This window comes from Aegilops tauschii, chromosome 2 (assembly GCF_002575655.3).
Source record: "Aegilops tauschii subsp. strangulata cultivar AL8/78 chromosome 2, Aet v6.0, whole genome shotgun sequence".
Classification (NCBI taxonomy): domain Eukaryota; kingdom Viridiplantae; phylum Streptophyta; class Magnoliopsida; order Poales; family Poaceae; genus Aegilops; species Aegilops tauschii.
In genome coordinates this window covers 412983300-413055388 of record NC_053036.3, presented here as the reverse complement: position 1 = coordinate 413055388, position 72089 = coordinate 412983300, and the positions used below count along the sequence as shown (strand labels likewise).

Genomic DNA, 72089 nt, shown 5'->3' with positions numbered 1-72089 from the left:
AATACCCAAACCTCCAAAAAGAACCCTAGATTGGAAGTTCCGCCGCCGCAAGCCTCTGTAGCCATGAAAAACCAATCGGGAGCCCGTTCCGGCACCCTACCGGAGGGGGAAACCATCACAGGAGGCCATCTTCATCATCTCGGTGGTCTCCATGACGAGGATGGAGTAGTTCACCCTCGGAGCTGAGGGTATGTACCAGTAGCTATGTGCTTGTTCTCTCTCTCTCTCTCTCTCTCTCTCTCTCTCTCTCTCTCTCTCTCTCTCTCTCTCGTGTTCTTAATTTGGCACGATCTTGATGCACCGCGAGCTTTGTTACTATAGTTGGATCATATGGTGTTTCTCCCTCTCTATCTTCTTGTGATGAATTGAGTTTTACCTTTGAGGTTTCACTATTATTGGATTGAATACTTTTATGGATTTGAGAACACTTGATGTATGTCTTGCATGGGATACCCGTGGTGACAATGGGTGTTCTATTGATTCACTTAATGTATGTTTTGGCACTCAACTCGCGGATTCCCGAGGTGACATTGGGGTAATCTATGCATAGGGGTTGATGCATGTTTTCATCCTTATTTATCCGGTAGAAATCTTGGGGCACTCTTTGAGGTTCTTTGTGTTAGATTGAATATTATGCATCTGAAGTTGTTTGATGCATATCGTATAATTGACCCAAGGATACTTGTGGTGACATTGGAGTATCTAGGTGACATTAGGGTTGATTGATGTGTATTGTATGGTGTTATTTTAGTATGAACTCTAGGGTTGTTTGTGACACTTATAGGAATAGCTCAAAAGATTGATCAGAAAGAACAACTTTGAGGTGGTTTCTTACCCTACAAGCAATTTCATCTTATGTTCTCCGCTATAGGAACTTTGGAGTGACTTTTTGTCGCATGTTGAGGGATTGCCATATGATTTAATTATGTTACCATTGTTGAGAGACTTTGCACTAGTGAAAGTATGAACCCTAGGCCTTGTTTTCAAGCATTGCAATACCGTTTTTGCTCACTTTTGTTACTAGTTACCTTGCTGTTTTTATATTTTCAGATTACAAAAACCTATATCTACTATCCATATTACACTTGTATGACCATCTCTTCGCCAAACTAGTGCACCTATACAATTTACCATTGTATTGGGTGTGTTGGGGACACAAGAGACTCTTTGCTATTTGGTTGCAGGGTTGTTTGAGAGAGACCATCTTCATTCTACACCTCCCACGGATTGATAAACCTTAGGTCATCCACTTGAGGAAAAATTGCTACTCTCCTACAAAACTCTGTGCTTGGAGGCCCAACATGAGTCTACAAGAAGAATTGCGTAGTAGACATCATACCACTGTGTATTCATGTCGATATGACAACATGGTAAGTTTCAAGAATTTCAACTAAGTTTTGGATGTACTACTAGATTTTAAAAATCAAGATTATCAATGTTTGAAATTTCTTGCATGGAGAGTAAACATGTACCCAGTGACACACATGTGTTTTTCCAATCCATTTAGGTGCACTGTCACGTGTGCATGTAGCTCAAATTTGATTTTTGCACATTATACCCCTATAAAATCAATCAGTGTACCAAAACGTCTTAATGATCTCTGGGTTTTCTTCAAAATTAAAACGCCCTCCTTTGGTAACATATGTTCACCGCGGAAAATTTTAACATGCATCGTAGTTGTGTGTGTGCGTCTCGAGGGGGGGGGTCTGGCAGCACACTCCGAGTCGTGAGCCACCATGTGGGTTTGGCCGTTTTGTGAGGAAGGTGCCACATCACAGTCGTGAATTCATTATTTAAAACATTACACTACCCTTTCATACATACATGTTTGGGCCACATGCAGTCGGTGGTTATCCTACACGACACTCTCTCGTGTGTGACGCTTTCTGTAGGCCTGCGAGGTCGTCGTCCATCACTTCGACCTACAGCCGGCAGAGAGGTTAATTTGACCAGCAAGGTTGATTCTTTTTTGTTTGTGTTACAGTGGGAGTATATAGTATGCGTCGAAGAGGTGGGAGGGGACCAGCATATATATACTACGTATGCATCCATGAACACACCTCACTCAGTGTGGGGGCTTTTCGGTTTCCGAGGCGCGTGCCACATCAAAGTTGTGCATTAGCTATTCAAACATCACACAACACCTCTTTGGGCCACATGCATGTGCAGGCAGTGGTAATCCTAGGACAATCACATGTGACGCTTCCTGTGGGCCCGCGTGGTCGTCGTCCATATGCATGCATCACTTTGACCTACATCGGGAGAGGTTAATTAATTTTACCATCAAGGAGGGTTCTTTTTGGTTTGTATTATGGTAGGAGCATATAATATGCGTCGAAGAGGGGGAAGGGACTAGCATATATACTACGTTCTGTGTGGGGACTTTACGGTTTTCGAGGCAAGTGCCACATCAAAGTTGTGCATTTTGGGCATTCAAACATCACAACCACACACGCACCTCCATACATATGTTTCGCCCACATGCAAAGCGATGGTGGTTGTCCTCGGGCACCCATTCACGCGGTTATCAGCGATATCGATGCTTTCCATCTATGGGCCCGCTTGGTCCGTCACTACTTTGATCAACAGTGAGAGAGTTTAATTTTACTTAGGAGGGGATTATTTTTTGGTTCATATTACGGTATATAGGTCATGCTCTGGGATGACATGATATAGTTTGAGCACATTGCTACTTCTTGAGCTTGCGTTGATTTTTCCCTTGAAGAGGAAAGGGTGATGCAGCAAAGTAGAGATAAGTATTTCCATCAGTTAAGAACAAAGGTATCAATCCAGTAGGAGGCACAAGCAAGTCCCCAATAGATGCACATGCACAAACTAACAAACACTTGCACACGACGCGAAAAAGGGGTCATCAATCCCTTCACAGTCACTAGCAAGAGTGAGATCTGATAGAGATAGGTATAAAAGATAAGTAACAAGGTAAAAGTAAATAAATTGCAGCAAGGTATTTTTGGATTTTTGGTTTTATAGATCTGAAAATAATATGGTAAATATAGACCCAGGGGCCATAGGTTTCACTAGAGGCTTCTCTCTTGAAGAAAGCATACAGTGGGTGAACAAATTACTCTTGAGCAATTGATAGAAAACCGCATAGTTATGACGACATCTATGGCAATGATCATGAATATAGGCACCACATCCGTGACAAGTAGACCGACTCCTGCCTGCATCTACTACTATTACAATACGTGCCTCGCTACCCTTACTGTCACTGGGTGAGGACACCTCGAGATTGAACCCAAAACAAAGCACCTCTCCCATTGCAAGATAGATCAATCTAGTTGGCCAAACCAAATCAATAGATTGGAGAGAAATACAAAGCTATCTTAATCATGCATAAAAGAGTTCAGAGAAGACTCAAATAATATTCATAGATAATCTGATCATAAACCCACAATTCATCAGATCTCAACAAACACATCGCAAAAGAAGATTACATTGAATAGATCTCCAAGAACATCGAGGAGAACAATGTATTGAAGATCAAAGAGAGAGAAGAAGCCATCTAGCTACTAGCTATGGACCCTTAGGTCTGTGGTAAACTACTCACACATCATTGGAAGGGCAGCAAGGTTGGTGTAGTGGCCCTCTGTGATCGAATCCCCCTCTGACAGAGTGCCAGAGAAGGCCCCAATATGGGATCTCACGAGAACAGAAGCTTGCGACGGCGGAAAAAAGTATTTTTGGTGTGCTCCCTGGTGTACGGGGAATATTTGGGTATTTAAAGAGCTGGAATTAGGGTTAGGGGAGCCTCGAGGGGCCACAAGCTTGCAGGGCACCCCCCTGGGGCGCGCCCTGTGAGCTTGTGGCCCACTCATGGCTCTCCTAGCCTCCTCCCGAAACTTCGTGGTTGTCTTCTGGTCCAAGAAAAATCCTCAAAAAGTTTTTTTTTCGTTTTGACTCCGTTTGGTATTGATTTTCTGCGAAGTACCAATGAGGATGATGAACCCCTCCGTGATGGTGTCTAGATTGTATCTGGTGGTTCTGGAACTTGCGGCGGCTGGAATTGATTTTCGTCGACTCCCCTATGGTTTCTTGAATATTGGGGTATTTATAGAGCAAAGAGGTGTGGGAGGCCACCGAGGTGGGCACGACCCACCAGGGCGCGCCACGGACAGGCGCGCCCAGGTGGGTTGTGCCCCCTCGGGGCACCCCTCTAGTACTTCTTCGGCCCATCTTGTGTCTTTTGGTCCAGAAAAATTCTCCAAAAAGTTTTGCTGCATTTTGATTCCGTTTGGTATTGATTTTCCGCGAAGTAAAAAACAAGGAAAAACAACAACTGGCACTAGGCACTAGGTTAATAGGTTAGTCCCGAAAAATGATATAAAATAGCATATCAAGCATATAAACAATACAAGAATGATAATATAATAGCATGGACCAATAAAAATTATAGATACGTTGGATACGTATCAAGCATCCCCAAGCTTAATTCCTGCTCGTCCTCGAGTAGGTAAATGATAAAAATAGAATTTTTGATGTGGAATGCTACCTAACATGTTTATCAAGTAATCTTTCTTATCGTGATATGAATATTCAGATCCATAAAATTCAAAACAAAAGTTTAATGTTGACATAAAAACAATAATACTTCAAGCATACTAATAAAGCAATCATGGCTTTTCAAAATATCACGGCTAAAGAAAGTTATCCCTACAAAATCATATGCTCTTGTCATGCTCTATCTTCATCACACAAAGTATTTATCATGCACAACCCCGATCACAAGCCAAGCAATTGTTTCATACTTTTGACATTCTCAAACTTTTTCAACTTCCACGCAATACATGAGCGTGAGCCATGGATATAGCACCCGGGTGGAATAGAAGGTGATAGTAGACAAAAAGGAGAAAGAAATTCTCACACCAACTAGGCAAATTAATAGGCTATGGAGATGCCCATCATTGATATTGGTGCAAGTGAGTAGGGATTTCCATGCAATGGATGCACTAGAGCTATTAGTGTGTGAAAGCTCAAAAGAAAACTAAGTGGGTGTGCATCCAACTTGCTTGCTCACAAAGACCTAGGGCAATTTATGGAAGCTCATAATTGGAATATACAAGCCAAGTTCTATAACGTAAAATTCCCACTAGTAATATATGAAAGTGACAACATAGGAGACTCTCTATCATGAAGAACATGGTGCTATTTTGAAGCACAAGTGTGGAAAAGGATAGTAACATTGTCCCTTCTCTCCTTTTCTCTCATTTTTTTTCTTTTTTCTTTTTCTTTTCTTTTTGGGCTCTTTGGCCTCCTTTTATTTTAAGTCCAGAGTCTCATCCCAACTTGTGGGATAATCATAGCCTCCATCATCCTTTCCTCACATGGGACAATGCTCTAATAATAATGACCATCACACTTTTATTTACTTACAACTCAAGAATTACAACTCGATACTAGAACAAAGATATGACTCTATATGAATGCCTCTGGCGGTGTACCGCGATGTGCAATGATCTAGCGTGACGTGTATAAAAAATATGAATGGTGGCCAAGCCACAAATACTATGCCAACTACATGATCATGCAAAGCAATATGACAATGATGGTATGTGTCATAATAAACAGAACAGTGGAAGTTGCATGGCAATATATCTCAGAATGGCTATCGAAATGCCATAATAGGTACGTATGGTGGCTGTTTTGACGAAGGGTATAAGGTGGTTCAATGCACCGGCGAAATTTGCGCGGTACTAGAGTGACTAGCAAAGGTGGAAGGGTGAGAGTGCGTATAATCCATGGACACAAACATTAGTCATAAAGAACTCATATACTTATTGCAAACATTTATTAGCCCTCGAAACAAAGTACTAATACACATGCTCCTAGGGGGTTAGATTGGTAGGAAAAGACCATCGCTCGTCCCCGACCGCCACTCATAAGGAAGACAATAAAAAAATAAATCATGCTCCAACTTCATCACATAATGTAGGACCATATGTGCATGCTTCGGGAATCACAAACATTAACAGAAGTATTTCTATCTACCCACAATTACCAACTAGCATGACTCTACTATCACCATCTTTATATCTCAAAACAATTGCAAGGAATCAAACTTCTCATATATTCAATGATTTACATGAAAGTTTTTATTATATCCCTCTTGAATGCCCATCATATTAGTACCAAATTCATAACCTAAGCAACTTGAGATGCTATTTATAAGACTCTCAAAATAATATAAGTGAAGCATGAGAGTTAATCAATTTCTACAAATAAAACCACCGTCGTGCTCTGTAAAGATATAAGTGAAGCACTAGAGCAACTGCCTAGCTCAAAAGATATAAGTGAAGCACTAGATCAACTGCCTAGCTCAAAAGATATAAGTGAAGCACATAGAGTATTCTAATAAATTCATGATTGATGTGTGTCCCTCTCAAAACGTGTGTACAACAAGGATGATTGGGGCAAACTAAAAAGCAAAGACTCGTATAATACAAGACGCTCCAAGTAAAACACATATCATGTGGTGAATAAAAATATTGCCTCAGGTAATCTTACCGATGGATTGAAGACAAAAGAGGGGATGCCATCCGGGGCATCCCCAAGCTTAGATGCTTGATTGTCCTTGAATATTAACTTGGGTGCCTTGGGCATCCCCAGGCTTAGGCTCTTGCCACTCCTTATTCCGTAGTCCATCAAAACTGTACTCAAAACTAGAAAACTTCACAACACAAAACTCAACAGAAAACTCGTGAGATCCGTTAGTGAAACAAAAAAAATAACCACTTTTAGGTACTGTTGTAAACTCATTCCAATTTTATGTTGGTGTTATATCTACTGTATTCTAACTTCTCCATGGTTCATACCCCCCGATACTACCCATAGATTCATCAAAATAAGCAACAACACAACAAAAACAGAATCTTTCAAAAACAGAACAGTTTGTAGTAATCTGGACTTTAGCCAAGCTTCTGTAACTCCAAAAATTCTGAATTTTTTTGAAAACATAGGCAATTTGTATATCCATCTTCTGTAAAAAAATCAGAATTTTATCACGCTCCAGTCAATTTAAAAATTCTGCTACTGGATGCAAAAGTTTCTGTTTTTCAGCAAAATCAAATCAACTATCACCATAGATCATCCCAAAGGTCTTACTTGGCTCAAAGAATAATTAAAACACTAAAAAAACAATTATTACAGAAGTAATATTGTGTATTTATTAAAGAACAGAAGCAAAAACAAAAAACACAAGATAAAATTAGCTTGCCTCCCAAGAAGCGCTATTGTTTAACGCCCCTAGCTAGGTGTAATGCATAGATCTAGGTATTGCCAACTTTGGTATTTAATTGTTTCCTAATCAAATCTTCCAAAACCTTTCTTAGTGAATCCCTCTTTTCATGCTCTTCCCTTCTAGCGGGAGAGCTTAAAGCATGGAAGGGACTTCGATTAGTAATTTTGACATTCATAATTTCATACTCAGGATCATCACAAAAATATGTTCATAAGAAACATGTAGTTAATCTTTAATAGGTTCTCTAGACATGTCTTGAATACACTCCTTATCAAATCCCTCCTCAATTCCCTTAGTAACCCAATCAAATTCATCATAATCACCAAGATATAAAGCTTGGATAACTTCCAGATAAGGGACTCTTTTTCTTAGATTGGAACTAAAGGCGTGGTAATCCTTGGATTGCAACCCATGTATAGTTTCTTTATCATGGAGAATTTCTTCTATGGGAGGATGCTCAATTTTTTTTATTATAATAGGAAAAGATTTCTCTAGCTTCCCTAATTACATAGTTAAACTCACGCATAAGGGTAATCGTAGAAATTTTCTTAGCCTTAGGATCATGTATGTTGGGAAGTTCGTAAAACATCTTTTGTAAGGCCGGATGCATATGTAAAAATTCCCTTTCTAATATAACCACGAGCATGGAAATAGCATCCGCAAAGCAATTTGTATTATGAAGAATATATCCCTTATCTAAATGCATAACCCCCGTGCAATCCAAGAATTCTTGAATAACATTTTTTCCAATAATTTTCCCGTCACCTACATGATAGATCTTTGTTTTAAGATGAGTAGGGGTTGCATTATCAAGAGGATCATGATTAAGAACGCAACATTCAAATTTTTCCTCAAGATTATTACTACTTTTTTCAATGATAAACTCCCCAGATTCGGACATGATGGCAAGCAAGCAATCTAGCACACAAGCAAAAAAAGCAAACAAAAAGACGAACGGAAAAAAGGCGAATAAAAAGGCAAATATTTCTGTATTTTTCTGAAAACATTTTAGAAGTGGGGAGAGGAAAACGAGAGGCAAATGGCCAATAATGTAAGTGCAAGAGATGAGATTTTATGTTAGGTACTTGGTAGGCTTGATGTAGAACCTTCCCCGCAACGGCGCCAGAAATTCTTCCTGCTACTTCTTGAGCTTGCGTTGATTTTTCCTTAAAGAGGAAAGGGTGATGCAGCAAAGTAGAGATAAGTATTTCCCTCAGTTAAGAACCAAGGTATCAATTCAGTAGGAGGCACAAGAGAGTCCTCAATACATGCACCTGCACAAACTAACAAACACATGCACACAACGAAAAAAGAGGTTGTCAATCCCTTCATGGTCACTAGCAAGAGTGAGATCTGATAGAAATAGGTATAAAAGGTAAAAGTAAATAAATAGCAGCAAGGTATTTTTGGATTTTTTTGTTTCATAGATCTGAAAATAATATGGTAAAAATAGACTCGGGGGCTATAGGATTCACTAGAGGCTTCTCTGTTGAAGAAAGCATATGGTGGGTGAACAAATTACTATTGAGAAATTGATAGAAAAGTGCATAGTTATGACGATATGTAAGGCAATGATCATGAATATAGGCATCACGTCCGTGACAAGTAGACTGACTCCTGCCTACATCTACTACTATTACTCCACACATCGACCGCTATCCAACATGCATCTTATGTATTAAGTTAACAAGAATAGAGTAACGCCTTAAGCATGATGACATGATGTAGAGGGATAGATCCAAAAAATATGGTAAAACCCCCATATTTTTATCCTTAATGGAAACAATACAATACGTCCCTCGTTACCCCTACTGTCACTGGGTGAGGACACCACAAGATTGAACCCAAAGCAAAGAACCTCTCGCATTGCAAGATAAATCAATCTAGTTGGACTAATCAATATATCGGAGATAAATACAAAACTATCTTAATCATGCATCAAAGAGTTCAGAGAAGACTCAGATAATATTCATAGATAATCTGATCATAAACCCACAATTCATCGGATCTCAACAAACACACCGCAAAAGAAGATTACATCGAATAGATCTACAAGCACATCGAGGGGAACATTGTACTAAAGATCAAATAGGGAGAAGAAGCCATCTAGCCACTAGCTATGGACCCTTAGGCCCGTGGTAAACTACTCATGCATCATTAGAAGGGAAGCAAGGTTGGTGTAGAGGCCCTCCGTGACCGAATCCCCCTCTGGCAGAGTGCGAGAAAAGGCCCCAAGATGGGATCTCACGAGAACAAAAGCTTGCGGCGGCGAAAAGGTATTTTTTGTGTGCCCCCTAGTGTACGGGGAATATTTGGGTATTTATAGAGCTGGAATTAGGGTTAGGAGAGCCTCAAGGGACCCACAAGCTTGCAGGGCGCCCCCCTAGGGCGCGGCCTGTGAGCTTGTGGCCCACCCGTGGCTCTCCTGGCCTCCTCCGAAGCTTCGTGGTTGTCTTCTGGTCCAAGAAAAATGCTCAAAAAGTTTTGTTCCATTTGGACCCTATTTGGTATTGATTTTCTGTAAAAGACAAAAACAAGGTAAAAACAGCAACTGGCACTAGGCATTAGGTTAATAGGTTAGTCCCAAAAAATGATATAAAATAGCATATCAATGCATATAAAACATCCAAGATGGATAATATAATAGCATGGAACAATAAAAAAAATATAGATACGTTGGAGATGTATCACACATGCGTGTGTACGCATGAATCCCTCCCACTGAGTCGAAGTGGGCAGCGGCCGAAGGGGCGGCGCACCACGACATGTCATGATCCGATCTTGCTCTGTGTTGGGACTGTCCGATTTTTTATGCAACGCACCACATCAATGTTGTGCATGGTATTCAAACAACATGCATGCATCACCTCCATACATACATATGCATGCAGTGGTTGTCTTCGAATGGTAATGTCCCTCATGTGGTTATCGGCGGCAAGCCTATATATTCGTGGGTCCGCGTGGACATCCATGATCACTTTGACCGACAACGAGATAGGTTACCATGCATGGTGGATTCTTCTTCTTTGGTTCGTGTTAGCGTAGTAGGTCATGGTGAGATTCCAGACCTAAGTTTGAGCGCATACGTACATATGCATGCATGTGAATCCCCATCATCGGCTCGAAGTGTGGTGTGACATATATATATACAACGCGTCGCTAACTAACCGTCGCTCCGTGTGGGGATTTCTGGTTCCAAAGCACGGTGCCACATCAAATTTTCGTTCCATTGGGTATTCAAACATCAACACTGATCCATACATATGTTTGGGCCGCACGCAGGTAGTGGTTGTCTTTGGGCACTAGCTACTTGCATGATTATTGGTGAGCTAGCCCATCTTTGGGGTCGCGTGGATGTCCATCACTTTGATCAACAACAAGAGAGAGGTTGTACGACCAAGGTGGATTCTTCTTGGTCTGTTTTACGATACATCTTGGTGAGATGCCCTCTCCCGCCGACTAAAAGTGTGTGTGTGTGTGTGTGTGTGTGTGTGTGTGTGTGTGTATGTGTGTGTTTGTGTGTTTGAGGGGGGACTGCTAGTTTGCACTTTCATAGGTGAACCTCCATGGGGTCGAGGATGTCCGCTTAATTTGCGAGGCATGTGCCACATCAAAGTTGTGAATTGGATATTTAAATATCACACCACTTTTTTCATACATATAGTTGGGCTACCAGCAGGTGGTTCATATGTGGTCTCACCCCATCTCGCGCCAGAAGCACACATTTCTGGGCCCGCACACGGTCCACCTTTCACTGGAAACGAAAGGGGGGGCATGGTTTGACCATGATGAACTCCCATAGGTTTAGTGTGTACGATAGGGTGATATGTTAGACCTAGCACGATTTGGGGGCATGCGTTCATAGCTAGGATTCCCCTCCTGCCGACACGAGGGGCGGGCAAGCAATACCGTGTGCTTTGTGAGACAGGTGCCACATCGAAGTTGTGCATTTGGTATTTGAACATCAAAGCACCATTTTCATTCATATTTTTGGTCCACATGCAAGTGTGTTCGTGTTCTGACCCTTTCCCGCGTTGTTTTTGCCAAATTTATAAACATTAGACAAGTCAGATGACACAACAGACACGGTTCACTCACACTACCTGTGTGCCATGTCGGTGCCCTTGTCACTCACATCAGCACAGTACATTGGGCTCCACGACGCTTCCCTCGCAATCTCAAAAATATGTACCCGCCTGCAGGGTTTTTCTGTTTGATAACACACGGTTATTATGTTCCGACCGTGTGTGATGTTTGTTGTTCCCGCTCCTGCCTACATCCCTCAAAAATATCTTCTCGGCTCGAGGGTTTTTCTGTTTGATAACACACGCGGTTATTATCTTGGGACCGTGTGCGATGCATCATCCAAGTTTTCAATAGCACCGGCATTTGACTCCCGCGTAGTAAAATTTTCAATAGCCACGTCATTTCCTCAAAACACCCCCCCTCCACACACACACCCCAAAACTCCTCGCATGCGCGCGCGCACACACACACACCCACCACAACCCCTCCCTCGCTCGAAACCCTAGCAAGGTCGCCGTCGCCGCAAGGCCTCCATTGCCAACATCTGCCAGTTTTCCCCTGCAGCCTACCCACCGATCTCCATACCCTAGTCGCCCTGAGTTTCTTAGATGACGCCTGTCAAACGCCCCCTTTCCCACAGATCCCCATCCTCCACTCCTGAGCGTCGCAACCTAAACCCGGCTACGCTTCCCATGGAGCTCGAGGAGCGACTGGCCCAAAAGAGGTGTATCGCGGCCTCTTCGCCCGACGTCGCCGAGGAACCTGATGACCATTACTGGCCGCAGGCTCTCAGTCAGCGGGCTAGAGTATGCGGGTATGTCATAGACGCTGGCTACGACATCGAGGTCGTTGACAGCGACGGCCTAACGCGGGCTATGTCACAGGTTAAGTAGCCCACCCCCAACCCCTCGGATTCAACCGCCATCAATCTCATCCTTGGCCCCGCCGCTGATCTCCTCTGGCTCGCTGTCAAGAATTTTCCATCCTACATCGCCATCGAGGCCCTTTTGTCATTTCTGAAGGACACGTTCTGCGACGATGGCTTGGGATCCACAGCTGCCAAGTCAGACCTCATCGATGGCGACCACGAGGAGGGCACCCTCTCTGGCTCTTCCAATGGGAAAGAGCCCATCTACGACATCAGGGAGGGCACCTTACAGTCGTGCTCTTCCAAGGGGAAGGAGCCCATCTGCGACAACATGGAGCGCACCCAGGGTTCGTGCTCTTCCCATGGGAACGAGCCCATATGTGACAAGTGAGAAAACCCATGATTTGTTTTGCCGTGTATCTTCACGAGGGAAACCCAAATGATTTGTTTTGCCGTGTATCTTCACGAGGGAAACCCAAATGATTTGTTTTGTCGAGTCCCTTTTGTAGTGTAGTGAGAATATGTCCAGTTTTAATTGCTATATTTGGTTGTTTGCAGTATGCCTTGTTTATTTCAGTTGTTCACAACGTGATGCTCTATATGTGCAACTATTTACTGTGCACTACATTTTCATCAATACCAGTTTTAAACATACCGATAGTAATGCATATATTTGCTTGTTGTTAAGCCTGTTATAGCTAGCATATGCCTATTTTAAAGTTTTTTGGTTGTTCGGTTGTTTGTAGTTAGCATATGTCCAGTTTCAAATGCTATCCTTGGTTGTTCGTATTATGTCTTGTTTATTCCAGTTATTCATAACATGATGTTCTATATGTGCAAATATGAACTGTGTAGTTCAATTTCATCAATACCAGTTTTAACAATACCACTATGAACTGTTAAGCATGTTGTAGTTAACATGTCTTTTCATTTTCATTTAACAATAACCAGTGTACTTAGACTGACACAATACCAGTTTGAATGACTATATTTGCTTGTTGTTAAATGTTAGGCCTGTTGCAATTAACACACCTTTCCACTTCTTGTTTTGCTTAACTAGCGTGCTTAAACCTGCACACTGAAGCTATAGTTTGGAGATTATTTTGTCTGCCATGGATATATTTGGTTGATGTTTAGCCTGTTGTGCTCAACATGCCTCTCGATGTACTTACACAGAACAATTTTGGGAACGACAGCTGTTTTCCATCGAGGTTAGTTTCGTCTCATGACTTATATATATACTCACTGTTCAGGATATCGGTAGTTGGTACCATATAGGCTGGGGCTGATAAGGGACTAATCGGTGAATCGGACTTTTAACTGAATATATCTGTAACCCATTTATCAGTAGGTTAACCAGGGTCATATGTAATATATCTGAGGCTACATAGCAACATGCATTGTACTAAATATCTAAATATGCAATCCTAGGCTACATAGCAACAAGGAAGAGTGTTACCTTAATATTCTGATGATGTCTAGATATACGTAGAAGAGCAGCAGCAATAACAACAACAGAGCAACAGTTAATCAGCCGATAATTTGTAAAAATGCAATAAACTCCCTCCGGCCCATAATATAAGATGTTAATTCATCCAATATGTGAGTATATTGTATGTTATAAGATATTATATAATGGGACAGAGGGAGTGTTGTACTACATCATTGTGCAATTGGTGTTTAGCTTCTAATATTAACTTGGTGCTTTTAGGTACATATGTCATTGGGAAAGATCCGTGCTTCGACCCTTTCTGCATAAGGGGCAATGAGATATTCATGAACCAGCATCAAGTGAGGAAGCTGACAAAGATTGTTAGTAAAATGGGTCAAAATATGGCAATTAAACTATTTATTTACAGTTTATCCAAGACAACAACGAACTGCAGGATGGTAAGTAAGAACCCTGCAGCCTTCTTTTTACTGCCCATGATGAGTTGTGTTAGATGAGAATGTCTGAATCTTTTTACTTTGCAGTGGGTCCCAAAGCAGTTTACTCAAGATTATCTCTCAAACTACATGATTGGTGGGCATGAAAAGGTTAAAGTATTTCTATCAGAACACAATGACTATCTAGATGTGTTCATGAAGACAGTGAAGGATGGGCGGTTGGCCATCACAAGGGGTTGGACTAGAGTCGTGCGTGCCTTCTGCATGGTTCAGGGCACAATATGGGCATTCCGCTTCACCTTGTTCAGCAACCAGAATGTATTTCGCCTCTTTCTTTACCGTCTTTAATAGTACAAGTATACAATTATGGTTCATCATTCTTTATTTGGTGCTTATGTAATTCTTGAACATATGTACATGTGAATCGAATAATGCATTGGTTGTTTACACCTGATGGATATGAATAAAGTTATAGCATACTTTCAAATTCAAATTCGGTACAATTTTAAATAGCAGCAATTAAATTAGGGTGAAATTACACTCCGTAGGTCATTACGGCACACACGGTAGGTAGAATACAAACGTGTGTGATATACACCATAATCCGACACGGTTCACAGAGAGGAAACGTGTGCAAGTATGCACACATTTGCGGTTTGGAAAGCGTGTGTGATGCCAGACAATATCACCAGCGGTGCGAGCAAACCAAATGTTTGTGATAGTTGTCTTATCGTACACGATTTACAATCATGAACTGTTTCTGATGTGGTACGCATCATAAATGTTGCATCACAGAATTGCGTGTGCGATAGTTATCATGTACGACACTGTTAAGACAGTCCGACGTTTCGTAATCCTATCCGACACTCGTACGATGATTAACTAATCTTCTTTATTAGTTATCGCATACGGTTCCGGAAAAGTGAATGTGTGTAATTGTCTGCTTATCATACACGTTCTATAATCGTGAACTGTTTGTGATGGGCCGCGTCTCGTAAACGTAGCACCACAGAATACCGACTGCGATGGTAATGTCAGCACACACGAGTAGCAATGATGGAGCACTTGAGATATTAGATATATCCCAAACAGTTGTGTGAAGAATCACGTTTGGGATAGGTGCGAGGATCACATACGCTTTGTTCTGGAAACCGTATGCATTCCTACTCCCTATGCCCGACGATTTTTGGATCGTGTGGGAAGGACACCCCCCCCCCCCTCCCCGCCCCCCTATCAGCTATCGCCCACATTCACTAGGCGACGGTTTAAAATACCATCGCGGAAAGGGGTTAAAAACCGTTTGTATAGTAACTCACTGTACCAGTGTGAGACTATGTACATGGTACAACCTGGTTTTCTCGTTTTGTTCTTCCGCATACAGTCCGTGGGGGGCATGTACCTCCGGAATGGATCCTATCCAATGTGAAGCTGATCACAGGACTACTCTTTGAATAGCAGATAGTCACCAACCTCTCTCCATGGTTAGGACCAGATTGGGGTCATGGCCGGACTTACGATTTGGGTTATCACTAAACGGGTGGATATGGACTTGTTTGTTATGTGCGGAACAATGTTGAGTCATCTACAATGGGTTGTAGCAGATTTTGATGGGTGAACGAGTACGAATACCTATAATGGGTCATTGGTGCATCCCTGCAGGGATAAATCTTTTCAAAAAACCTTGTCCGCAGTTATGGACGTGTAGCTTGGTAATAGTTCATAGATCAACTTCAAACTAATAACTGAAATTTTCCAACAAGTGAGTGTCTTGATTATATCTTCTTCGCGGGGTATACAAAGGGGAGGACAAGGTAGTGTTATGATTGTGTAGGCAGGGCAAATAGGTGATTAGTACATAAGATGTCTTGCTATGGATTACGATCTTTCATCTTATATCTGTTTAGACATCGTAAGTTGTAGTTAATGCTTAGTGCTTGCGGCTTCACCACTTATCCCCTCAATGCCTAGTTGTATTGTTAATGCTAGTACCTGTGGTTATGAGACTTGCTGAGTATCTTTACACTCACCCTTGCAACAATAACTTGAAGAGTATACTTCTACAATTGAGATGCAGATTCCAGATGCTATGTTGACTTCGATGATGTTGACTAGTAGAATAGTGGATTCCGGACGGTAGCCTGGAACCCAAGCGAGGGATCACCTGTTTTATTTTCCATCCTCTTAGGCACATGTTGGATTTTTTTTTTACTTTGACTCATGCTATCTTCCGCTGTGGTAATGTAATGTTGGACCGACTGGTGGTCTCTAATTGTAATAAATTAGGATTTTCACAATTTTATTGCCCTGTTTATATTTGTATGTTGCATCATCTGTAGTGGTGCTGTTATGATATTCAATTTGTAAAGTCCGCGGCATATGACAATGCTTGTATGTTATGAAGCCATGTGTTACAATGGTACTGTATTTGTTTCTATTCCAAACACAAACCGTAAGGCCTATATTTAGAATAATATTGCATATAAGGCCTTACAGGAGACACGGTGACGTGTTCTTTTTTAGATATTCAAATATGAACTACATACGGAGCAAAATGAGTGAATTTACACTATAAAATACGTCTATATACATCCGTATGTAGCCTCTATTAAAATCTCTAAAAAGACTTGTATTTAGAAATGGAGGGTAAGTTAACGTACTATATTTAGTAAGGAATTAATAAATTCAATTAATAATACTGATTATATAGTCTTCACTGTTATATATGGAAGAAAATAATATGCAGTTAATGCACAATTATGAGCAAGATAACAAGCAAAATTAGTGATAATGACTATATCATCTTAATTTGCTTCCAATTATATACTTTCGGTAGGTGTGTTATAAAAACAAAAATACATGTGCTGTAGCATTAAGTGGCTTCCGGGTTAAAGAATTGCCACTGAACCAAATCGGGGAGTGAAATATCGCCTAAGATAAGTACAATTTTAAAACGGATTAATGGCATAGTCAGACGCGTAGCGAGGGTTCGGTCTATATATACTCCGTAGTCCGTACTACTTCAGCCCACCAACTCAAGCAGACGGACACCAAGATGGATCCTCTGGTCACCCTCCCCAACGACCTAATTTTCATGGAAGTCTTGGTGCGACTGCCCGTGAAATGCCTTGCGCGCTGCAAATTCGTCAGCCCCAACTGGCGCGCCCGCATAGAGGGCGCCGACTTCGTCAGCCACCACCGCAAGCGCTCCAGCGCGAGCCGGCCGTCCATTCTTTTCATCCCCCGCAAGCATGGCATCAAAGACGAAGAAGAGTTCTCCGACGACATCAGCTTCTACCGCCTCGGGCCGGGACAGGAGCCCGACACCTTCGAGGACGAGGCAGAGCTGATGCTGGAGAAGGCGTGCCCGCCCGAAGCGGCAGGCATCACGAACGTGATCTACCCCATGCACTGCGACGGCCTGGTCGTCATCGCGACCGGCACGGACCAGGTATTCCTGTGCAACCCAGCCACCAAGGAGTTCGTCGCGCTGCCGCTCGGCACCCCGGACGTCGACATCCACTGCATGAGGCCTCCATCGGCAGCCATCGGCTTCGACCAGTGGAAGAACCAGTACGTCGTCGCCAGGTACTTCTACCGGCGCCGGTGCTACAAGAAGCCCAGCGGCAAGCTTGACTACGACATCGGGCACGAGGTATTCACACTCGGGAATAACTCCTCCTGGGAAGCCACCGCCGACCCTCCTCACGCTATCGGTGACACGCCACCGGTGTGCATGAGAGATGCCATCTACTGGGGGTGCGACGGCAGGGAAGACCCCCGGCCGAGCTCGCTGATGCGGTTTAGCCTGCGCTACAGGACGTTCGATTTGGTGCCATGCCCTCCTCGTTTCGCCTACAACTCTGGCATCGAGCATCTGGCAGATCTGGGTGGCAAGCTGTGCCACGTCAACATTGCGACCTCGAAGACGGCCTTTCACGTGTGGCAGCTGGCGGACGACGGTACACTGTGGTTGCCGCGCTGCCGGATTTATCCAGGTGATGGTAGTTATTTCGGCTTTGGTGCCTTCTTGCCGCTTTTGGCCGCCGGTGGCAGGATGCTGACGATGGTGTCCGACGTCGACCAGAGGTTGTACTGGTGCGATGAGAAGAGCGGAGATGTTGAAAAAGTGATGAACCTGGAAGATATCGATTTCGAGGAATGGGACGACTCAAACTACTGCATTCACCACGTCGTCCCTTATAGGGAGAGTCTCATCTCCATCAGGAACTATATGGTGTAATGCTGCTAGTCTTATCTTTTTTAATTTCATGTTTTGTTCATTAGTAGCTAGGTTCAACATACAATAAAGGGTTTGAGTGATATCAGGTTTTTGTCCCATAGTTTGTGTCTGAAGCAGGCACAAGTCAGTGGGTTTCCTGATATTGCTCCGAGCTCGCTACTTCTCTTTCCCCACCTCCTGTTCTTCCAGTTACCAAAAATACTTTGTATTTCCGTTATGAGAGTAATGGAAAGGGGTAGCCCGGCTCGAATAAAATAAAAATTAAAGGTTTTGAGTTATGGTATGTGCAACTAGCAATAATATGAGTAGAGTCCAAAATCTTAGGTAGTAGTGTAATTTTCTCTAAAACTGGGCTAGAATATCGAGCATGAATTGTAAAAATATACATGCATATGCAACCTCCATAAAAGAGAAGTGCTTTGGTACCCTTACCCCCCAATCCAAAAACTTTGAAAAGGTTTCTGATTTTTGTTCATCCAGTCAAGAGAATAATTCTCTGATTTATTCGGTAATTAATTAATTAGAAACTATTCCTAAACCATTTCATATTTCTAACTCTCAATTGACTCGCCTCCCTGGCCAGTCCCCTCGTCGAGATTTTGCTCTTCCCTTTCAAGCTCGAGCAAATTCCCTCACGTCGCACCATACCGCCGCTCCCTGCCTGCTCCTTTTTAATCCAAGGGTAAGTTATGATCTTAACCATAGATCTGCTTTGAAAATTCTAAACATTTTAAAGGGGTTGCCCAAGCACGCCTCCCATAAAAACTCAAGTGTGTCTTCACAATAAAATTTTCCATTCATCACGGTAAGAAAATGGCTTGACTGTGAGCTATCCTTTTGAATTAGCTCAGTGACTAGACAACATGTGTACTCTCTCCACCCATCTGGAAAATTAAAGTAGGCGTTAAAATTGGAGTGACCAGATGAGATTGTACCAAATTATGGAAGAAAACGCGACAGTTTCGTCGTGATTCATCACTAGAATTCCGGTAGGAAATCCGAATTTTTTAATTGGCGGACAAATTACGGTCGCATTATTTTGGTATGATTTTATAATCTTAGCGGCCATATGAGTTACTCCATCCATCGATCTAGATAAGGCTGCGATAATAAGGAGTAACCCTGAGGAGAACCGATCGTCGATTGGGTGGCAGAGGAGCGGGTGTGCTCCTAGCTCACCAGTGTTCGAGTCTTGGACTCGGCGCTTTGTGCTCAGGTGTTTCTTCTATAAAAACTAAGCGTGTGGATGTGAGAGATGTTCTGGACTCAATCTTTCTAATTCATGTTTTGTTCATTGGTAGCTCAATTTTCAACATACAATAAAGGGTTTGAGTTTTGGTATGTGCAGTGCAGCTATAGCGATCATGAGTATAAAGTCCAAACTCTAGCAAGTGTGATTTTCTCTGAATTTGGTTCTACCATCGTGTAAAATATACATGTGCCTACTACCCGTAAATACGAGCAATGCTACATCCACGGGCTGTTTATGTACGTTTTACAGGGCTAGAAGAGTTGGCAACTTTTGATTGGACAATAATATTTCCATTCATCAACAAGATGGTTTGTCAGCTAACTTTTTTAGTTCACGATCGAATATTGTGGCTGATCTATTTTGGCATCCCTTTTATTAGTTTACTGATTTCATGAGTTACACCCCCTTATCAAGGTAAAGTTGCGACAACATAGGAGTAACCGGGTGAATCGAGTCAAATTCGACCCGAAAAATCGGCCGTTTCTCCGTAATTAATCACTATAGACAACCATTGTAAAATCCGGTCTGACGCACGGGCCCTCCACAATTAACATGTCATGTTATGCATGACTCTCCTACATGGTTTGCAAACATGCTATCTATAGGGGTCCTAGCGCATAATGGACACATGCCCACTGTAAAGCAGCAACTATTGGCATGATGGTCTCGCCGCGACTCTCTACTCCACAGGGATCTGGCTGGCTTACAATCTAGCTCACGAACACTCCGCATTCATGCTGAATCGAAGAAGGGGATCGTTTCCTAGATCTAGCCAAGTCAAAAAGTTATGTGGTACATGGAATGTACTCACAAGAAAACCAAATAACAAATAACCCAAGAAATGCATTCACACAAGGAAGCAATGCATCTTACCTCACAAGCAGCTAGGTAGTATATTATAGTTGCAAAGCAAGTTGGAAGATTATGCAAAATAAGTTATTCATGGCATAGCTTAATAGTTAATAGTCAATCAAACTCATGTGAGAGAACATTTAGACTCGGTTTAACTGCACCATGTAGACATTACATATTTTTTATTCCCTTCTATTATGTCGAGCTTAACTAGATTACTATTGGAAAATGGTTGTATGTCAAGTGCTCGTTTATTTGCTCACTGCATTTCTATGGGCACTCTACAAAGAACTGTCTAAACTGTGTGCCTAGGGGAAACACACGGAAAAGGACCACACAAACCCAGTGCCCATCAAAAAATACTCAGCAAACCGGGGCCCTCGGTCTTGATCCGCGTTTGCCGAGTGCAGGACCACAAACCCCCGGTATACACGTGACACACACCTACAAACATGTGGTAGGCGGAAGCCTAATGACGGTGCACGTATTTCTGAGTGCCGCTTGTCAAACACTCGGCAAACGGATGACCCGTTAGCACACGACTTTGGTTTTGTTGCGCTACATAATATTTGCCGAGTGCCTTGGCAAAGTTTTTTTCATTTGTATTCCTTTGTTCTATTTTATTTTCTTTCTCCCACCATATTTCTCTCCATGTCTTTACTTGCGCCACTCTTTACCACCCTTTCTTTCCGGCCACTATTTTTCCGACATCTCTTATTTCTACCCTTGCCGCCACTTTCTCCCGCTCAGTGTTTTCCCGGCTCTCTTCTCCCTCCCTTTTTCTTGTGTTGTCACGAGCCTATATATAACATGAGTAAAAGGTGATGTCCTCCCATGGCCTTCATGATCCACCGGTATGCTAGCGGATGTGTGTGTGGAGGTTGCGACTATAGGAAAGGAGAGGGGTAGCACCACGTGGGAGTGAGTGTCATCGCGATGTAAGAGGACACTATGGGTTTATGTCATTAAGTGCATCTTCATACATTTAATGCATGAATATAAGTTTGAACTACAAGCGCATGAAATAGTGGCAACAAATGAGTAAAAATTATGAGACGAGACATGCTATCATGATATGGCCCCTAGAGGATGTGGGCAGAATATGAACTACGGGTACATGAAATCATGGATAGAAATGCATTAAAAATCCTATTTGTGATCTTGAGTCTATGATGTGGCCTTGTCCAAAGAAATAAAAGAGGAGTCCTAGACATCGGGTGGCCAAGACTAGGCCACCAATATTATATAAGTTATTGCCATTTTAATTCTCAAAATGAACCTAGAAATAACAAGACTTGGCATGGTGTCATGATATGGACCCTAGAGCATGTGGTAAAATTGTAGAATGCTCCACAAAATTTGCCACGTGGACTCCTTAGAAACGGGATCATCTACGAGGAGGGATCAACTTTGCATGCGAAGTGTCCTGCTTCCCTGCGTTGAAACTTGTACTACACTAAACATACAATGTTACATCAAACATGTCCAGTTTTGGACTTTTGGGTGGTATGTTTGCTATATTTAACCATATAAGTGCATTTCTGGGATTTTAATGCATGGAATTCAAAATCTGAAGGCACATGAAATCATGGCCAGAAATGGATTGAAAATACTATGTGTGGTATTTAGTCTATGTTTAAGCCTTGTGTAAGATGACAAGAGAAGTCTCATACACTAGGGGGCAAGACTGGGGCACATACATGTATGTTATTGCCATTTCAATTCTCAGAAAAAAACAAAGCCCAAAAATCCTAAGATTTCGCATGGTGTTGTAATATGGCCCCTAGAATTTGTGTTAGAAAATTGAGAATGTTTCACAAGAGTTGTCACGTAGGCTGCATAAAAATGGGACAATCTTGAAGGAAGGATCTAGGTTTGCATGCGAAGTGTCAGGCCGCTTCCTCAGTTTGCTTTGAAACTTTTCCTATAGTTAACATACACCATTACATTAAACATGCCAATTTTTGGCTTTTTTCGGGGTCCTTCTTCTATATTTAGCCATATAAGTGCATTTTTCGGGTTTGAATGTATGAAATTCAAAATCTTTACTACGCGCACATGAAATCTTGTCCAGAACTTGGCTGGAAAAGCCTATTTGTGCTCTTTATTTTATGTTTAGGCCATGTGCAAGAGAATAAAAAGAGTCTCGTACACCGGGTCCCAAGAGTAGCCACTGACATGTAGGATATTGCCATTTTAATTCTGAGAAATACTAATGAAGCCTAAAAATCCGAGACTTATCATGGTAAAATATGTCCAATGGAGGTTGTGGGGAAAATGGGAATATTTCAAGCCATAATGCAAACTACTTAGAAACATGGCCATCTTGGAGGAAGGATCTATGTTTCGAGGGGGAACGGGTCATATGTTATATTTAACCATACTAAATGACCCATTGCGCCAATGGTTGTGGTTAGTCTTTCTTTGGCCAACCAGGACAACCCAATATCCGAGTCGATAGAAAGGACACTACTGGGAAAATACTTATAGATGGGCTCAAATTAGTGGCACTTGAGGGAATAACCCTTCACTGCTATTTTGGAAAAGTAGCAGTGACGAGTAAAAAATGTCGCCGACCACTGCTATGTGTACAAAAGCGGCGGCCGCAAATTTGAGCCCGCCATTTGTTTAGTTTTAACAATTTAACCATAGGATAAAAGCAGAAGTGGCCTGCGGCTAATACGTGCCCACCATAGCAATATTTCATTGAGCCCACACCATTTTTTCCAAAATTTGCAAATGTTAGAAGTGGTAGGCATAATGGAGTGCCCGCCACAATATAGTAGGTAAGAAAAATGCTTGAAAAAATCATATTTACTAAATTAGAATAGTCTAAAACTTGAGCATGGGACTTCCAGTGGTGTGTGTTAAACATAGAATTTTTTTGAAGTGGAAATGTGATTGCTTGTATCTGCGTTGCTATTTCCCCGAAGAGAAGATGATGGTGCAGCATAGCAATGGTAAGTATTTTCATCAGTTATGAAACCGAGGTTATCAATCCAGTAGAAGAACAAAGCAACACTATGTAAACAGCACCTGCACACAAATAACAAATACATGCAACCCAACGCGTAAGAGCGGTTGTCAATCCCTCCTCGGTATTGAGATTGATTAAATTGTATGAGATTGGATAAATATATCTAGCAAAAACACACACACAAAAAGTGCAGCAAGGTATTTTGGGTTTTTGGAATAATAGATCTGAAAACAATATGATAGGAAATAGACCCGGGGGGCGTAGATTTCACTAGTGGCTTCTCTCGAGAAAATAGCATACGGTGGGTAAACAAATTACTGTTGGGCAATTGATAGAAGAGCAAATAATTATGACGATATCCAAGGTAATGACCATGTATATAGGCATCACGTCGAAGATTAGTAGACTGAAACGATTCTGCATCTACTACTATTGCTCCACACATCAATCGCTATCCAGCATGCATCTAGTGTATTATGTTCATGGAGAAATGGGGTAATGCAATAAGAACGATGACATGATGTTGACAACATCTATTCATGTAGGAACCGACCCCATCTTTTTATCCTTAATGGCAAAGATGCATGTGTGCCACTTCTCCTTCTGTCACTGAGATTGAGCACCGCAAGATCGAACCCATCACAAAGCACCTCTTACCATTGCAAGAAAAATCAATCTAGTTGGCCAAGTCAAACCAAAGTTTCGGAGAAGAAATCCGAGGCTATAATAATCATGCGCATAAGAGATCAAAGAAGACTCAAATAATATTCATAGATAAATCTGATCATAAAATCACAATTCATCGGATCCCAACAAACAGACCGCAAAAAGAGTTACATCAAATAGATCTCCAAGAACATCGAGGAGAACATTGTATTGAGAATCAAAAAGAGAGAAGAAGCCATCTAGCTAGTGCTAGAACATTGTATTGAGATCAAAGCTTAAATTGAGAGATAAAATATTTTGAGAGGCATGCTTTTCCCATCAACGAAAATGACCAAGTAATTCTCAATACTTTCCATGCTAAATACATCATAGGCGGTTCCCAAACATAAAATAAAGTTTATTCCTTTTTCCACTATTCTTTCACAATCCATGGCTAGCCGTATCCACGGGTGCCTTCCATGCCAACACTTTCCAATGAATTTATTATTTGATAACATAAAGAAAATTTCTTTTTCATTTTGGGACTAGCCATCCCTATTACCGCCACACTCTCATGCAATGACAAGTGAATAAGCACTCATCTTAAGAATGACACATCTAGCATGGAAACATATTGGCCACCCCCTGCCGCTTCATGAGTGGTACGGGCAAACAAAAAGGAAATCCATTTTGAAAATTAGAGTTGGCACATACCAATTTACTTGGAACGGCACAGAAATACCGCATATAGGTAGGTATGATGGACTCATATGGCACAACTTGGTTTAAGGATTTGGATGCACAAGTAGTATTCCTACTTAGTACAAGGAAAGGCTAGCAAATAAATTGAGAAGTAACCAACCAAAAACCAAAAATTCTCAAATGAGCATTAAGCATAACTAACACCAAATAACGCACCACAAGTAGGATGTAATTTCATTGCATAACTATTGACTTTTGTATTTGCATAGGGAATCACAAACCTTAACACCAATATTCTTACTAAAGCATAATTACTCACCAACATGACTCACATATTATTATCATCATATCTCAAAACTATTACAAAGAATCAAGTTTACAATATCCAATGATCTTCGTGAAAGTTTTTATTATATCCCCCTTGGATATCTATCACTTTGGGACTAATTTCATATATTACCATTGCTTATAACAAGCTCTCAAACAAATTTAAGTGAAGAACATGAGCATAAATAAAAAAAATCATCTCTCAAAATAATATAAGTGAAGTACGAGAGAATTTCTTCAAAAATTTACTAACTCTCAAATTAATCTAAGTGAAACATGAGAGTATTTCTTCAAAAAATTAAAGCATCACCATGCTCAAAAAGATATAAGTGAAGCACTAGAGCAATTATATAGCTCAAGTAATTTAAGTGAATCACATAGAGCAATTCTAGCAAATCATAGCATCATTATGGCTTTCTCAAATAGGTGTGTCCAGCAAGGATGATTGTGATGAACTAAAAACAAAACAAGAAAAGACTCATAAAATAAAACGCTCCAAGCAAAACTCATGATATATGACGGATAAAAATATAGCTCCAAATAAAATTACCGATGGTTGTTAGAAGAAAGAGGGGATGCCTTCCGGAGCATCCCCAAGCTTAGTTGCTTGTTTATTCTTGAATATTACCTTGGGGTGCCATGGGCATCCCCAAGATTAGGATCTTTTCACTCCTTATTCCTTCATCCATTGTGATCTCACCTAAAACTTGAAAACTTCAATCACACAAAACTTAACAAAAACCTTCGTTAGATCCATTAGTATAAGAAAACCAATTTTTACTTTAAGTACTATTGCAAACCCATTCATATTTTTTTATTTCATTATACCTACTGTATTCTAAATTTACCATGGCAAAAAAACCCGGTATAGTCCATAGATTCATCAAAATAAGCACATAATGCAACGAAAACAGAATCTATCAAAAAAAGAACAATATGTACAGACTCGAATTTTAGTCATACTTATGTAACTCCAAAAATACTAAAAACATAGGAAAACAGAGGCAATTCATATATCAGTCTCTTGTAAAAAAATCAGAATTTTTCTTTGCTATAGTGATTTTTAACAATTCTGCTACTCGATGTAAAAGTTTCTGTTTTCCATCAAGATCAAATCAACTATCACACCCAAAGCCATCCTAAAGGCATTACTTGGCACAAACACTAATTAAAATATAAAAACACAATCATAACAGTAGCATAATTGTATGAACACACAAAAACATAAAGAAAAGGAGAAAAAATTATTTTATTCATTGGGTTGCCTCCCAACAAGCGATATTGTTTTATGCCCCTAGCTAGGCATAATGCATAGATTCAAGTATTGTCATTTTTAGTTTTTAACTCCTCAATCACACAACCATTATCTCTATAAGTTACGATAATCAAACTCATAGGAACAAAGTCAAGAGGAGTATTTTTATAGATTGGTCCCTTTATTAAATGTACAAAATTTGGGTGAACACTAATCATCTTAAGATCTTCATTGTTGCTACTAGAAGTGGCACCCTTATTGCTAGGAGAATGTGTAGATTTGCAATTCTTGCTAATAGGAGTCTTTTCAATAGTTTTAATGGAAGAAAAAGCTAAGCTCAAGTTACTAAAAATTTCTTCCAACTTATCAATTCTAGTGGGGCTCTCTACTACCCTCTCGTTAACTACGGGTTCTTTTTCCCTTAATAATTTAAGAGTATCCCCTACCTTTGACATAATTTATTAGCAAGATTATGAATACTTTTATCCAACTTTTCAATGTGTTCTTCGGTGAGCATTTTCTTTTCAATAGCATCTAGCCTTTGCTTAACATTCTCAAGAGTTAAAACTGTTTCATTGATAATGATAGGAGGTGATCCCACTAAATTTCCCATAGCATTAAAAGCATCCAAAGGGGGGCACATCAAGAAATTCCTTCCAGTGACAGTATCAAGAACAAATCTATACCAAGTAGTAATGCCCACATAAAAATTACGAAGAAGAATGGTAGTGGATTGCTTTCGAATAGATCTATTATGAGCATCACAAATTCTGTACCAAGCATCTTTTAAATTCTCTCCTCCCCTTTTCTTAAATTGAGAACCTCATTCTTAGGAGTACACGTAGTAGGTGAAGAACTAGCCATAGCAATAAGGTAGGCAAGCAACATCACACGCAAACAAAAGATCGAACAGGAAAAAGGCAAACAAAAAGAAGGCAAATAAAAAGGGCAAATATTTTTTGTGCTTTCGGAAAAAAACATTTTAGAAGTGGGGAAGATGAAAACGAGAGGCAAATGGCAAATAATGTAAATTGCAAGGAGATGAGATTTTTGATTGGGTGCCTGATAGATGTTGATGATGTCTCCCCGGTAACGGCACCAGAAATTGGCAAGTTGACAGGAGACTACCTTGACTTGATCCTCCCGGCAATGGCGCCAGGAATTCTTCCTGGTTACTTGTATTTGCGTTGGTATTTCCCCGAAGAGGAGAGGATGATCCATCACAACAACGGTAAATATTTCCCTCAGTTATGAAACCAAGATTATTAATTCAGTAGGAGAACCAAGCAACACTATGTAAACAGCACCTGCACACAAATAACAAATACTTGCAACCCAACGCGTAAGAGGGGTTGTCAATCCCTCCTTGGTATTGAGATTGATTAAATTGTATGAGATTGGATAAATAGATCTAGCAAAAACACAAAATAAAATAAAGAAAGAAAATTGCAGCAAGGTATTTTTGAGTTTTTGGAATAATAGATCTGATAACAATATGATAGGAAATAGACCCGGGGATCGTAGATTTCACTAGTGGCTTCTCTCGAGAAAATAGCATACGGTGGGTAAACAAATTACTGTTGGGCAATTGATAGAAGAGCAAATAATTATGACGATATCCAAGGCAGTGATCATGTATATAGGCATCACGTCCAAGATTAGTAGACCAAAACGATTCTGCATCTACTACTATTACTCCACACATCAACCACTATCCAGCATGCATCTAGTGTATTATGTTCATGGAGAAACAGAGTAATGCAATAAGAAGGATGACATGATGTTGACAAGATCTATTCATGTAATAATATACCCCATCTTTTTATCCTTAATGGCAACGATGCATGCGTGTCACTTCTCCTTCTGTCACTGAGATTGAGCACTGCAAGATCGAACCCATCACAAAGCACCCCTTCCCATTGCAAGAAAAATCAATCTAGTTGGCCAAACAAAACCAAAGTTTTGGAGAAGAAATACGAGGCTATAATAATCATGCATATAAGAGATCAAAGAAGACTCAAATAATATTCATAGATAGATCTGATCATAAACTCACAATTCATCGGATCCCAACAAACACACCGCAAAAGGAGTTACATCAATAGATCTTCAAGAACATCAAGGAGAAAAATTTATTGAGAATCAAAAGGAGAGAAGAAGCCATCTAGCTACTGCCTACGGACCCATAGGTCTGTGGTAAACTACTCACGCGTCATCGGAGGAGCACCAGTGAGGATGATGAACCCCTCTGTGATCGTGTTCCCCTCTGGCAAGGTGCCGACATAGGGCTCTAGATTTGATCTCATGGTTCTAGAACTTGCGGCAGCTGGAATTGTTTTTCATCGACTCCCCAAGGGTTTCTGGAATATTTGGGTATTTTATAGAGCTAAGAGGCAGTGGAGAGGGGGCCTGTGGGCCCCACTACCCACCAGGGCGCGCTAGGGGCCTCTGGCGCGCCCTGGTGCCTTGTGGGCCCCATGGGACTCCCCTCAGGTACTTCCTTGGCTCCCAAGTTGTCTTTTGGGTAGAAAAAAATCTCCAAAAAGTTTCATGGCATTTGGACTTCGTTTGGTACTGATATTCTGTGAAGTAAAAAACAAGAAAAAACAGGAACTGGCACTGGGCACTATGCCAATAGATTAGTCCCAAAAATGATATAAAGTTGCTATAAAATGAATATAAAACATCCAAGATTGATAATATAACAGCATGGAACAATAAAAAATTATAGATACGTTGGAGACGTATCAAAATGATGTAGAATAATTGAGTTGTCTATGGAAAGCGGTGGTTTTCAATCAAAAGTATGATACTTCATCGGATAGTGTTATGTTTGTACACGAAGTGCATCAAGTTTTCAAGATCCATTTTCTTAGTGAGAGGAACAATCAGAGATAACTTTCAAGGCATGACTTTCTCTAGAGTTGGTACCATACAACCCACGTTTTTCTTCAATTAGCACTTCAAGAGTATTGAGTTTTTCCTCAACATATGTGACCTTAATAGTTATGTAGTCCCAAGAGCTTTGGCTCATGGGACAGTGTGTTAAATGACTCATCAAGGGATCTGAGCAACTTATTCACCACATCATCATTCGTGTTGTCTCTTGCACCAATGTCTTAAAGTTCATTGGTGATAGTAAGAAGTCTTGAATTGGTACTTTGAACACTTTCATAGTCATTCTTTTGAAGTGATTGAACCGAATTCGAAGAATATCCATCATGGTCTCGCCGATTGATACCTCTTCGGTCCTCAGGGGAGAGAGAGGACCGATATCAGAAATAGTAAACCGTTCAGAAAAAAATCTACGTAGCTCAGCATCGACGCCTTTGATGTGGCGACGCATTCGGTGTTTTCAGTATGAAAAGTCTTGTCAATAGAAGATGGGATTTTGCATAGATCATCGATAGTTACCTATGGTCGACATAGCTGAAACATAAACTTCATGTGTTTAAACTGAAAGACAGCTATCTCTGATACCAATTATAGGGCTAGATATTGACCAGAGGGGGTGAATGATAGATTCTACAATTTTTTCCAAGAAAAGTAGAGTACGATAAAACAATAATAGAACCGAATAGAGGTAAAACAAAATAGGCTGGAAGTAAATTAGACAAATAACAATTAGAATGTCTGAGACATGGAGACCAGCTTGCTAATATAAGAATAACTAAGTAGAGTACAAATAGTAAAGTCTAACAAAGATGCTAACTACCTTAGGTACAACAAAAGCGAAGATAATGTTAAACATATAGAATGCAACAGATATAGTAAAGTAATCACAAAAGTCTTCGAACCAATCAAAGAGAAAGGAGGAGGGGGGTAAGTTCTTCTAACACTTGCAAATTATAGAGGTAAATGAGTGCAAAGAAATATAACCCTTAAGCTCACGAGACAATTATTTGTTCACCAAGTTCAAATTGCTGGCACAAGTCTATGTCTGGTTGGAGCTATTGAGATTAAACTCAGAAGATAAGGTCTTCACCAAATTCTCCTTGAGCTAAGATGACTTAGAACTCTGTCAAACACTCATGGTATATCTTCAAGGTGATCCCTAGGCTTTCATAGACATGTTCTTCGGTGGTCCATAATTAGTGTTGGAAGTTCTTGAACAGCTAATTGTCTAGAGGATGCACAATCCTCAAGAGTAAAAGGTTAACTTCAGGTTTGATCAAGTTCTTCAGTGATGCTCAATCACTTAGTAGTTAGTAGGCTCTAGGATTTTCCTCACTTAGGATTCTCTCAATCTCTTTGGGGGATAGGTTGCTCTAACAATCACTCGTCAATTCACTCGAAGCATCCAGTCGCAAAATGGATAGAGGTGGGTGGCTATTTATAGGCGGGAGCAATCCCAAAGGCTAAAATGATCGTTGGAGGTAGGTGTCACCCAACGTGCGTGTGACATGCAGCGAGATGGTCGGATTTCAAACACAACTAATGGAATAACTTGTGAAACAAGTCATCCATCTCCTCGACGAGGACATTTAACTCTAGTGTTCTGAAGAACAACTTCTTCGACACCTCGAAGGAAATTTTAATGTCTTCACTCTTCACTCAAAGAATTGGGTTTGGATTGAGCACACACAGTAAGACTTCAATCTCAACTTCCTTAGGATTTGGGTTTAACCTAGGAGTATGATCCCTAAAAATTGAGGTGACAATAAATATCTTTGGAATACTTGTTCGAGGAACATGAAGCTTAGTATGATGATTATAAAGTTGTAGTGAAGAATTTGGTTTTCTAGTTTCATTTAGTCCGCTAGCCATGTCTAAGGTTTGGCATCGCTATTGTACTTGTCAACATTGTGCACACAAATGTTCTCTAGAATTTTTATGTTCGCATGCATCTGGTGAAGTATCATGGACTAGCAGTGGAAGTCTAAGAAGGGCTAGAAACCTCATAGTCCCCATCAACCTCGTCATTTCTATCACGTTGGTTGAGGAGGTCCAGTGCGCCAGTGACATAGGCAATGACCTGCTCTTGGAGGTCGGGATCTTCCTGATGGTGATAGATAGTGTTCTGCGTGTCTATGCCGAAGGCACGTTCGTTGTAGTTATTTAGGCTAGTTTGCTTAGTTTTTCAGTCTCATATTCAAGAGATCCAAAACCTTTCTAGCTTGCATCATGAGAGTGAAATTCACAGCTTCAGGAGATCCAAAACCTTTTTCAGCTTACCATGCCTACTCTAATCAATCATAAAGAGTTACTACTTGCAGACTTCTCATTACATATGTACAGGAAATAGGTTGATTTACCTCATGCATTGAAAAAAATAGAGAATCTGTTGCTGCATCATTCTTGCTGCCTACGGTTTGTTCGTATTGTTGCCCCACCGACGGTCCACGGAACCCACCAGCTGATGATGCAAAATCAGTTCCCCTATGTGTAAGTTTCCTAAAGACCTTGCACAACCACTTCCACCGAAATCTCAGGAGAAAGGGGACGAAAAGAACACAGGGAAAACAAGAAACAGCAGCCAATCCACATAGGCAACCACAAAATATGCGGCAAGCGGAAAAACCCTACAAGGGAATCTGCGCAGCAAGGCACACGTCTGCTTCTAGTTATCTATGAGTAGTACTGATCATTGTGACACATTGCATTACTTCACAACAAAGTTGTTCCTGGAAGGTTGCAATCATCTGGCATTCAAAGCCAAGTGAATCTTCCCCTTCAGTGCTGGTCAGGAAGGTCATCGAGGATGAACGGGCCGAGTTTCCCTGATCTGAAAAGAGTCAATAACTTCTTGGATGCCGGACCATGTGATTCATCAAGCGGTTTGTGGGATATTCTGAACACCTTACGAAGGGCAACAAGCTGTGAGTCAATTAGACTTTCCAGCTCGTTATCTTCATCGAGGTTGCCTGTGAATTCCATGGCTGTACTGCACAGCGTTCTCTGCACCTCTATCACCAAGTCCTGTAACAGGAGGATGAGGTTATTAACTCCTACAGGAAATAGATGACTTGGAGGAAACCATTGATTACCATAGTAAGAAGTTCCGTGTAAGTTTATTATCCTGTTCTATCTTCAAATGTAGAAGTCACAAAAACAAGTTAAAACATAGGAAACCAACTCTGGCACGCAAAACGAAATGATGAAGCAAACAAGTGGGAACACAAAGGATTGAGCAAAAAAAATTACATGACAATAATTGGCAAGTCAAAAAAATGTACTACTATGTTATAGTTCAATTATATTTAATTAGAATAATTAATAAGATATGGCAGTGTCAGGCCCTGTTCATGTTCTCCCCTGTTCCTGGCGTACCAGAAGTAGGATCAGCCGTAGATTCCTCATCGTGCGGTTCTGAAGCTTGGATAACGGTTCGCAAGCAAAGGGCATCTCTCCTCCGTCGATCTACCATCCAGTGGCTGTAGTGTCCTCCAGTAGCTGTAGCTCATCCGACAGTGCCATGTGCTCTGCTTTTGCTTCTTTCACTTTATCAGTGTAATGGCTATAAAGCCAGCCTCGGCCCGGGGTGTGGGTACGATTTAGCTGTATTGGGTGTAAACCCTAGCCGCCGGTGGCGTGCTAAACTTACTTTCCCCTTTCCAAAGCAAGAACCCTAGCTTGAAGCTCCCAAATTCTCTCCTAAATTTGTGCTCTGTGAGTTAAATTGCGTTGTCTAGAGCTCTGATCCAGACAATTGGTATCAGAGGCCAGTCTTTCCTCGGCGGCGGTAGATGATTGGGGCAGCGTAGAGGTTTGCTTTTGCTGTAAAATCCCTCTTCGAGCTCCGATCGGGCGGCGGAGGCAGTAGGCGGCGGCCGGAGCGGCAGCGTTCGGGTGCAGTCAGAGGACAGCCTGGTTGCCTGAGAGTATTTCTCGGGTGGTAAAATTCCAGCTCCTGGATTTGGCCGTGTACCATCGGAGGCGGGCGCAGGCGGCGGTGTTGGTGGCGGTGACAAGTTCATCCCACCCTCCCAACCCTCTATGGTGGTGATCTCTGACGGCCTTAACATGACGAGCCCTGTTGATTTTGGCTCCACAGCGGAGTTGCAGCTCGAGTCCCTCGAGTTGGACATCAAGGCGCTCCAGCACGAGAGAGAGGAAGATCGCAAGGAGTTCCAGCAGTTTCAGGCGTCTGTGAACAGAAATTTTGCAACGATGCAGAAAAACTTCAAGAAAATTCAGGACAATTTCAGGCGTCTGTTGTTAGATCCCGAGCCAGCACAGGCAGATCAAGTTGAGGAGGGCCAAGGCAGTGTTCAACTGAAGGACAACCAGATCAATTCGCCTCATGTAGCTCCGGGCAGACCCAAGCAGCTCCAAGTTCCTACACCACCATCGGTGGCAATGCCTGACAAAGGCGCACCTTTGCCAATCGGAACATCAACACTGAGAGATCATAATGGCAAGGAACTGCAGTTGGATGGTACACCTAAGGTACCTTACAGACACCCGAACTATGGGCAAGCAAGGGAAACAGCAGCAAACAATGCAGTGCAGCTCGATGACATACCTGAAGAAGAAGCAGCAGACAACATCTATAGAAGGAGACCAAACACCCCAGTGGAGGGTCGAAGAAATATCCTTACGGTAAAACCAGCTAAGCTCAATATCTCTGAATTTGAGGGCCATGATCCTGAGTCTTGGATTCAGAATCTGGAGTAGTATTTTGCTACAGCAAGAACCCCTATAGAGCATAGAACAGAACTGGCTATATCTTACCTCAAAGGTCCCGCTGTTCAATGGTGGAGGGGAATTGGATTTGCTCCAAGCAATGTTCCATGGCATAAATTTTGCTCCTATTTGTCTGATAGATTTTCTGTGGATTCGGCCTGCGATATTGTCAGTTCCTTCCATGCAGCACAACAAACTACTACTGTTACTGCCTATGTAGAACAGTTTGAGCAGTTAATGAATACCATGAGAAGAGAAAACCCAGGAATTCCAGATGATTACTATGTTTCCAGTTTTTTGTCTGGCTTAAATCCATATATTAAAAGTCATGTGGAGTGCTTTAAACCTAAAGACATGCAAACAGCAGTCTGGTATGCTAGGAGAATGGAAAAAGCACAACCTCTCACTCCTCTTCTGCAAGCTAAGCCTTATATGTCTCAGCCCAGAAGACAAGTTATCTTTGAGCAGTCCAAGACCCCTGTTCCTTTAGCCACACCTAACAGGAACACTGTTATCCAGCAAGCAAAGCAAAATCAAGTGTGTTACAAATGCAGAGAACCTTGGGTGCCTGGTCACAGGCAGGTTTGCAAAATGAGCCAGAGAGCTCAGATACAGGCGCTACAGGTGCAAGACAATGAAAACCCTGAAACAATTTTTGTAACAGACTTTGATGACCCTGACCTGGAAACAAATGAGCAGCTATCTGATGAAACTGTGCTAAAAGTGTCAATGCATGCTGCCATGGGCATAGGAGCAGCCAGAAACACTTTTATATTAACAGTAAAAGTTGGAAATGCAGTTGCCACAGCCTTGGTGGACAGTGGCAGTACATCAACTTTCATAGCCCCTGAAATGGCCAGTAAGTTACCAGTTGCACCTACCCCAACACCAAAAATCAAAGTAGTGGTTGCAAGTGGAGGAATATTATGGACAGAGTTCCAGGCAAAGAATTGCCCCTATGAAATTCAGGGTCATCACTTTTCTGATAGTTTCAGAGTCTTGAAATTGAAGGGATATGACATGATTTTGGGAGTGGATTGGCTCAGGAAGTATAGTCCAGTTCAAATGGATTTTATTAAAATGGAGATGAAAATCTCTGACAGTACTGGGCAGTTTTTAACATTTGTGAATGAAACTGTACCTATCACTCCTGTGATTGAGGCAAAGGATAACACTGAAAAGCTGTTAGAACAGGCTGTGTGTGGATTTTTTTCTCTTTACTACTACTGGTCTGGAGTTAACAGCAGATAACCAAGAAATCCCTGCAGAGTTACAGCCTTTGTTAGACCAGTATGAGAAACTGTTCCAGGAACCTACTGAGCTACCCCCAAGCAGGCCTTGTGACCACAGAATTCCTTTAATAGAAGGGGCTAAAGTTGTGAATCAAAGGCCTTACAGAATTCCTCACCACCAAAAGGAAATATTGGAGAAAATAATTATGGAACTCTTGAAAAATGGAGTAATCAGACCTAGCACTAGTCCATTCTCCTCTCCTGTGTTGTTGGTGAAGAAGAAAGATGGTTCTTGGAGACTCTGTACTGATTACAGAAAATTGAATGCAATTACTATTAAAAACAAATATCCCATACCAGTTATTGAAGATCTTTTGGACCAACTCAAGGGGGCAAAGATTTTCTCCAAAATTGATCTCAGAAATGGGTACCATCAAATCAGAATGGCTGAAGAAGATATACCTAAAACTGCATTCACCACTCACATGGGATTGTTTGAATTTTTAGTTATGTCCTTTGGACTAACTAATGGCCCTCCTACTTTCCAGGCCCTCATGAACTTCTTGTTGGGCTATCTCAAGTTTGTTGTGGTTTTCTTTGACGACATGCTAGTGTTCAGTTTCTCTATGGAAGAGCACAAGAGCCACTTAAAACAAGTGTTTGAAATACTGCAAGCAAATAAACTGTATGCAAAAATAGAGAAATGTTCATTTGGTAAACAGGAGGTTGAGTATATGGGCCATGTCATTAACTCAGAAGGAGTGTCTACTGACCCATCTAAAATACAAGCTATCAAAGAGTGGCTAGCCCCTACTACAGTGACTGAGTTGAGAAGTTTCTTGGGGCTCAGTGGCTATTACAGAAGATTCATTCAGGGATATGGAGTAATTTGCAGGCCCCTGTTTGATTGCTTAAAGAAAGAGGGTTTTAATTGGAGAGAGGAACAACAACAAGCATTTGAAGCTTTGAAACATAAGCTTACAAACTCTCCTGTCTTAGCCCTCCCATATTTTTCTAAACCTTTTATTCTGGAAACAGATGCTTGTGGGTATGGATTGGGGGCTGTCTTGATGCAAGAGGGAAGGCCTATATCTTACTTCAGCAAGAGTATTGGTCCTAAAGCAGCTGCTATGAGCACATATGACAAGGAAGCCTTGGCTATCATTGAAGCTGTTAAGAAATGGAAGCACTACTTCCTAGCAACTGCCCTTGTTATCAAAACTGATCAAGAGAGTTTAAAATATATTCAGGAGCAGAAAATCACTGAAGGCATTCAGCACAAATTATTGCTTAAGCTGCTGGGCTTTAATTTCTCAATTGAGTACAAAAAGGGAAAGGAAAATAAGGCTGCAGATGCCTTATCCAGAGTGAAGCACATGATTTCTTCCTAACTGCTACTGCTGTTACTCCCACTTGGGTGAAGGAAGTAATAAGCAGTTACAAAAGAGATGATAAAATTAAGGAACTCATTGCTGAGTGCACTGTGGACAAAACCAGCACCAATGCTTATTCATTCAAGCATGGTATACTTAGGTTTAACAACAAGATTGTCATTGGATCAGCTACTAACCTCAGGCAGGAAATCCTCCAAACATTTCACAACTCTGAGTTAGGAGGCCATTCTGGGGAAAGAGCAACTTACCAGAGAGTGAAGCTGATTTTCCATTGGCAGGGCCTAAAACAAGATGTGGTGACTTTTGTGAAAGCATGCCCGGTTTACCAGTTGAACAAGGCTGAGCACACTCCCTATCCTGGATTACTAGAACCTTTACCTGTGCCAGATTTTGCTTGGGCACATGTAAGCATGGACTTTGTGGAGGGATTGCCAAAATCAGAAAACAAAGATTTGATTCTGGTAGTGGTTGACAGATTTACTAAGTATTCCCACTTCATTGCTATGAAACATCCCATAACAGTGCAGTCTGTAGCAAGAGCATTCTCTGACAATGTGTTCAGGTTACATGGCATGCCCTTAGTGATAGTGACTGACAGAGACAAAATATTTACAAGCAAATTGTGGCAGCAATTGTTTAAGTCTCTGAAAATCAAGTTACACATGAGCACAAGTTATCACCCACAAACTGATGGTCAAACAGAAAGAGTCAACCAGTGTTTAGAAAACTACTTGAGGTGTATGTGTTTTCAGCAACCCAGGAAGTGGCATGGATGGCTGGCACTTGCAGAGTGGTGGTATAACACTTCCTTTCACACATCTCTACAAATGACTCCATTTCAAGCCCTGTATGGTTTCCCTCCCCCAATGGTAGCAGAATCAGCACTACCAGATGCTATTTGTGAAGATAATGAGGATTTACTACATAACAGAGAATTGGCCATTGAAGTAATCAAACAGAACCTTATCAAAGCCCAGTCTAGAATGAAGCACTTTTCTGATAAAAAGCAGTTCTGGAGAGAGCATTAATTCCTAGGAAGCAGGGGAGTATCAGTATTCCAGTGGTCAGGTGGCTAGTCAAATGGTCAAACCTTCCAGTGGAGGAAGCTACATGGGAGGATTCAGCATTTATCCAGAAGGTTTTTCCTGCTTTCAGAGCTTGAGGACAAGCTCAGGCTAAATTGGGGGGTATTGTCAGGCCCTGTTCATGTTCTCCCCTGTTCCTGGCGTACCAGAAGTAGGATCAGCCGTAGATTCCTCATCGTGCGGTTCTGAAGCTTGGATAATGGTTCGCAAGCAAAGGGAATCTCTCCTCCGTCGATCTACCATCCAGCGGCTGTAGTATCCTCCAGTAGCTGTAGCTCATCCGACAGTGCCATGTGCTCTGCTTTTGCTTCTTTCACTTTATCAGTGTAATGGCTATAAAGCCAGCCTCGGCCCGGGGTGTGGGTACGATTTAGCTGTATTGGGTGTAAACCCTAGCCGCCGGTGGCGTGCTAAACTTACTTTCCCCTTTCCATAGCAAGAACCCTAGCTTGAAGCTCCCAAATTCTCTCCTAAATTTGTGCTCTGTGAGTTAAATCGCGTTGTCTAGAGCTCTGATCCTGACAGGCAGTTAGACATATTCACATGGTGGAAGTTCAATTAGCACAAGGTGTGCTGCAGGACTCTACCTGGACATGGGCCTTTTTGCAGATCTTGTATGCTGAGGTGGAAATGAAAGTGTACACAACAAAGGAACTATAGTTACACATCAGCGCAATGCACTACAGCATTGCATGATAACTGTTGTCATAGGATAGATAGAGAGATCACTAACTGATATGGCGGGTTTTACGTGTGAAAGATGCAGCACACTCCACCAAAACTATGTTATGAGCACACGAAATCAATAAGACCATATTATAAACTTCTGCAAGACACTATGCCATGGCCCTAAATGAGATCAGGAAATATAGTGATCTAGACGCTCTTATATTTCTTTACGGAGGGAGTACAAATTAGCATCTATTGGCATTATTCCTTACAATTTTGCAAGACACTGGGCAAGAATAGTACTGGAGTGAAAACAAACCTGAAGCTATGTGTGGCACATAGAAAGTTGATAATTTAGCATACTGTATACCAACATAAAACATGCAAACAGAAGATGACTCATGGTCCCATAAGAGAAAGATATCCATGGCGAATAAATTCTTATCCACGAATAAGTTCTCCATTATGGGTGTGCTTGGTTGGAGAACGAAGTGGAACGGAATGCCATGGTTCCATTTCATGGAGTAGTTTGGTTCGGTTCCTGTGTTTGGTTGTGGGCATTATGTGGAATGGAATGGTTACATTTCAGTGTTTGGTTCAGCTCACCTGTGTAGAAAAGGGTAAGATTACCTCTCAATGCACCAACCAGCATACACACCAAGCAAAATTGCAAAAGACTGGCTTTTTGTTGGAAAACTCACATACTGATGCCTTGTTTTACGTGCGTATAATTTATTACTATATAAACCACACCATGGACAGTGTGGAGTAGCCTTTTCTTTTCCTTCAATGCTCAGAATTCTAACTCTGATAGGGCAGCTATGAGAATGCAGGAAAACAAGGATTGATCCTATGGGGAGTGATAAATTGAGGGGAAAATGAAAGAAAACAAGGAGGAAACTTGCTAGCTGATGTTGTAGCTAGTAGCACTAGAGCAAATCAAGCGATGAAGTCGCTGCTTGCCTTCCGTGCTAGCCGATGCTGCTGGCGCTCCTCTCTCTGCTAGTCGCTCCCACTCTCTGCTGCTGCTGCTGCTCCTCTTCCTGCTAGCTGCTTCTTTCCCAGGTTCCGTTGCTGCCCCGCCAAGGTTCACCGCTACTCCGCTCCTGCCTGGCCGCTGACGCTTCAAGCAGCCTAGGAATTGATCTGCCACAAGCAGCTGCAGCCGAGGAGCGCCACCCAGGAATCGCAACGCCATTGAGGAGCGCCGGCCACGAATTGATCCGCCTCCACGCTGCCCTGCTTCTCTTCCCTGCGAGCCGACGCCGCTGATTTTTGCTTCGCTGCTCACCCTACGCTGCTAACCGCCTTCTCGCTGGGAGTGCCACTGCTTGCCACTAGCCTTCCCATCTCCACCCGCCACGTTATGCCAGAGAGATGATGGGATAGGTGGGTTTGGGGGGGGGGGGGGGGGGGGGGGGGGGAGCTATATGGGTGGTGAGACGAGATCTGTTTTTTCCAGCTAAGAGCTGGAACCATGTAATTCCAAAGATTTGGAGGAATCGGTGGATTCCGGATCTTCTAGCTAGCATAGCCACAAAATATGCCAAAATACGCTGATAGTTTAATCTGCAGTGAATCAAAGATTGCAGCTTCAAAATTATCAACTTCTGCCATGGTACTATACTAGTTTGCACAGCAAAGTTCTCATTACTCCGAACAATTTTGCAAGACACTAGGCCAGGATACAGCAGTGTCAAATGACCTAAGCAATGAATTGTGGTACATAAAATGTCAACAGTCTAGCATTAATGTATAGTTTTAGAAAAGAATTCTATGGCAAAGAATTTATTTTGTGAATAAATTCACTATTGAACTTGTTGCCAGCAAAGCCACACAAAGTTGGCTGAAATCCAACTTTGCTACACACACTCTGAGCAAACCTCCAAGCTGATTGTTTAATTTGCAGAGTTCAAAACAGAGTATGACAGAAAATAAACTAAGAAAAAACTAGATGGATGTGTAATTTTTGTTAATGACCCAACTTTGCCTAATGCTAGCCCCAGCTAGCAGTGAATTGAAGAGTGTGACGTCGATATATCATGAATACAAAGTGAAGATAAATGTACACCTAGCAGGTTAGCGATATCAATCACCAGCACTTCACAATTACTTCGGGTAGCTCCAGGAGCTAAGAGCAGGAGCATACAGCCCAACAGAGAAATTAACAAAGAGGGTACCATCTTATGAAAAAAAAAACGAAACCATGACAAGCAACAAATAATGCAAGCTCACATCACATGTGAACCATAACCATTTCATGCTATTCCAGTGCATCTGATTTGAAAGACTTCAGGTGGTAGGATCCCACTGATTATAAATATCCTTACAGAGTTATTGTTATTTTCAAAATGATAATCCATGTGATCCTCAAACCCTCATATATCTAGTACATCCTAATGTCAGCTGATGGCACGCAAGAAAAGTTTGCACGATAGCACCTGGATATGGGTTTGGAGAGACATGACCCATAATTGGCTCATGCAGTGCATTTTCTGATAAGAGCCAGTACCTGAACATACAAGGCATCGGAATTGTTAAAACGCCGCCTCCTCCGCAGTGAACCACTAGACCCTTTTTCACAACTGTCATCTGGCTCTCCATCAAATTCTTCTCTTCTGCGAAGCAATCGTCCCCAGTGTAGAGGAGTTTTTCTAATATTAAGAAGAGATAATAAATATTTGGCTATACGCTCCTCTCCAACCACCGAATCTTTGACAGCTCCTGCACATAAACAGAAAAGTACAATATTGCAATGTGGCAGTACAAGTATTGAAAATTCCAATATCAGAGGAGAGTAAAGCTAGTAAACATGATGATCATTACGAGTAAGGCATCCCAATAATCTTGCTTTTCAGATAATTTTTGGCACAGGGAAAAGAACAGCACAGAATAAAAATCTAACCTGTCAGAGCAAGCTTTAGACCTGTTTCCATGTCTGGAATGCTTGGCACTAGAACACCTGGTGTATCAAGCACGTAAATGCTCGGCTGGCTTGCAATCTATCCAAAAAACATCTTATTGTTAAATGTACTTATAATTAATCATAACAGAAGAGACCAAACAACAGGGCACTGTCCTAGAAATGGCCGTACTTCTACAAATGCACTCACTTGAATAAAGGCTCACTGTCACAGCAGTTCATGTGTGGACAGTTGAAAAGTACTGAGCTGATTGTTTTCATGAAAGAGAATGGAGTCAGGGTTTAATTAATGAAATAAGTATGAGCCAAGTGCGATGACAGGGCCACATATGGCATATGCTGGGCTGGCATGGGCCAAGGGCATGTTTGGTTTGTAACCACACTTTGCCAAATGCTAGGCAGACAAGTTAGGCAAGTGTTTGGTTGCAGCCACTTCTCAGTCATTTGCTAGCCAGCTTTTGCCACAAGTGTGCTACCAATTTTGCTGCCACAAAAACTGTGGCTTGCCACACTTCTAACACAAAGTGAGGTATAGCGTGGAAGTCAATTAAACATGCCCTAACACTCCGTTTGGATGTAGATATTCACGTCTAGGAATTGATATTGGCATTTACCTTCCCGAATGTGGCTGTTTGGATGGTCTTGGCATTGACGCATCGAATCGCACCTCGATATCGAACCGTCCTCCGCAACACTAGCGCCACCCCGTCCCGAATTCGGACCTCCGCCCCTCTGATTTGGTTGATATTGCCTCGCTCCCGCGTACCCCTTCGACTTGGCCTGAAGAAAGAAAGGTCGCTCAGCCACCGGTCGACGCAACTCACGCGGAACAGGTGCTCGCATGCCGGCAGCCGTCGGCCCTTCTCCCCGACCTGCAGCACGGCCGAGCATATGGCGCACTGCTCCCACCCCTCATCTGCATCGGCCCTCTTGAACCCGAACGTAACTGGAGCCCTGCCGAGATCTGATTCTTAGCAATCCCGCCGCCACCTGTCACAGTGGTGGGCATGGTCGCCGTTGCAAGATGCCGACGGCAAGGGAGGTGAGGATGAGGAGTGGAACGGCTACGGCCAAGGCCGGGATCCCAGGAACGAGTAGAGGAGAAAGACGGAGACGGACAACCATATTCGTGACGGAGCGGCACACCTGTCAGGCTACTTAAGCTACTGTTCTCAATGGCGGCTGGCTAGAGGACGGCAGCGTGATTGCTTGGGCTCACGCAAGGACGCATGGATGGCTTCTTGTGCCCCTGCGACCCCCGCGCCTTTCTCCCATTGCTGCTGTGTGTCGCCGCTGCTGTCTTCATGGCCGGAGCTGCTTGTCTGACTTTGCTTGTCTCGTACAAATGAGGCAATTCAATGCTTTGACCATCCAAACAAGAATCAACATCGATCTTTCCTTGAATACCGAATGCCTAATGCATACACATCCAAACACCTGAATTCGGGTTGAATATCAATACCAATGTCCTGGTGATTTGATATTGAAGCCAATTCAATTCCATGGCTGTGAATATCTACATCCAAACGGAGCCTAAATGAATTGTACTAGGTTTTGGGTTGCATGCCCAAGTTGCCCATCGTATGGATATGTTTAAAATGTACATAGAACGAAGAGGATTGAGATCAAAGAAGTGAAGAAAGGCAATTCCTGGCATCTATTTCCTCGTGTGTCTTTGTTCTTATGCTCTACCCAAATCTTAGCTAAGATTGTGCATATGTGCCGTGAATAAGATCTTCTATTTGTGAGCTTCAAGGCACATAGGTAGCTAATTTAGTTGCCAGATGGAATTGCAAAGTAAGACTTGCCAATATATATAAACTAACTATTATTAAAAACTTGAAGTTAAAACATAGTTTGTAATTTTAGTAGGAAGAAGAGGGAAACAGATTCCACACTTCCAGCAGTTAGTCCATATCCATGGATTTGTGTGCCTATTTGCATTGAATACTCAGATATGACTCAACTGGGCAGTCATTCACTTGCATAATATAACTGACTGAGCAGTCAGGTTAACATGTGATATCTGTTGTTTTTCCTGGTATCTACTGCAATCATAATGAGCATCAGGAAAAAAGAAATTAACAAGTTTAGTTTTGTCATTGACCTTAGAGGCTCACCTTATATCCTGCAATGTCTTGTGTAACTCCAGGCAGAGGTCCAACTGTAGCCCGCTTGATCTTATCGTTCACTGGGAATAGTGCAACAAACATGGATAACCAAGGAAATAAACAATATCCCTCTTTATTGTAAAACTGGCTCCTAATGCAACACCCACGTTAAGCCACATCACCCTAAAAAGACAAGTCATTGGATTATACTATCGAGGATCAATCAAGTCCATTAAATCCTCACAAGTTCACAGTAAAGACCTACAAACAGTCTTGCCTTTTAGTTAAATAACACATCCCTTGATGAAACGGTATCTCTTTGTTAAAAGACATGACCCTTGGTGAAAAGATGTCTCTTCATGAAAAGACATGTCAGTTGGTGAAAAGACACCTCTTTGTGGAAAGACACGTCCCTTGGTGAAGTGATCTTTCTTCACGGAAAAACATATTAGAAAAAGAATGAAAAGAAACATAATATTTTTTAGATTAACACATTACAAAAATTCACTTTGTAACTTCCCAAAAGATGCCACCATTGAAACTGCCTTAGCCGTGCCAGAAAACTAATGTACCAAAGTTTAACATTTCAATTTGGTTATGCGCATCAACAACATTTGAGCTTTGCAACTCTATGCTTAAAATGCAAAATTTATATATAAATATTTCAAAATAAACTCACTAAAACAATCTAATAATACCTGCAGCAAAGCGTGGGCTTTACACTAGTTTCTGTTATGATAGTCATACCTGGAAATCTAGAATTGGCAATTCTATGAATGGAATTAATGAGCGCAGACTTTCCAACATTGGGGACTCCAACTACCATAACAAGAAGTGTGGGCTCTTTCAAGATTGCTTCCCTTAGTTTCAACTCCACAAGCCCAAGCAGCTATTAATTAAAAGAAGCAAACATTAGATGTGTTAAACCTACACTAAGGACTAAAAATGATAGAAAATCATCATCTACGCAAGGCAAAATTGAAAATCCAGCATGGTTAAAAACTTAAAATACTTACAGAGCCTAACGGAGGTTGAGTCAAATGAAACGATAAAGATATCAAGAATCCAGTTAATAAAATACAAGACGCAGTTCCACAAGTCTGAATCCTAGTACAAACCTAGTTCAAGTGATATTCCTATTGATCGGGGAGTTACTATGAATGTTCAGTCATCATGTGTCCTATTAAGTTAAGCCAGCTCATGTCCTAGTAGGTTAAGTTTAGAATTCTAGTAGATTCCGATTCCTTAGTAGTGGAAGGTTCTGTTAGTGAATGACCTTTACCAGCACAGAATATAGAATCTCAGCAAGTGGTCTAGGCGTCTAGCGGCCAGTTATCCCTACAAATTACAATTACTAATCAGGTAAATGAAACCCGCTATCAAAGTTGCAAAAAGTTTCAGAGCTTAACATCTGATTGATGCTTTCAGTATAATACAGAAGATATCCTGTGAGGTTTACACAAAGAAAAATGGATAAACATGACAGTAACAGTTAGCTAACCTGATTAATAGAGTTGCTGCTATGTGCATTTAATGAGATGCAATCTTGCTTACATGATTGAAAATGATCAACCCACATCTGCATATTGGTGTAAACATGATCTTGTGAGTATCAGCATCAGCACCAAATCTCATTGTGTATGATAACAGGATTAAATCTCAGTAAGAACCAGATGAATGTTTCAACAAGAGATAGTGCTTCCAGCCTGAGGAGGCTGACCAAACTAGATAGATGCTTACATTCATTATATTGGGATTCGCTAGATCTTTCTTGTTTAGAGCAAGGATACGCCTCTTAGCTGCAAGCACCGGCTGAAGGTCTTCGTTTGCTGAGGATAACGGAATCTGATCATAAGTTTCATCAGTTGCAAGAAAGTAATCTCAGAAGAATAGAAACATAAGAAGCAAACAAACACTCATGAAATAGGCAGTTAAAATGATGGCAATGCATGAAGCATATTTCGTCAACTTGTAGATGCTGCTACATTTTCTTTGGCGAGCATCTTGATTATTCATTCATATACTTATAATAACAAAGTAGGAACCTAAGGCTAAGAAGTGAGACCTTATGTTCAGTTTCAAAATGTGTTTCACGGAATAATGGTTCAAGTTGCACGCAAGAAAGACATACTAACAAAAATGGTATTGTAATAAGAAAGACATTTCATCGAACACCATGCGAGCACCGGGAACCTGCCACCCTGCCTCCCTTGTCAACAACGCGATACGTTTTCGAAACAGGATAGTGATGAGCAAAGGGAGGGGAGCGGGTGTGGGGGGCTTACGCGGGCGTCGCGGACCTCGATGACGAGGTCGGCAAGCTTGAGGCGGTCGCGGATGGCGCGTGAGGCGGCAGCCATGTGGCCGGGGAACCAGTTGATGGTTCCACCGCCGGCGTTGAAGGCCATCTCACTGGCGCGCTTTCCCGCCCGCGTCAGACCCCGCATCCTGGCGGTGGCGGCTCAACCCCGCGTCGGCGTCGGTGTCGACGGCGCTGCCCCTCCTAGGGACGCCGTGTCTTTCGCTGCAAAAAGCTTTACAAGTTAGGACTGCTGGCTGCTTTGTCAGTGCAGTGCTGGTTTTGTTTCGCGCAGTTTCGGCCGAAGCAAGCCCACTACATCTTGCACACTACTGCGAGATGTAGCTCTCGCTCGACTCTAAGTTTTTTTTAACACAGTACAAATGCAGATACTTACATACACGCACATACTTAATTATACGAAGGCACGTATCTATATCCTATCTTTATGAACACCTCTAAAATACTAAGTCGGCACATCAATTTAAGATTAACAAAATCGCCACATACTAACAAACTGCTGGAATCTCTCCACGCCAGCTACGAAACTAATTAACAACCTTCGGCCAGGCCACACTATTCGGCTGGCATTATCTCTCCTAGCTGATTACCCGGTCTACACCTGAGTCAAACTATCAGCTAGCTATGCAGCTGGGTCAAGCAACAGCACGCTCGTACGTGCATGCAATCTGATGGATGTCCACACATGCACGTATACTCGCCACGGACACGACATGCACGCACACACATGCGCCGGTCACCGGTGTGGCCTTGGCGATGGCATTTGCATGCGCGCGTTGCATGCGGCCGGCTAGCTAGGCAGTGCACACGTCCGAGCTGCAGCCAGCCAGGCATTGCACGTGCCCGATCAGTTCCAGTCGGCCTCGCTGCGGCCGAGCAGGTCCAGTCGGCTACGACGGAGCAATTTGATAAAATAGCACGTCTTTTGTTGCACCTTCATAAAATAGCACACTTTTCTTTTTGTTTGATTAAATGACACGCTTTTCCTCCATGGCTGGATAAAGTAGCACAAACTGATTTTTTTTTTCTCAATTTTCTGGTATGGGCCTATACATCATAATATTTTGGACGATTTTGCCCTTTGGTCTTTTCTGCCCGGTCAACAGTTTCGATCGGAGACGAGATGATTCAGAACCAGGAGAACATCGAAACAGAGGAACAAAACAGCCAGCCGCCATCTCGCCGTGGTTCCTCCCCGAGCGTCGTGACCTCGTCGCGCCTCCTATCCCGCGCCGCCCATTCCTGTGGCGGAGGTGCCACCGTCCGCCGCCCTTCGACCGCTCCCCGCCGTGCCGGAGAAGAAGGGCGCCGCCGTACGCCGCACTCCGGCTGCTTCCTCACCGTGCGGGAGAAGAATGGCGCCGCCACTTCAAGCCCCCCTACAGCGTGTGGCAGTCCAAGTCGCTTCGTGGCCGTAGCGTGCGTTTGCTGGCTGGAGGCTGTAGCTGTTCGCTGCTGTACCTGCTCGCTGCTGTGCTTGTCTGTGGCTGCTCGCTGCTGCAATAGTGTTGCCTGAAGATGATATAGCACTCACAGCTGGATATGGATATCTTCCTATGGATGCAATCAAAATTCAGCTTCAATGATTGTAACGTGTATTGATGTATAGCTTTGTTGACATGGATACAAGTGAAATTTCATCAGCATTTTCACCAAAAATTTTGGCATGACCTCTCTTTATTTCTGTACCATTTTGACATGTCACAAAAATTAAAGCATAAGGTGACAATCCAGAATGAATACTACAGAATAAGGTGCAGATGTGCTCATAGACTTGACAATCCAGAATGAATATGCTTGAGTTTCAGATTTAAAGCATAAGGTGAGTATTTGTCTCACAAGTTGCATCCAGAAGCATAAAGCAAGTCGTCAACTGACTACGCACACGACAAGATCCCAGAGACACTGAAAGGGTAAATTCAATCCAAAAGCATCGACTACGCGAAGTAGCACCAATTTCGTAAAGATGACTACTACACACTACATGATCACAAAATGGCATTCTACACTCTTTTTCTCCTCTTCGGCGTAAGCTTCTTTGCGGGCCTCACATCAACATTTGGTGGAGAAGTGGGAGTCTTTGTTTCCATAGAAAGTTGCCTGCATAATACAATAATTTCATTCATGAAGGAAGTAGCCTACAAACAACAACAATTGAAGAAAAACATCAATTTTCGTCACCTTCTTGTGATTGGACCAGGGCTGCCTTGTATGACAGGCAATGAAGATGTCTCTCCAAGAGGGGTACCAAGAGATGATTGACTGCAAAAAAGGCATTGTTCATAATATATATAAAAACACCCCACATTTGTAGAGATAAGACAAGCAACAAAAATGTTACCTTCTCGTCATTGGGCGAGGGCTAGCGTGTGGGACAACCAACGGCGACATCCCTCCATTAGGGCTACCAAGAGAAGATTGACTGCACAAAAATGCACTATTCATTATATATAAAAACATGCCACATTTGTACAAATAAGAGAAGCAAAACAATGTTACCTCCTCGTCATTGGGCGAGGGCTAGCGTGTGGGACAACCAACGGCGACATCCCTCCATTAGGGCTACCAAGAGAAGATTGACTGCACAAAAATGCACTATTTATTATATATAAAAACATGCCACATTTGTAGAGATAAGAGAAGCAGAACAGTCTTACCTCCTCGTCATAGGGCGAGGGCTAGCGTGTGGAGACATCCCTCCAAGAGGGCTACGAAGAGATGATTGACTACACAATATGCATTGTTTGAGAAAAATTATCTCATGTCCACTAGAGAAGTTGAAGAAAAGCATTAGTTTTTACCTCCTTGTGACAGGACGAGGGCTGCCTTGCAGGACATCTCCTGGGATTGTACATTCAACATCAATTTCGGTGTTTGGCTTTATCTTTCTAGATTTGGGGTTCCTGTCAACAAATTCAACCAATGTTACAAAGAAAACAGTAGAGCAAATATGAATCAATATAAATTACCTTTTCTTCACTCCATTAGTTGGACAACCAGCTTGCCTATGTCCCAATTGCTTACACTTCTTGCACCTGTTTCGGTGGTGGTTTCTTTTTATAATTCCCCCCTCCCTTTTCAAGGCAACTTCTCAATCTCAACTTCCTTTTTCTTCTGACTGAACTTTTGGGGAGTGGTGCATGTAATAGAAAGTCTAATTTAACATTAGGTCATTGTGACCGGTCTGTGAGAGGCTCAACAACCCCCTTATAAGCTGCCCTAAACCTTTCTAGAGAGTAGTATTCATGAAGATAATCTTCCATCTTCACGTTCCTTTTTCCAATCAAGAAAGCAAGTGCACGTTCACACGGTTTGCCTGTGTGCTGCCACTCGAGGCACGTGCACTCACTTTGTTCTATGTTAACCACATGCCTCAAATTGTCTTTGTTGATGTCCCTCACCTCACACTTCCAACTACTTGATCTGGTAACTTTCAAGTGCCCAAATCCTCTTGTTCTATTATTCACTTGTTGTACAACTGCTGGCAGTATCCGTCCTTGTAGCTTCTCCCCAATCTTTCTCCTCTTCTCGAGCAATTTCATTATCTTTCCGTTAAGTGTGTCAGCCAACTCATCAACAGGAAGATCTTTGATCCTTTAATCCAATTGTTGAAGCTCTCCGCGAGGTTGTTATGAATGTAATCACACTTGATCTCGGTGTCAAAACTAGACCTCGTCCACTTCAGATTATGGTAATCTTGCAAATACTTGCCCACGGTTTGGCTAGATTCTAGAACCTTGGAGAAATGGTACTCAAACATTGAGGGTCTATGTGTCTTGGCCGCACCCCACATGCATCCAACTATGTCACCACGATATCTTTTTGAAAAATTCTGCATCAAATGCCTGAAACACTCCCTTTGTTCTGCCTGAGGGAAAACTTTCTTAACTGCATTTTCTAAGCCTTTGCATGCATCGGTACATATAGCAAGCTTTGAAATTGGCCCTAATGCTCTATGCAATTGTGTCATGAACCATGTCCAATTATCTTCATCTTCAACCTCAATAAAACCAAATGCAAGAGGAAACATCCAATTATGACCATCTAAAGCGGTACATGCAGCTAAATGACCATTCCACTTTCCATTTAATGCAGTTGAGTCTATGCTAAGATAAGGCCTACATCCTGCATGGAATCCATCTACACAAGGCTTAAGTGCCATAAAGAATCTGTGGAAGTAAACCTTACCATCTGTTAGTTTAGTATCAACCTCAACAATGCTTTCAGGAGATCTCAGTTCCATCTCTGCATAAAAATTGAATAGGTATCGGAAACTACTACCCCAAGACCCATAGATCTCATCCTTTGCTCTTTCTCTCCCCTTCCATACAGTGTCATAGCCAGTGGTTACATTCCAGTCTTCTCCAACTTCTCTTGTAAATCCTTGCAACCAATGTTTGGAGTTTTCCTCAAAATTTTCTTAGACCTTTCTCGAACCCAATCCTGTGAGGCCATTGCTGAATTTAGTCTGCTACTTGAAACACATGTGTGCGCCGGCCCTATCTTGTTAACCTGCATATAGAACAAAGTTGTTAGTGTCGCTACAATAAGATAATGCTACCATAGTACAAAATAAATAGAAAAACTGAATATAGTAAGTTATGTTGGTACCCTGGTCTTTGTCTTATCAGCCATCAAACGACATGTTATTTTCCATGGACAATCCTCAGCCATACAATGTGCCATCCACATACTCTTATTAGCTCTGTGAGTTCCGAGGTTAAATTCTTCATTAATTGCCCATTGCCTCACAGCCCTCCTACAATCTATCATTGTTGGAAAGATTGAGCCTTTCTCAACTTTAGGATAATCTTTGTCATATGACATTTCTATCTCCTCGGGAACGTGATCATCAACTGATATAGCTCCTTCAGCCATTAACTCATCACTAACATGGCCGGCAACAACCGGAACGGGCTCATTTACTGGTTGAGCATCCTCAGTCTCATCCTCAATTCCGAGTACCTCACACATGTCTTCATGGGATATAGGATATATTACATCATCACCAATAGGAGTTATCGCAATAGTGGACCAATCAATGACTTCACCATCAGATTGCGTATATCTCGAATTGCTAATAAGAAAATTACCAGTTGTAGAATTGTCGACACATGTTGCACTACTTGCATTCGACTGGTAAACGTCAGAACTTGAGCAGATAATATTGTCCACAATCTCACCAGATGGGATATTTTCAGAGCAATATGATGTTGTAACCCCATTTGCACTGTCCACAACTTGAGCTAGCACTAGCAATTTTTTTCTTCCCATCTCTCAAGAAAAGCTGTCAGTAGCTTCCAATAATTATCGATCCTCTCAACTGATTCAAAGTGCTTGTCTTGGCACAAAATATGTACCTCTTGCCTACTTCCCCAAACAATTTTGGACCGAATGAGTTCGACCATTTTTTCAACCGTAAAATGTTTCATGTTAACCTCAAACTCAATATCATGCTCGGCAACTTGACGCTCCCTGCCATCGTCAAGCTTTGCGACAAATCGGAGAACTCTAACAGTTAATTCATAAATGACAACGCGTGACTCCGCACCTTCTTCCCTACAAAATTACACGGATTTTCGAAACACAAACAATGGTTAGGTCTAACTATTCATAAAAAAACTGACGTTAACAATTCATAGAGTTTGTGACTGACCCTGCTGGAACTGCGCCCTCCGGCTCCATCACAGTGAGCTAAACTTTTTGCTGTCATGAAGCCAACAAACTAGCTCTCCTCCACAAAAATCTCCATGATATAAGGTTCCTGGATGACTTGCTTCCTGATTCCACATGTGAGATCAAATTAAAGGAAGAGAGAGATGTAGAGGAGGAAACCTGTACTGGTAGGGAGAGAAAGAGAGATCAACAGACAAGATGGGAGAACACCTGTAACTCACTGCAAGATGAGCGGCGGCGGCGGAACAGGTCGAGCGGCGGCGGCGGAACGGGTCGAGGGACGGGTGATGAGGGCAGCACGCCGTGGCAGAGGCACGGCGAGTCAACGACGATGGAATTTGTGGCGCCTGTGTGAGGAAGCCGGCGAGGTGGCGGTCCAATCTGCAGGAATTGGTCGTCTCTGCAGTTGGGATAGGTCTTCGGCCGGTGGACTTGCTGTACTTTTTGCTGGAGTGGGATTTTTCTGTGGTACAGCTGGTGCTATGGCAATTGAAATCGGTATACCTTTTGCTGGAGTGCAGGTCCTGTGTGGTGGGGCTAGTGGTGTGGCCAGTGAAGTATGGGTACAGTCTGCTGGAGTCGGTCCTACGTTTAGTGTCACTGGTTGTACAGCCAATATAAGTGGGGCACTGTCTGATTTCTCCGGCACCACCACGTTTTTCAAGGACTTTGCTGGTGCTCCTTCAGGTTCGACAATCACCCTCTTCCTTTTTGATGTCTGATGCACAAGAACAGCATTTGAGTGGAAAAACATGGTATGATGACAGATGGAATATGTATTGATAATGGATGGGCATGGCATCTCGAGTTATATGATGAGTAAACTAAGAAGATGGCGGTGCAACAAAGTAGAAGAAATGCAAGATACGCGCAATCAATAAAACCTTGCCAAATTAGAACAGGCACCTTGATGGGTGAACAGGACAGGCCATCTGCCTTTGACTCCTCGAGGTTAGAATAGTCATTAGGATGATATTCTGAACAAGAATCAACAGGTGGGGAGCGTATGAGTTTCATTGCTTCCAGAATGGCACTCAATGCCTTGGTGCTAATTTTGTAAGTCATTGCAGTGTTCCTCAATATTCTTCTGATGCGCGGATTCTGATATTCACTGTAATTGCGTATAATATCTGAGAACCATGAAAACATAAATAGTTGTGAGATTATCTTTGTAATGCAGATGATATTCTAATATAGGGGCGCCCCTGTAAACACTTGTGTGCTATCACTGGATTCTGATGAGAGAGCTCATGTGTGCTGAAATATGGTGCGTGCATTTATATAATCTGGCACAAGTACACAAAAAATAGGCTCCCGAAGTAAGGATAGCTGGCAGATGATAGGTTCATAATATACTATATAGAGAGTTTATTGCCAAACCATGATAACAAGAGCACACAACAACTAGGCAGATCATAGTGTACATAACAGGGGTACACCATAACCACGATATATAAATCGGGAAAGTGGAACTGGCTTGAAAATACGGTGTTGTATTGCCGCTAGTAATTGAAAGCCTATCGATCACGTACAGGCCAACTCTATTAGCTGTTGACTGCAGATGTCCCTGCGCCCCTTCCTGACAAGGAACATACTGTACGTACTAACTACAGAATAAACAAAGAGGAACATGTTAAAGAACATAAGAGGAAGCATATTCTTGAGGTTCCGCTTCATTGCATACAATGTTGGTTGCCCACTCATGATGAATCACAGCGCCCAAAGAAATGCAATTCCATACTGTCTCTCTATATGTGGCAATTTTGAACATGAGTCATTAGGATCATATTCTGAACAAGAATCAACAGGTGGGGAGCGTATGAGTTTCATTGCATCCAGAATGGTACTCAATGCCTTGGTGCCAATTTTGTAAGTCATTGCAGTGTTTAGCTTCAAGAGTGGACTGCTGCTAGTGCGACACAAAGCAGCTACACAGATCATAGTGTAGATATAACGGGGAAAACCGTAAGCATCAGAGTAAAATCAACAAAGTGGAACTTGCTGGAATATATGTGCTAGTATTGCCGGTACGGCTAAAAAGGCTTCGGATACCAGCTCTCTTCAAGTGAAGGTGCGGTACTGTTAATATCAGTGTTACTCTCAAAGGCGACACAGCTCCCCGCATTTCCTTGCTATTCTTATAGGATTCAAGTGGGCAGGTGACTACAAATCCTATTCCTATGTTTACAAGATCCTACGAATCAAAGAGGCTCAAAGTGTCCATCACAACCGACCGTATAGACCTCTACACTGCAAAAGTCCCTGCTCATCTTCAGTACAAGGAACATACTGTACCACTATCATACTCCCCCCGTTCCAAAATATAAGTCTTGGTAGAGATTTCCACTATGGATCACATACAGATGTATCCAGATACATTTTAGAGTGTAGATTCACTCATTTTGCTCCATATGTAGTCCATGGTGCAATCTATACAAAGACTTGTATTTAGGAACGGAGAGAGTACATATTAAAGAAGAACGGAAGAGGAACATGGTAAAGAAGAGCAAGCAGATTTTGGATAATAAAATGTTGGTTGCGCAGTGCCCACACATGATGAACCAGAGCGCATTAAGAATGCAACTCCCAGCTGTCTCTCAACCATTTCAGGCGGTTGGATGAAGATCCTATGTCTCCTAACCCATCTTCTTCCTCATCTCTGATTCTTCCCATACAGAACACCGCACGGGCTGCCGGCTGGACCACCGGCCCCTGCCGCCTGTGTTCCTCTGCCACCCCCACCCCCACCCCCGCCCCAACCCCCACCCGCGTCGAGTTATCTTCGTTCGGCGAGGCCCCACAACCACCCGAGCCCCTTCGTTCGCACTGGCGAACTCCGGCGAGATCTGAAAAATCGACTGACCCAATTTTGAAATTTAGTCTACTGTGATTTAACTAGTGTGGAATATAAAAGGGGAAAACCATAAGCATTGGGAGTATAGTGTTGAGCGTGCCATGGCGGATCTGAAGGTGCAAACTGGACAAAGGCAACTTTGCAACCAAGACAAGAAATCAGAGTAAAGCAGTGGCGATCTATTTTCTTGCTGCGATAAATAAGTTGAGCAGATACGAAAGAGTACCGCCTCTGGTGCGGCGCCGTGTACGCATCTGCTGAGAATTTGACGGTGCTGCGGTAGCGATGGCTATCGGCGGCGTGGAAGCAGATCTAGGAGGGTAGACGGTGGCGGCGGGGCGTGGTGGACGAGACGGTCATAGGAGCGGCGCCGGCAAGGTGGACGACGGCGGGGATGAAGCGAGAGGACAGGATGCAAGGATCCCGATCCGAAGCCGTGGATGAGACAGGTCGATCTCTTGTAATGGACGGCGGCGTCGGGGTATCAGCTCCGGCATGGTGGAGGAGGACGGCGGTGGATGGGGTGGCGGACGGCGGCGGACGGAGGAGGGTGGGGTGGAGAGGGTATTTTGGCGCCCACGGAGTACGAATGGGGAAAAGGGAGGTAGAGAGGAAGGGGGGAACCATGCATTTAGGGCGCGCTTGTCTCAAATGCGAGGGAATTTACAAACTTAGCCCCCGTATCAAATTTCTACTACATCACAGCAACATTAGTCGGTTGGGGATAGGATGGTAATCTCGCATACACCGAATATTTGCCGACGAGAGTTTGTTTTTGGCGCCCACCGTGTATGAATATGAATCGGGGAGGAAGTCGATTTCGGCCGAGGACACACTATGTTTTGGCGCCCACCGTGTATGAATCCGGGTGAGAGGCGGTTACGTCACGTTTGGGTGAAATTACAAACCTACCCCTATCGAAACCTATAGAAATCCAGCAGATAGGCTTTGCGTGGCAGGGATAGGCAGTAGTGATTTCCATCTCGCAGATTTTGGTTTCGGGTGGTTACTGCGACTTTCCCCGCTTTGTTCAAATTTTGCAGAGTGCACGTTTACCGTGCCAACTCAATTCGAAACCCGTTTGTATTCTATTTTTTTCGGGCGGGATCCATTTTCAATTGGAATTACATTCTATATACATCATTTTTTATATATATATACTTTCAAAAGCACAACACCATTTATACATAAATATGGTTTACAAATGGCATGATCTCAGATTCATAAGGTTGTATCCATCAATTTGGATTTTCAGATATTTGAAACCACTTTATGTTGAAATCTAATGTATGCATTCCTCGCTAACTGTCTCCAATTAATGTGTGTTTCATGCGGGGTTTTTTTACTTCTCAAACATGTATAATGTGTTTCACACACGCAACATATAGTGTAATCCCGTTTAGACATTAATTGCATACAAACCATGCATTGTTTGTAATTGAAGAATCTATGGATCACCAATATTGATAAACTATATAACATTACACGTGTGCCCAAATTCAAATGAATATGCATGTTTGATACACCAATTTGCGTTATGATATTATCGATGTCGTGATCTCCAGTTTAAATATTTGAATCCCCTTTAATCCAGATATTCGTCTCATATAGCTATCACTCATGCTTATATAGGACTATCTCTCTGGACCTATACGCGTTCATCGTCTCTGAGGTATCTCTCGTGCTACCTGTATGTCGACAATGATTTTTTATCTTCGTAACACACTGACGGTACTCTCTCCCTCGACCTTCATCACTCTATCTCTCTCTAAGTATATCTCGCTCCCTGCTATGTGTCTCTAACTATGATTCTCCATGTGGAATCTCTTTCTCTCACACAAACACAAAACTTTGTCTCCCGGGGTCTCATTTCTCTCTACTATTCCCATGTGTGCCACTCGCACACCCCTCATACAGAGATGTCTTTCGCTCCTTAGATATGAGAACCTACGACTCTTCCTCTTCAATGTCTCTTTCTCACACACAAACACAAACTCTGTCTCCTAGGGTCTCATATTTCTCCATGTTCTCTTGTATGTCGCTCACACACACCCTCTCTCCCTAGAGATATCTTGCATTCCCTCGTATGTCTCTCTAGCTATCACTCTCGTTGTGAAATATCTTTCTCTCTCGCAGACACAAAACTCCGTCTCTCTGGATCTCATTTCTCTCTGATATCTGTTTGTATGTGACTCACATGCACCCTCTCTCTATCTCTCTCACACCCACACACATAACCCAGCCTTCTGATCCACTCGACTCCTATCTCTAACGCACACTAGCTAGCATCTTTATCTTTCTATTTATCTGTTTCTCCATCAACCTTCTTTCTCGCCCTCACTCTTGATTCCTATCACGCACACTACATATGTTTCTCTCTACATGCAGTCAAGTGCCCTCTCACACACATATATAACTTCACCCTTTGAACCACCCGACGGTCATCTCCAACACCCAAACTAGCGGGTGTCCCTCTAGCTAGCATCTTCATCTCTGTATCTATCTGTAGTTTCTCCGTTAACATTTCTTTCTCACACGGAGTCTTGCTTCCTATCACCCACACTATATATGTCTCTCCATACATATGCATTTATTGGTTGGTCTCTTTTGCACAATCGTTGTGACTCACTCCCTCTGCTCGCCATAGATGCATGCTCCAGCCCACGCCGCTATCTCTTAAAGACAAAAACACATGCTCAATTGTCGGTCCTTCTTCCCTGCATTCTCACATGCATGCATATTGTCATACCGATCCGTCTCTCCCATGTCGTTGATCTTATGACTTATGTCTTCTTTCTTTTATCTCGATCATGCGTGCGCGCACACACACACATCCCACGTATACATGTATACCTCTCACACATGCACGTTCAAGGTCTCTATGTCTCCATACGTAGTTAATTACCCTCAGTCCTAACGCCACATCGAATCGTTCTCCTCTTTTGTGCACATAACTTCCGCCTGGATGGGTAAAACACACACTCACACTTAACAATCTCCTTCTAGCTACCCCCCCCGCCTCTCACTCTTCACCTATATCCTCGAAACCAATAAGACCATCCCTTTGTTTAATTCCCACCTACATGCACCATCGATATATAGTAGTCTTCCTCGGTGTCTCTCGAACAAACACGTTCTCTCGATGTCGACTCCTCTCACGCGCACACACCTTCTCTTCCCTCTCTACAGGCATTTTCTCTCTCGCACCCCATCGTTGGTGGCCTCTGCCATACACATCACCTCTCTATGATGAAGCCATGCACACTTAAATTACATCCGCCACAAAGGACCCCGCGACACACACACACACGCACGCACGCGCACACACACACACACGCACGCAGGCACCCCCACACACTAAGACTCCATCTCTCTCTCTCACACACACACACGCACACACGCACGCACACCCCCACACACACTAAGACTCCATCTCTCTCTCTCTCTCACACACAAACTAAGACTCCATCTCTCTCTCCTCTCTCTCTCTCACACACACACACACCCCACACACACACTAAGACTCCATCTCACACACACATGCTCTAGGCGGAGCATTTGTTCCTACCACCCTTCATCCAACCTTACCCGTATGATAAACAATCACCTTTATTTACTTGCATAACATGGACAAATTCCACTTTACTTTAGTAGTCAGCAAACTTATCATCTGTACCCTTATAAAAAAACGAGTTGGCGGTGATGGTGTGCCTGCCATCTTGTAATACAGACTGTATGATCTATATCTGAGGATAGAAAGAAAACTATGATAATTTTACAAAAGATACCCGCACCTCTCTCCACATCATTATCTCCCGCAACCTCATTGCTCAGCAATTAAAAAAGGAATAAGTCTCTGGAACAATCTAGCATGCATGGTGGCCGCTGCCGCCTGCCAGCGCCGTCCATCCCCATGCCTCCGCCCATTCCGACCACCAGTCACCACCACGCTCCACTCCTCCCCGCCTTATCTCTCATCTTTCATTTTTTTCGATGACATTCTCGAGATACCAGTTTTCCGATAAAATTCTCGAGATATCATTAGTTTTTACACATGGGATTACTCTTGCATGGGTCAATCACAACAGGTGTTCTGTAAAAAAAATGCATATTGATGTTTCGTGCAATGCACGAGAATCTTGCTTGTAATTATATAACACAAATCACGAGCAGGAAGTGACATTTTTTTGACACAACCACGTTAACATGGCAACGTAAATCACTAGCTAAAGTAAATACCATTATACTTATATCCCGATGCAAAAGGTTGAGTACATGTCCGAAGAGTAGAGTCGCACACACGCACTCTGTCTCTCAGAATCTCTCTCTCACACACACACCAGTTACGTGCCGCCCACTTAAGCAGACACGTATGTTACAATTTGTGCACCCGCGGGTACACGTGATGCTGCGCATTTATTTAAGCCGGAAGGCGAACCCAAACAGTAGCTGCATTCATTCCCCTCCCGCCGCCTCTTCTCTGGTCGCCGTCGCCCGGTAGCCATGGGCCAGCCGAGGGTAACAACATACGCCATACTCCCGCCGGAGCGGCGCTTTAATATGGAAATTTTAGTGGTCATGCATGCATCTTTTTGTGCTAGCACTCCTATATAAGGGTTGACCGGTCGCTTCCCGCGGACGTGCACGGGCGGTGGAAGAGGAAGGAGAAGGGAAGCGGGCTATGGAGTAACGTTTTTTATCACAATTTCTTAGGAAACTGAGTGCAATAATTGAGTAGTTTTGCAAACTACCAGTACTACACCTGAAACGGTTCAAAACCTATACTCCCTTGCCAGCGCGCGCTTCCCGCGTGAAACGGTAAGCGTCGCCCTGGAGCGTCAGTGCCGCATTAATGCCCGGCCAGAGCGGAGGCAACCTCTCACTGGCGCCGGCTTTGAAGTGGCGCGACGGCCGAGAGAGCGCCACTTACCGGTGCACGCGACTGCTCCGCGTCGAGACTGGCCATAGGCCCTGTTTGGACCGATGGGTTAGAGTTAGTTTGAGCTAGTTGGGGCTCAAATAGCCCTAAAGTATCCAAGCATGAGGGTTTAAATTGGAGCAATTTGCACCGAACCCACCAAAAAAAACTATCCCACCCAAGAGGTGCTAACTGGAGATAGTTCTCATTGGGACCACTGAAAAATCAATTTTCTCTCTCCATGAAGTGCATTTATTGTCAATCTAACCCTGTCACCCAAACACCTCTTGGGCTACAGTTAGTTCAGGGTTAGTCATGAGTTAGTCTAACCTCTAGCTAAGTTAGAGTATCAAACAGGAGCAGTATAGGACATGCAAGTTGCTCAAAGCATACAGGCAAATTCGTACGTGAAAGGATTTTTTTCTTTTTGAAAACGGAACGTGAAAGGAATTTTTTTTAGAATGCTCTTGTCATGTCGCTAACATGTGATAGTTAACCGACCTCAATAGACGGCAGAAACGCCAGCCCGCCGCACTTTGATAGAGACGAGGAGGGAGAAGTGATACAGGCTGCTGGATTACTAGAGATAGGTGTCGCACGGAAGCCAATAAATATGGAGATAGCGTGGGTTAGCCATGTACTAGTATGATGTAACTACACTTGGCTGCCGTGTTTTGTACTCTTCCAGTCCACTGTGAAGATGATTGGTTAATTTTATATCGCTGAATAATATTAAATATTATGAGTGTAGACGCTCCACCACGAGGTTCCTTGCTCCTTCTCGGTCGTCCGGAATCTATGTTCTTCCACTCTATTTTTTTACGTGAGCTTTCTTCGTCCTTTTGCCAACACGTGAGACATCTAGCATCAAGGTGCACGTGTTATGCAAGGATCGTTCCATCTATATGAAGAACACGTGGGACTGGAACTACGAGACGGACATGTACCCAGGAGTGGACGTACGAACCTGAGTAATGTAGCGTAGTAAGTGAAGTAGAAAGGCAAAAATGGTATGAACATGCGTGGCATATAGGGTGTGTTTGGTTGCGTTCTCGTCTCAGCATAGTTGTTCCCTCTTCATGCATGCTCAACTCAACACCCCTCTTCATGCATGCTCTCTTCATGCATGCTTCTAGTGTATTTGTGCTAAACTAGTGTGGACTCATGCACCCTCCATACACTCTACCAAACACCCAAAAGTAGGTCGAGAAGGGAACTCTTGGGCGGCATTTGTCTCTTACTACGTACTACCACTAAATGTTATACGTGCAATGCACGGTGATGTTATGGAGTACGTGCCTAAGTACTCTACTACTACTATATTAGTTGGAGGCACATATTAACTTTTATATTTGTTTACATGTATGCCCCGAGACCTTCCAACTAGACGTGTCTTTTTCTCCAGGTCGCACTTTCTATCGTTCATACCACTAAGTACTACTACGTGTGGTCTCCGACCCAGAAGTGGAAGAAGTGGAGACGCTCTACCACGCTTTTTTTTACGCTGGGCTCTACCATGCTGTTCATGTCCCACTCCTTTCACTGACGTGTGGGACATCCAGCACGTGCTGTGTTTGGCACCCTTCGTCGTAAGAGTTGAAACGCTAGCATTCATCAGAAATAAAAAATAATTATAAATCGGCAGTGATATTTTTTTTGCGAACCAATCAGCAGTGATACTATACCACGCGGTTTCCTTGCTCCTCGATATCGGAAAGAATACTTCCGTTCGCCAACATGTGGGACGTCGACCATCCTGGTCCACTTGCCATGCACGCAGAACTCCAAGGGAGAGTCACCCAGGTCGTCGCGCTGCAGTAACAATGACTAGTGAGCCGTCAAATCACAGGCCCACTTCCCACTTTGAAGTTGCTCGGACGAAGGAACCATCATGACTTCGTTGAATTCCGCTTCTTGAAGAAAACTACTGTACCAGCAGTACTGCTAGCTACAGTAGTTACTCCAACAGAGGCCTCCTTTCGTTCATAGGATAGGAATATGAAAATCATAGGAAGTGAGATGACATGCATCTCAATTCCTATAGAGAAAGAGATGCCATTTGATGCTTAGGATAGGAATTTTTCCATTTAGTCTAGGCTAATGTACTGGTAATTTGCTCTAAAAACTACAGTAGTAACTAGTAGTATTGGTACATGCTCGTACTCAGACACAGACACACACACACTAACTACTAGTACTACTACTTCTCACATGCTGGCCAGACGCCGTCGTTCTCCTTCCCGGCTTTGTCAGCGACACCCCACCGTGCTTGGATCTCCGCCGACCTCTCCGCAGCAGTGCGTGCGTCCTTTTCTTTCTTGCGGCGGCGGGCCTCTCTTTTCTTGAGTGCTTTCTGACTTTTCCGCTCCCTCTGTGCGGCTTTGGCCGCCTCTTGCTCTACCGCCCATTCGGCCTTGGCATCTTCAAATTCCTCCCACATAGTTGTGAGGTCGCGAGCGGCGATGAACTCCGCACGGCGGGATGCCATCGCTTCCCTACCATTTTGTGTGCGGTCGTGGGCGGCGAGGAACTCGGCGCGGCGGGATGCCATCGCTGCCTTACCGGTTATTGTGCGGCGTGGTGGCATGAACGACGCTTGGTGAGAGCTCTGGGGTGGAGTGGCCGGACAACCGTATAGTGCATTGGTTTGTCAAGAGCTCAAGGACAGAAGACGAAGCAAATTTGGATTCCCCTTCAATCCTGGTCATTTATTACCGAGTAAAATGCATTGGCGGTCATCGAACTTGTCTTGATAGATCACTTTGATCATTGTATACGAGATATGGTGATTATACGGTCACTGGCTCAGTGTATAGCTCCGTATTTGTCTGGTTGACTAGTCAAACAGTCCGCATGCGCCTCATCAGCTCGTGTTCTTTATCTATCTACATGGGCCTACCTGTCAATGGAGAAAGAAATACTGTAAAAACCAAAATTATGCGTATGTGGGGAATCAAACCACGGACTCGTCGCTGCAGCGCACCCTCGTCAGCCAGATGAAAATGAAATACTTCGCGTCAGACACTCACGCTCACGCTGCCAAAGCATGCTAATGCATGCACGTCGCCCTCTAAATCAAAGTCCTGCTCATGGCGCAACGCAAACGGCGAGCCCATCACCTGCGCGCCCCGGCGGTGCCTGACATTACTGTTTAGACGTTTGATGGAGGCCTACGCGAACGCCGAGCATGTATTCACCTGGCTCAACACCAACGGTCATACTCGGACCGCCTTGCTCATGTATATCGTCCATCACAACGACAATCTATAAAACAGCCTAAGCTAGAGAGGGTACTATGGTAGTATGGTACAGAGTATGTACTATCGTGAGCGACCGATCTTAGTGCCACTGCACACCGAAACCCCTTCCATCGCTAGCGCGCGCTTCCCGCCTGAAACGGTCACTGTCTCTCCAGAATGTCAATGCCGCATTCACCAGACTTAACTGCAGGTGCAATTGGTGTGTCACTGACATGCGGGCCAGATGCCCGTTGGGCCCACATGTCAGTAACCCAAACGCATCTGCAGTTAAGTCACTAAAGCAGCATCCGCATTCACGCCCGACGAACCTACTCCGGCGCCAGTTGTCCATCCGTCTGCCGCGGCTCATTGCCATTCGCCCGCTATATTAACTTGAGCCCCAGCTCCCAGCCATAGCCAAAGACCCACACTTATTCTCCTCCGGTCCCTTCCTTCTGTCGGCACCACTTCAACCATGGCCTCCTGGCGCTCCGAAGCTCTCTTGGACGTACTGTCGCAGGAGCAGACGAGGGACATCGGCGGCTCCGCTCCAGGCGCGCTCCAAAGCTCTCTTCGACGTACTATCGCAGGAGCAAACGAAGGAGATCACCGGCACCCCCCCGGCCGCCCTCCGCCGCCACGACAACGAAGCTGGCGCGCGTGCGCGGGCGTAGCTGGCAGCGAGGAAGAGTAGTACACGGTAGGTCACCGCTGCTCTAGAGGAGGAGGTTATCGAGGCGGATGAGGAGGAGGCAAAGGCAATGGCCGGCTTTCTCGGGTTCATGGACGGACATGGTGGTCGGGCGCCGGCGATCGTTTAGATTAGGTTTACAGTAGGTTTTAGTACGGTTTGTGCGAAATATGTAATGAATTTCGTCCAGTTTGTAGGAAAAGTTCTCGAAATGTAATGAATTTCATCCGGTTAATTTGAAATTTGCTTTGTTTGCACGAATTTCATCCGGTTAGTTCATATAGTTGTCGAAAGGTATGCAGGCAGCATTGGATGGCATCCATCAGTGTCCTTGGATAGATGCCGGTGTAAATTTGTGGGCCAGCGCTGGAGATACACTAACTATCATGCTATAATCGCTAACAATCCTCCATTATTTGGCAGGGAACAGTTATCCCTCGATCAAAATCAGATCCGCGGTGTTTCGCACTCCTCCCGCGTAAGAGTGTAAACTCTTGCTTACATAAAAATGGAGCAAGTGGACGGCACCGTAGCATGTCATATCACTCGAACTAGCCCGCCTAACGAGCGGGAAAGCACCGCCCTCATCATTTTGTTCTGGATTTCTATCGATCGATCGCGTGAAAATGTTATGCTTCGCAAGTTCTAAAGGAAAAGGCGGCACACTTACGACTCGTACGCGTCGCAACCCCGACAGTCCGGCTCGCACGCCGCTCACCAGAGGGGACACGCGTTGTCTTGCAATTTCACTGACATGTGGGACCGTAATTGAATAAACCGTCGATAGCCGAAATCTAATCGCTCGGCGGGCGTCGGCTGAGAAGAGAGAAACGGGGGAGGGAGAAGAGATCGCCCGCCCGCCGTGCACGGACTCCAAGAAATATATGGTGATAATGTGAGGTGGGCCATGCTGGAGTCCGGACCGCTTTCGGAGCCAGCTCTCACCGCCCTGGCCCCTCAAGACGCCAGTTGCCCGCCGCATGCATGCATAGCAAGTAGTACTCCTTATGTGGAGGAGAGAGTGGCATTGACAAAGTCAAGGAGTGGGCTCTGCAAGAGCCCGTCTCTACACGTGCTCCTAGGTATAAAAAAATAATTCTAAAAAAGGCATAAAAAACAATTGTGTCTTAAAAAAGAAAGGTAAAAAACATTTGAGAGGAAATAGATAGAGAGAAAGTGAGAAAAAGCTGTAACCTGGGCATTACATGAGGAAGGAGGGAGTGGTGCACATGCCAAGTTCACTGGGCTGCCATGTTTCACACTTCTCCGTCGTAACAGTGGAGACAATAGCTTTCATCAAAAATAAACAATGAATACTCGTTGCTCGTCCTCTATATCGGAAAGAATACTTTCATTCGCCGACATGTGGGACATCGACCATCCTGGTCCACCTGCCATGCATAAAATTATCCTGGTCTACCCCGGTCGTATCGCAGGCCCAACCTTTCCCATTGTAAGTTGTTCGGATGAAGGAACCATCATGACTTCGTTGAATTCCGCTTCTTCAAGAAAACTTACTGTATCCGCAATACTGCTACCACACGCGAAGACTGGACGACACTGTACCACGTCATATCACTGAAACCCACTAGGCCAAACTAGCCCGCCTAGGTCATCTATTTTGGAACGGAGGGAGTACGTCTCTGCACTGCTATGATTTTGTGTTGCACGTTCAGTGTACTTTTTCTATGATTTTCCTACCCTATGAACCAAATGAGGCCTGAATGTATGTTGACTATTGTCTGATCGATCGCTAAGCCTACAATTTTAGGAGCTAGGGCTATTGGTCGATCGACGAGGGATAAGTATAAGCGTACCATGAGCTCATCAGCCCCAACGTTTCTCTTCGGTGAGTGTTTTGCAAGTACTATAGCTCGCACAGTATCTAGCCTACTAACACCAAGAATCATCAAACAAGCCCTGCTGATATGATAAACAGTTCAAACTTACATCTAAGCATGCCATATATTACATCAAAAGCTGGTGAGGATACATCTGTTTCCATAACTTGGAGAGGGTTCGCATGATTCATCGCATGATTCACTATCAAACAAAAGTAGAAAGATTCGCCCACACAAGACAGTGCACTAGCCCTAAGATGGTTTGATAACACGCATCGTTCTGGTAATTAAACACACGGCAATGCAAACTACCCTGAAAGATTAGCGCGACCAACTATGTCTTGTCATCGATCTCTCGGGCAATGACCACAGCACGGACAGCGGCATGGGAATCGATTTCTGGGACGATGTCCACAGGACTGACCGCGACATCGGAATCGATCTCTGGGACGATGTCCACAGGATGGACAGCGGCATTGGAATCGATCTCCGGGGCGATGCCAACATGACGGTCCACGACATCGGAATCATCAAGGACGTCCACCGGCACCTGCACAACCCGAACATATTAGCAAGCACATTGCAAATAATCAAAAACCACAACTATGGTAATAATCCATTATTTTTTACCTTGTGCAGCTCACCGGGCGATCTCATCCCTCGGGGGCCATCTCCTCGTCCTCGATGGGGGCCATCACCTTGCCAGGGGAATACTGCTTCTCAACGGCGACTATCTCCTCAAACTCGGTCTTGAGCCTCACATAGGTGGCAATCAGAGTTCCTGGGGTAGGCACGGTGGGGCCCTTGCTGTTCTTCGAACTTTCTTTGAGGAGTTCGTCCGCCAACGTCCTCAACTCTTTGGCCAGTGCTTGTTTCTTGGAGTTCTTCGTCTCCATGGGTTGGCCCGCCAACATGGTCAACTCGTTGGTCGGTGCTCGCTTCCTGGAGATCGCTGTCTCTAGTGGGTTGTCCGCCGGCAACTCTTTGCCTAGTGCTCCAGGATCCATCAATGAACTGACAAACAAAAAGCAATCGAAAGGAAACCACAATCGCAATGAAAACGGGAAAAGAATAGGATGTGAGAATCGGTCGGTGCTTCGCAAAAGGAAGATTCTTGGAATGAAAATATAGCAGCATAACTGATTCGCCCACCTTTCCTTTGTCGGTACAGAAGAAAAATGGCAGAAGTGAGTAGCCTAGAGTGAGGTTTTCTTCAAGAAAGGGAAGAAAGGGCTTGAACGAGCGTTCCAGTGAAATGATGGTTGCTTAGCCCAGTCCAACTTGGAGGCCACCTTACCACTGCTGGTAAAGGTGTGGGTTTTGTGAGATGACGGGTCATGACGGCCACACCGGGGTGACAGGTGAGTCTCGACTGTAGCACCTCGCTGTGATTTGGTGGATGGCACGCGGGCCCGGATGCTTTGAAATGTCCCGCATGTAGATAGAGCGGCTAGTCATATAGGAGTGCTCAATATTGTGCACCGCGACCAAGGCGGAGAGGAAAACGAGAGAACTACGTAATTAATGCATGAGTTTAATTAGGGTGTTTTGTAAAGTACGAGATACATTCCTCCAATCACAAAATGCGTTGGTTCATGGGATTTGAGATTTGAGCCCTATAAACCGGAAGGGAGGGAGTACTGCACACGGTGTAGTCTAGAAAGGCAAATACTCCTTTCCAGTTTACAGGGCTATACTACTCCCTCCGTCTAGGTGTGTAAGTCATCTTACAAAAACCAAATAGTCCCAAAACACTTAGGCGCAGTGCATTAACTTCTACCTTGTTTCTTGACATATCAACCAATAAGAGATGAGAGGTGTGCATGCTTTTAATGACTTGCAATGGCTAGTTCATTGCATGCAATGCTATTAATTAGCAAATAAACATTGGTGACCCCAGGAGGAAACGGTGCTAAGCGCGTGGACCTATGCAGAATGAGTATCAACCAATGGATAATGGAGTTTAATTGTTAAACAATAGCAATTTTGTCTCATGCAAGAGCCTGGCTAGTACTCCAAGGAACCGCACCACGCGAGCGTTCGCAACTGCCACGTTCGGGTTGCGCTTGGCTCTTCGCCTCTTCGAGAAGACGAACAATGATGTTACTCCTACTTCTACAATATCGAATCCACTGCTGCATGTCCGTCCACCTCGTGCGGGAGGGATAGCGTGTAGCGAAAGCTTCTACTTACTGCTCCTGCCTTTGCGTCTATGACAGGTGGGCCCAACAGGTGGTTGGCCCTCCTGTCATGCAGCCAAAGGCAGGTGCAGTTAAGCCACCGGAGCTCAGTCCGCGAGGGAGAGGGCGTTGTAGTAATCAAATTTCTCGGTCTTGTACGAGTTGACGCGACACATCAAAGCACTGCACTCGATATAAGTCTTTTTACACATTTAAAATGGGCTACTTCGTATGTAGGAGTAGACATATTCTGCTTCGTATGTAGTCACTTGTTGCAATCTCTAAAAAGACTTATATTTGGAAACGGAGGGAGTACAACGCATGCATGCATGCCGTGACTTTCCTTTTGATACTTGCATGTGTTGATTTGATGCACCTTGCCAAATTTTGACTATAAATTTAGCTAACCAAATTTTCATGCATGTCACAAAAAATTACGGGGCTGTTTGGATTGTGACTATGTTTGTCTTATGTTGCCACATTATTTTCCCCACACTTGCCACACTTGCCTAACCTGAGTTGCTCAAATTGTTAGACACACTTTGGCTTGCCTAAGGGAATCTTGCCACAATTTTTGTGTCTATGACATGTGGGGTTCACTGCCAATAAAAAAATTCTTGTCTTAGGTGTGGCTTATAAAAAGCCTTATATTTAGGAATGGAGGGAGTAGAAAATATAAATAATAATGCATGTTGGGGCAACGCACGTTTCCGCTAATTTTAGCCGTGGGCTTGTTCATAATTTTTATGAGGGGTTGGTTGTTCATTTAATGGGGGGACTTGTAGTACCAGACTTGAACGATACAAAGTGCGACCTGGCACACCGTAACACCACTTGGAACAAGCGGGTAGCTATCTCAAAAAACAATCAACAACTAAAAAAAACCGTGACCTGGCATGTAGTAGTACACAATTTTAAACGATTGTTTTGACGGAGTGAAAAAGGAAAACTACCCCACTACGTATATATAGGCCAGAGCCTCCGCGCTTGCTTGCTAGGGTTGCTCTATTCACACACTCTCATCCTCTCCAGATCTAAACAAGATAGGGGTAGTAACACTGTCTTTCTCCCTTCAAAAAACACTGGCTTTCTATCCTCACCGCTGGTTACAGATCCGGACGTATCCCCCTCCGCCGGTGAAGGGGAGGAGGGGCAGCGTTTAGGCCATCGTCGACAGCGAGGGAGGAGACCTACTGCCGGATGCACCGTTATCTCTGGCCGAGCGCCGGCGCGGGAGGTCCTCTGATCCCTTCGTCGTTGCCTGTGGGCGGATCCGGCCTCCCGCCGCCCACCTATCCACATCCCGATGACCTTCAGGTATATCTTCGTTCGAAACTGCCTTAGCTCTACTTCCCCAGCTCACTACGTCACTGCATGTGCATCATTTTCTACCTCTCAGCCCCTCTTGATCGGATGGTCCAACGTCACATATTTTTTTTCTATTGTTAGAGGTAAAGCTACTTCATGGAGTCGAATCTTGTACTCCCTCCGTCCGAAAATACTTGTTATTAAAATGGATGTTTCTAGATGTATTTTAGTTCTAGAGACATCCATTTTGATGACAAGTAATTCTGGACGGAGGGAGTACTTGGTTCAAACAAGAAATAAAGTGGGGGTGGGGGAATTTAGTATGTACTCCCTGTGTTCAGAATTACTTGTCTCGGAAATGGATGTATCTAGAACTAAAATACATCTAGATACATCCATTTCTGCGACAAGTAATTCTGAACGGAGGGAGTACATCGGACTTGGTACAAACAGGAAGGAAAGGGAGTGAAAGTAGTTCAGACTGGTCATCCAACCGGTCTCTTGGTCGAAAAGGGAAATATAGGGGTAACGCTGTACACAGTGGTATGACCAGGACTAGATTTGCTATCCACACATAGGGTAGGTGGCTAGAGTGAACAAAAATGGGACCAACCCAGATATGTTTCTTGGATGTTTGTTTCTCGGGGCAACAAACTATGAATCACCACTTTATGCCCCTGTTTACGTACATGGTGCTGGACTGCTGGTGCACCCACTGTCCCATGCCCTTATACCAAATATTTAGGCTCCGTTCGGAATAAAGGGGCAGAAAACATAGGTCTTGATGAAAATAGAGGAATAGGAAAGGAATATAGGTATAAAACTATGGAACAGCGAACCGGAGGAAACTCTCAAGAGAATGTGTTCGGATGGACTACGAAATGTACAGATTTGTTTTTTTAGAGTAGCATGCTTGGCAGTATGAGATGCTATTTGTTTATTCAGCTGCACAGTGACTACTCTTGTCCTGACCTCACGTACCACACATAGGTTGATTTTTTTATTCTGGCAACACAACATAACAACCTGTCTAACGCATGGCAGCGAGCGCCTGCCTCGGGCTTCCGCCCAAAAAATGAGCAGCGCGTGGATGTTTCTAATCCTATGGAATCAGTACTACCAGACCAGCTTTCCTATGAAACACTATTCACCTTTCCCGTGTTCCGAACAGTTGGAAGGGAAAGAATACCATAGGAATTGTGTTCCTACGAAAATCCTGCACCAAACCTGTGAACCAAACGCAGCCTTAGTTGTTCTTAATCTAATGTCCCTGGTAAAAATGAAGCCATGCCACTATTGTAAGCCATGACAAGTTTAGCCAAATGTTTTTTCCTGTAATTGTTTGAGACTCTGACTGTTTCCTCTGTGCCTTTTTGTGCAAACAGGGATATCCAATTCACCTGGTTGCTATTGTGACCTTTTGGTGCACTGCACAAAACTCTTCTTAAAAGAAGTGACTTTTGTTTGTTTAACTGGAATGTCAGAATGGAACAGTTGGTTCATTTTGGTGGAACTGCACAAAGGGAGATCTGTGTTCCAATCCTCATCATCCATATTGGCGCCATAACCTTCCTTTAGGTAAGAATGATATTTAATGCATGTGTTCATCTCTATTTTCCGACTGCCATGAGAAAATAATGCTGTTTTTTACTAGTACACTTGTACTCCCTCACTGACAAAACCAATTCTGAATTAGAAGGCCAATCATGTACTTGGTTTCACCAACTGGTGAGGAGAAAGAGAAACAGAGCATGAAGAGGAAGAAGAAGAAGAATAAACAGTGCCAAGGCGATCTTGCTGAAGCCAGAGGCCTCAGTCGAGGCCATTCAAGGGCTCCGGCAACGACTACCTTACATGTGAGATGATCCTCCAGGGAGCCCTTCCACTTCTGCTGTCTCACTTAATTAATTAGGAGTACTTAAGTACCACTAATTTATTACTGCCTAATTTTCCTGTTGGAGTTAAACAAATCTTTAGTAGGACCCTATGCTGAATCATGTACGTGTGTATGTTTGTCTATGGAGGTGAATCATGTGGTGGAGCAGGGAGGGAATATTATTAGTGTCATGACATAATAGTGCTATTGTTTTGCATGTCAATTTATTGCCATTGGTTCAATGAGGCAATGTTTTGCGTATTGTCCATCATGAATTTGATGCTACTGTTTGAGTAATATGCTAATGTCTTCCTATCCTTTCTCACTAAGCTAATGAAGATTTCACCTTGTTCCTACTTGTGCAAACAGGGATCATGTTGTGCCAATCATACATTTTAGTGGAACTACACAAGACAATACAATGAACTGTATCCCAGCCAGTGCTTTAACTCTGCTGGAAGTTCTTGATAATCTTTTGATATAATCTCAGCACTAGTAAACAAGAGTGATTTCAACCATACATTTGAAGTGCACAAAAATATATACTATTGTGTGATTCTAGTGAGTGCTTTATCATCTCTTATGGGACTACATGAATAAGCTTTTTTTCTCAGGTTGGTACGGGCCTAAGGCCTTCATCCATATTAGTTTGCTGTCATCTCTATTTGTATCGTGCTACTGTCATGAGAAACTCCTTTATCTTTGCACTATAAAGTTTTGCAACCTATGATAAATGGCAATGCTTTGAGTGTTGAGTTGAGCTAATTGGCACTGATTAAATAAACTAATACCTCTCTTTAAGCAAGACTACTATGTTGCTAACTTTACCCATTAAGATAATGAGGGTGCTTCTATTTGTTAGTGTATGTTTCATCAACTAGTCCCACTATTACAGTAATCTCACTCTCTCAATATATGTGCCAACAGGGATGCTCGATTTTGGTGGAACTGCACAAAAACTTTGGGTGCTTCATTGCCTCGACAGCTTCCGTCCTTTCCTGTCAGTCGCTAATCTCCGCTTGCTTTCTTCCTTTGCTGTCAGTCGCTTGGCTTATCTCGGCTTCCAGTCAAAGGAAATAGTAATTGATATGCTACCTCACACAGGTTGGTACTGGTCTTTATCCTGATTATTGTGCCTGTCATATGTATTGGTAATTTGGTATTGTGCTACAGTTTGCCGATTTCATAAAGGAGTAATTTGGAGCCTGAACTCGCAGGAAAATCATTACATCGGGTGATTTCAGTAGAACTGCACAAAATGATCAGATGGACAGGTACTTATGCTGCTGCTATGTACTCCAAAGTTCACTCAGACAAGCATCAATGTTGACAAGAAGTGCCTATATTCATTCAATTATCAACCGGCGTCAACCAATTGTTAAACTCCAAGTATTAGGAGAGTGAACGCCAAAAATATTGCTTGGTGCATAGCCCAGAAAAACGCAGTCCAGTCTTTGGTCCCAACTTGTGCCTTTTGGTTATCGACACATATGGTAGCGAACTATATGGCATGGAGTCTAAAGATTCCAGACAAGTTGGTTGACGCGTATATTCATCTGGCACTTAATTGGTCTGCACGCCAAGGATGCTCCATTTCAGTTGAACTGCACAAAAAATTTGGGTGGTTCATTTTCTCAACCGCCTCCTTTCTCGTCTGCAATGTACAATTTTGGCGAGATACAGGACCAAGATGAGCCAGTAAACTAGTTGGATGAAAGTAGTGGCCAAGTTGCTCAAACCTCCCTCGGCACGAGGCCACTATTTGAGGATAAACCTACAAGCAAAGTTTAGATTGTCTGTTCTGCCTCTTATGTACTCGAAAGTTTACTCGTACAAGAACTAATTTTAGCAAGAAGT

General features: G+C 43.2%; 3 protein-coding genes across 3 annotated transcripts; 1 reads left to right on the top strand and 2 right to left on the bottom strand.

Moving 5' to 3' along the window:
- The first annotated feature begins 17091 nt into the window (after positions 1–17091).
- LOC109761244 (putative F-box protein At5g52610) lies at positions 17092–18279 on the top strand. The gene has a single exon (XM_020320053.1). The coding sequence runs from the start codon at positions 17092–17094 to the stop codon at positions 18277–18279; it is 1188 nt and encodes a 395-aa protein (XP_020175642.1).
- Positions 18280–31577: 13298 nt separating this feature from the next.
- Positions 31578–45927, bottom strand: LOC109761262 (short integuments 2, mitochondrial). The gene is made up of 8 exons (XM_020320065.4): positions 45615–45927; positions 45070–45174; positions 44831–44908; positions 44077–44218; positions 43339–43409; positions 41201–41297; positions 40808–41019; positions 31578–32208 (listed from the first exon to the last, which is right to left on the bottom strand). The coding sequence occupies exons 1-8, from the start codon at positions 45774–45776 to the stop codon at positions 31963–31965; spliced, it is 1113 nt and encodes a 370-aa protein (XP_020175654.1). The 5' UTR covers positions 45777–45927; the 3' UTR covers positions 31578–31962.
- Positions 45928–49190: 3263 nt separating this feature from the next.
- Positions 49191–49892, bottom strand: LOC141041075 (protein FAR1-RELATED SEQUENCE 6-like). The gene has a single exon (XM_073507188.1). It carries the CDS (start codon positions 49890–49892, stop codon positions 49191–49193), a length of 702 nt encoding a protein of 233 aa, XP_073363289.1.
- Positions 49893–72089: the final 22197 nt, after the last annotated feature.

What these genes read in the sequence shown, in the direction of transcription:
- LOC109761244 (XM_020320053.1), top strand. Translation starts at nt 17,092, where the DNA reads ATGGATCCTCTGGTCACCCTCCCCAACGACCTAATTTTCATGGAAGTC.
- LOC109761262 (XM_020320065.4), bottom strand. Translation starts at nt 45,776, where the DNA reads ATGCGGGGTCTGACGCGGGCGGGAAAGCGCGCCAGTGAGATGGCCTTC. An exon ending in AAGACATTGCAGGATATAAG is followed by an intron (nt 41,298 to 43,338) that starts GTGAGCCTCTAA and finishes TTTTTTGGATAG; the next exon opens with ATTGCAAGCCAGCCGAGCAT. An exon ending in TCTAAAGCTTGCTCTGACAG is followed by an intron (nt 41,020 to 41,200) that starts GTTAGATTTTTA and finishes GTTTATGTGCAG; the next exon opens with GAGCTGTCAAAGATTCGGTG.
- LOC141041075 (XM_073507188.1), bottom strand. Translation starts at nt 49,892, where the DNA reads ATGGAACTGAGATCTCCTGAAAGCATTGTTGAGGTTGATACTAAACTA.